Consider the following 70,739-nt stretch of genomic DNA (forward strand, 5'->3'; position numbering starts at 1 on the left):
TTTAAATGCTGCGCCAAAAGGAGTGTAGTGGGAAATGCAACTTTTTTTATCAAAAGTTTTTCTATTTACTTTTTGAATCCATCACGTTCTTTCCATAGTTGTTCGATCTAAGTACAATGGGAGTAAGTTAGACATTGTTTCGAACATGTTGACTAGCATGTTGGCTAGCATGGTCGACATCTTTTCATTCCCCCATGTCGTCCCAGAGTTTTATTTGGAAAAATTTCAAACGGACGGCGCTCTTTTTCCTCCTTGGCCTTAAATGGAGCATTACCCATTGTGAATGGAAAACAACCAGAAGCCATATAACCTCTTATGAAAAACATGGTGTCCTAGCTATACTTGAGAAAGCTAGGCACCGGGATTTGAACAACGATAGGGCATTTACGCATACAGCATTGGATGTATTCGAAATAAAATTTGGAAACAGAGTACTATCCTCTATATGTAAGCGAACACGACGATATAACAAGGTTTCCACATGGAAGCACCAATGATTGGTAATTTTTATCAATCGAATCGTTAAACGCGTCATGAAACAGCGTGTGGGCAGGTCTTCACACCAGAGAAGCAAGCCACAACACCCTACAGCTGCAAAAAATGCCAAAAATTAAGTCACCTTGAATGCTTCTGCACTGACAGACGGAAATGCCCAAACTGTGGCTCCACCCACAAAGAAATGACCAATTGCACAGAATCCCCCTACTGCGCCAACTCCTAGGTGACCACCCAGCCAGCTCCTTATCATGCCTCCCTCCATCCAATGAAAAATTATGAACCAGAAAAACGATACGAGCATACCCATCAGGATACCAAAGGCCGAACTTACAGATATGTCGCAAAAACAAACTATGGGGACCCCCACCACGACCCATGATCCTGGGAAGCAAAATAGACGCAATGCAGACGGAGATGAGAATGATCCGAGAAGAAATAGGGCTAATGAAGAGTCTAGAAGAGAAGGTAAAGGATCTAAAAACAACACTCAGAATGATAGAAGGAACACTGAGCGTCCTGGAACGTGGCCAAAAAACAACATACAGAAAAATGGATAAACATGTACAACTAATGACGAAAAACCTCCCGAGTACAGAAGAGGGCGGAATGAACACACATGAACCAGACCCCAACGCCTTAACCAGATAAAACAACCTTCAGACTAAAACCAGCAAAATCGATGATTCGCCAGGAAGACAAGAACCAGCGCGGCAAAGTACGGCCCGTATTCCAGAATCCAATTGATCACCCTAACCCAGTATAATGCTAAGCAAAGCAAACCTCATTTCGTTTAAGGCCTACCGCCACTAAAAAAAAACCGTTATCGTATTACTGTCAGAAACCTATAGGAATAAATCATTCTCTGTTAAATTAAAACAATACAATACCATATCCAAAAACCGAGAAAGTAGTCCAGGAGGAGTGGTAGTCATCCTCATACACAAGAGTCTTCAGTTCATCCCACTAGTTTTACCAGCCCTAAAAACAATGGAACCAGTAGCAGTTACAATAGCGCTATAAATTTATAAAAAATGTGAATTAATTGACTTAATATCGGTGTATGCCCCCAACGGCAATTGCAGCCTTGAAGAGCTCCGACAACTCGCACAGTGACCAAACAGCATCATTCTTGGGGCGACATCAACGCACATCACAGAAGCTGGGAAACGAATTTCCAACGAGCGAACCAAAGCGGAAGACCGCTTGCCAACCTAATAGAAGGGTACGACAACATTATGTTCACCACACCACTCTACCTGGGTACTAGACAAAACGCCATCAACCTCAAGTTATCAACAATAAACCTCACCATTATGTTACCCTATTTAGGATAAACAACAACCACGAGAGGCCCCTAAATCGGCAGCAACCACCTCCCAATAAACCTCACCATCAACATAAAAATTTCCCTACCCGTGAACAAAAAAAAAAAAAAACTAGAACTTCAGCGAGGCCAGCTGGATTACCTGGAACGCAACATTCAACTAGAAAATCAACAACGGCGATTTCTACGAAACTAAAAACCCGAAAGCAGCATTCCAGACCATCCAGGACGTCTTAAAAAACCAACGAACAATGCTCCATCACACTCAACAAGCCAACAAGGAAGATAAGCCGGGAGTCCCTGCAAATCTGGTTGAACACCGACTGCAAAAAAGTCGTAGCAGAAGCCAGAAAGGTAAGAAACGACTGCGACCCGAAAAAGTGGAGGAATCCTCTGCGACTCTAACCGCAAAGCCTGGAGAGAAAAAAAACCCGTAAAGAACAGAATTATTCTGAAAGCAAAGCAGCAAGAACTTCAACAGCACATCAACGAACTCAACCTCTACAGCTCATCTACTAAAACATGGGCCTTTGCCAAAGCAAGAAACCATGGACAAACGGAGCCCAACCACCGGACCTCAACTCCTCACCAATTAATAATCCCTGTACCAACTAGCTATCCAAGCAACCAGAAGAAAAAGCAGAAATCTTCGCTACCCACTACGACCACCAACAAACAGAACACCCTACAGAGAAGACTACGAAGAAGCCATCAGTTCAAAATTAGATCCGAAGAACACTGCTGCCTCAACTCAAAAATAAAAACTAAGGAACTAGAATTCGGTATTAGCAATCTCAAAAGCCAGGCAATGGGACGCGACCTCGTTCACAACAACATGCTAAGAACCCTGAACGATCAAACCACATCCTTCACCTGTTCAACACTCTACTAGAATCGTCATACGTACCAGACAGCTGGAAGATAGCCGTCATCATACCAATCCACAAGCAAGACAAACAAGCGAACGATCCAGACTCGTATCGATACATTTCTATGGCATCGTGCTTAATCAAAGTGATGGAAAAAATAATTAACAGAAGATTAACCTGGAAATTTGAAAAGAAAGGACTAGACCTCTAGAACCATTCCGGATTCAGGAAAGGAAGGGACACGACGGACGACGTCATAGCCCTCGAACACCTTGTAAGAGAAGGCTTCAACAAAATTCAGCCACAGAAAACCTATGCAGTCTTCCTAGACGTTCCAAAGGTCTTCGACACCACCTGGATACAAGGGATACTATACAAGCTAAGCAAAAAAGGAATCACAGGAAAAACGGTAGGTTGGCTCAACAATCTACTAAGAAATAGAACTTACTGCGTAAGGGTAGGCAGCCACTTCTCATAAGAACGACCACTTAAAGTAGGAGTCCCACAAGGATCACCCCTCAGCCCGTTCCTGTTCTCGGTGATGGTAAACGACTTCCCAATCCTCGGCAATCCAGGACAGACGTTGCTGTTTTCAGACGATGTAGAATTCCACGTACATGCAGAAGATGGAAGAGACACAGAGACAAAGCTCACCCTCTACCTAAACAGAATCAGCAAATGGAGCAAAAAATGGATAATTAAATTCTCAGCAGCAAAGTCAGCACTAATAAACTTTACCAGACAGAAAAGAAAACAAGTGGCACCACTCCTGTTCCTGTTCGGGACTAAAATCCCTAAAGCCAAAGAGGGAAAGCACCTGGGCGTCCAATTCGACAGCGGTCTACAATAGAACAAACAAACAGAAGTCACTATAAGCAAAACAATCAAGCTCAGAAACTTATTCAAGATACTCACCAAAACAAAGCACGGCCCGAAAGTAGACTCCCTCTGCGTCATATACAAGGCACTTCTACGAGCAGAATGGAGTATTGGATCATGTCCTATGGATGTTCGAGCAAAAACCGACAAAAAAATTATAAACAATCCAAAACTGCATATTTCGAGTATATTAAAAGCCCCATCAACAACACCAATAGAAGAACCCCAATGTGAACTAGGTCTCACCTCAATCGAGAATGGAAGAATATGGCTCTCAGGAAGATTCATAATTAGAATCGACAAGCAGACGCAGCATCCACTGAACCCAAATTGCTACAACATGAGGAGATCGCCGAAACTATGGAAATAACAGAAAGTCCAATCACTGAAAACCGCAATCGACCAAACAAGAATTGCAGACATCGACCTCTTCAACAACCTACCAGACTACAGGAGCCAATGCCAAGAGCCACCGCCATGGAGAGAATCAAACATCAACATCGGCCGGCTACCAATCTCGAAAAAACACGCAATGCTTAACCAGTCAGCAGCCATGTCATTATTCTACGAGATCACCCACCGCCTTCCAGAAACAGCAATCAACATACAGACGGATCGCTAAATCCATCAACAAAAACGACAACCTGTGCGGTCGTCATTCCCAGCTTCTCTATCGAAGAAGCGTACAAACTCGAAGAAAACTCCTCAATCTTCACAGCCAAGGCCACAGCATTCTCAAAGCCATGGAATTAATCCTACAACACAACAACCCAATCAGTGAAATAATTATCTTTACTGACTCGAAATCAAACATCCAGGCTCTTAACTCACCGCAGGAAAAGAAAAGCAGCAAATTTTCAACTCGATCATGCAGGCAGCTGAAGGGCTAAAAAGCACAGGCACCAAAGCAACAGTATACTGGATACCCAGCCACGTCGGGATCGACGGCAACGAAAAGGCAGATATACTGGCAGCTTCACAAAGCTCAAGCAACGAGCCCATCAACAGGATATACAACAAATTATCAGTGAACGAGCAATGTGCCCAGCTCAAGATACACCTCCAAACCAAATTCCTAAAAACAATAAACCCGATCTAAAACTAAGAAACAAAATTGTTCTGCTAAAATAGCATAACCACAAGTCAAGAGAACTAACCAGGATCCTCTTCAGGCTACGGACTGGCCACAACAGACTACATGACCAACAGGCAAGATTAAATCCCAACATCGACCCAATATGCAAGGACTGCAACGAAGGAGAAGAAGAAACAACAGAGCATGCCCTGCTCAGATGCACCACCACGAAACCTAAGAGAGAAGAAATTAGACGTTACTTCCAAAAGCATAAAATAGAAAATGAATTACCCAACTTACTATATCAATCCATCCTACACAAACAACACCAATCATGAGATCACCAAGTTGCAAATCAAATACCTAGAAAAACAGAATAACAAACAGAATATAAAATCGAAAAATCTAAGGTACAACATCCCACTCACCAACGAAAACAAAGCCAGAACTCCCACACCAATAGAAGACAAAATCCAGCAGACCGCCATCCCCAACAAACAATAAAGTAAAAAAAAATAAATAAATAAATAAAACCACACCAAAAGTCACAGCCAAACACCAAACCAAAACCAAACGCCACAAAATCCAATCCACAGCAGAAATGGCGACCGACGCTACCGGAGCCACATAAGACAAGCGGAAAAGAAGATTAGGGATAATAAGCACGCAAAAGCTGGAGACACCCCTGCCCCTCCAGTACCCTCATTGAAAAAAAATTTAACCCATTCAACATAATTTCCAGCTTGTTGATTTTAATGCTTTCGCCTAACCTGGTCGCACGTTGAAAGGGGTTAAGAGTCTCCTAGTCTATGGATAACTAAAGCATACTACATTATTTCACTTGTATCGTTTGCACATAAGTACTTTTCATCTCCTGGAGGTTCCACCTTCTTAAAGAAATGCTTTCTATTTATAGCCTTTACATTTCATGTGTGTATGTTAAAAAAAATTATCTCCATATAAGTAAACAGAGAACAGCAGCGCGGCAAATTTGACGGAAAAACAAACAAAAATATTTCTATTTGTATTTAAGATGATATATACTAAAAGGAATTATCGTCTGCTAATATATCTGGACCGTGCTCCCACTATTTTGTATATTTAAATTTTTCTGGTTTGTGTTCCTAAAAAGCCTCTGTTTTATCTCATTCATTAGTATATCTAGACTCAGTGGAACACCCAAATTATACTAAGTATCGCCAGTTTTCAATTTTTATCAATTCCTTCATCCGTCTTTCATATATTCCACTACCCACATCCCTTGATCTGTAAGTGGCCCAGTATTTCTCTCGTACTATGCCAAATTAGACACATGTCAGTTTCAGAATTTTTCTTTTCTCCCAAACACTAAACATTTGGGTTATTATTTTTGCCCTGTACACTGGAATATTTTGAACAGACGCATTAACCGTGTTACCTGTAATTTGCGGGATACTATTTTCAGATTTTTTAAACCAGGGAGTGTGTGGTATAGATTCCACCCCGTCCGGTCTGGTTGTAAGCCCAACTGTAAAAAAGGCTTAGTCCCTTACTTTTATATAGAACTGATGATCATAGATTCCGCTAAACTCCTTCTTTCCTCAGTTAGCAAATTACTCGATGCTGTTCTCGTGTCGTGGGCTTCGAGAAAGTGTAAACTTAGAAACCAATTTTATTGGGAGAGACCTTGGACGACGAGAGATCTTGGTTCTGGCTCTGAGGAGGGTCCGATAAATTCGGTTTATTTTTTCTAAAAAAGATACGATTTTCATTCTTATAGCGTACGTAAACATATTTTGGTTTTTCCCCTGTTTCGATAGACAGAAAGTGTCAAAGAAAATCGTCATACCGTGTTTTCGCCACTAGAGATTTTTTTTTGCTCTTTTGAAGTCTGTTTTTCTCTTGGTTTATTGGTCAAGGCAATGGAGAAGTCTGACGGTTATGTTTTATGTGCCCTTAACGGCACTCCGGGCAGCCCTCGTAAATTTTTGTTCAGTTTTGTAAATGCGACAAGAATTTGATTATTCAATAAGGCCCACCACTGTTTTTCTGCAATTTGGCAAACTTGGCAGCAGCTAAGGCCAAACGAGTAGCTTCACTCCAGAGTCGCAAAGATCTCCCCATCACTCAAAAACGGAAAAAAGATGAACAATCCCCAATCGAAGTGATCCTATTGTAAAAAAGAAAGTACTGTAGTGTAAAGAAGAACAACTCCATCTCGTCTCATTGTTGTCAGAGACAAAAATGGACCTGACCTCAATCAATGCTTTAAAAAAGGATGAACTCATTTCCCGTTTTTGCATGGCCATTTCTCTACTTGAAAGCCAACTCAATAATGTGTCATCCCTAGAGTTAAAAGTCGACAATTTGAGTGAGTCCTTGGAAGAGCAAGATAATCGGGATGAACGTCTTGAAAGTGGCGCCATAAGGGTGAAATTTTTCTTTGAGGATACAGTCTTTAACATGCAAAGACTCATGGCTTCTCCTTGCTCTAATCCATCAGTACCTTCTTGTGCATCGACTGTCCGAGGTAAGATCTCTAGCTCCGTCCACCACTCTCTTTACACCAATTCTTCGTCTCGTTGCCGTAAACGCTGTATTGGGAAGCGCCTTCGTGAATATGACAGCAAGGTGGTCCGCTGAGCTTACGAAGGTAACGTAAATTTTCTTTTCTTCGGCTGCACGGCAAACAAAGTGGTACCTCATTGCGATTTGCTTTGTTTTAGGGTGGAATTCTGGGTTGTGGACTAATTAAACGGCACCTTGGTTGTCGCAAAATATTTGGACTTGCTGCTTATTTTCTTCGGTGGAGTCCTGAAGTATGCACCTTTGGCCATTCCGCCGTTTTGGCTGCCTAACAGGCCGCAACATATTCGGCTTCAGTGGTTGATAGGGCGACGCACGTCTGCTTTTTGCTGGACCAGGTGATAGGCTCGCCTCGAAAGAAGAATATGTTGCCGGACGTTGAGCTCCTGTCATCGATGTCTCCGGTGAAGTCGGCGTCGGAGAATCTGGTCATTCATTGAGTTCAGTTTTTTTCCAGTTAAGTGTTTGAGTTTAAATCCCTTGAGTTTTTCGCCCGGCCAAATGCCGAAACTTATTGTTCCGTTCAGGTAGGTCAATATTTTTGGAACGGTCTCCCAGTGCATCGTATTTGGATCATGGCAGTGTTTTGCGACTTGGTCCACTGCATATGAGAAATTGGGTCGGGTGCGGAATGCCAGGTAGAGAAGAGCGCCTACAGCTTCACGATTGGGAAAAGGATGTTCTTTCGACTCTCCCTCGCTCTTCGAGAAAAAATAAATAAATTAAATAAATTAAATTGAATTCAAAATAAAATGGGCTAATAGTAAAGTTAGCCGGATGAATCATCAAAACTGTCAGACGAGATCCAGGATTATATTTGGAAATCATGAAATCAAGAAGGGCTGATGGGACATGGGGGTTAGGCGAATTGTTGGCTGATAAAGTGAATTATGTATAATAATTGCATCGGCATGTGACAAAACATGTCACGCATAAAAACTTGCCAGCTGAGATTGGGGAAAGCTCATAGCTCCACCGGTATGCAAGTGGAAAATATGCGTTTGTCCGGCATTAAAAACAGTCAATCCGGGGAGCTGTTAGGTTCATTTGGCATTTGCAACAAATGGTCAGTGCTGAATTCGTCAGTGATACGGCAAAGTACGGAGAGGGTTGGGAGTATGAATACATTTCCACCTTCTGAAAGTGGTAAGTAGATTTTTTAATTTTTTAATATTCCTATTGTAAACTATTCCTTAATTTTTGGTTAAAGACCCACCCTTCAGTCGTGTTGGATCTAGTACAGCTGCTACCCTAAATGTGCCCAATGTTCTTACACCTGGCGTAAGAATTGTTTGTTTTTTGTATATTTGTCTAACTTAATAATTGTTAACTTATACATTGCAGATGACAAGATCCCGCTCATTCATTTCCATGATCCCGAACAGGGTGATCCCGACGGGGCTGTCTGATCAGGTATGCTTTTTATCCCTGCGTATGAATCCACAAGCTTGATTGTCATTTTCCATTTTCCTTCTAGGTGCACAGTCAATGCAATAAAAAGCTCGCAGACCTGGAAAAGAAGCTTCGAGAAGAAACATCGAGGCAAAAAAAATTCGTATTGTCACCCCCTAATTCTTTCCCTTAAAAATGATTTGAAATTCCACCGTGATTCAATCGACTCCACCCCTCGAGGCGAGATAGAGTTGACTTTGCCGATTTCGGTTCAGACAGCTACAACCTCCATCAAACATAATGGTGTTATATCAGATGACGGAACTATGGTTCTGGTTGCCCACTTAATGGCATATCAGAACTCATACACAGTCAAACAAAAATGTACAACAGTTGAATTTAAGAACAGTTAGTTTTTTTTGTTTGTATTTTTTTGTTTCGTTTCTTTGACTGGGGCTTTTGGGGTGTATTACACACTTTTTTTTCATTTCTTTTATTGCCATTAATTAATTTACTTTTCATCAAAATGTGGTTTTTACAGCAGCTCCCAGAGTTGAAAGATTATTATAAGATGATGAATTCCATACAAAAATATCTGAGGAAGTTTCTCCATATATGCCGTACTTAATTTTCAATTATATCCATTTTTAATTCCATATTTCACAGGGTCTTCAGTTTGACATCCATGAACTCGTTGTATCTCGAGGGGGAAACATACTTCTGCACTCCGCACCAATGAAAAATGGCAGAGGATGGGGGAGCGAGTTCGTGAGTTGGAGGAAGAAGTTCGTCTTTAGCGGATTAAAAATGAAGATATCTTTAAAGGAAAATCATTTTGTATGAATTTCAAGGAAAGACATGTAACACGGAAAAAATGCATTTCAATCTATCACAAAGAAAACCTCAAAGTGGTATTCCGTGCCCTGTCTACATGAGCCATCACTTCCCACGAACTCTTCTACTTCGATTTCTGGTAAAAGTTAAAATGATATGATGTAATTTTTATTTGAAGCGTAACATGGAAAAACAAAAAAAAAGAAAATAATTCGGACTCACATGCTGCACAAACGAAAACTCTAGTTACGTTAGGGTTTTCCTCGCTTTTCTTCTCCAACATTGCACACGTGTTCTGGACAATGTCGCAAATACACGCCGATCTGACCAGACTGATGACGTTGAGTGATTGGCGATTATGCAGACGTCGTCGTCGTCGTTTTCTAGGCGGTTTCCGTCCTAGCCGTCACCCCAACGACCGAAAAGAAACCAGAATCCAACAGTATATCAAATCGCAGATGGCGTTGTTCGCATTCATTGGGAATTTTCGTCGACGGCCAATTCAAACGGCATCTTTGAGGACGTGTTCTACGTGAACTGTTTTCCGGTCGATATTGAAAATGCCACCACACTCTTTTTTCCGGCGTTCAAACCCTGATCTCCACTTTCACAACTATTTCCGTTTGACGTGCTCTGCCTCGTCGGTTGGTGCGGGACGAGCCGTTCCCAATGTCATACCGCGCACCGTCTCACTGGAGATGGGAGGCCAACAGCTGCTCGACATACGCTCCATGGTCACCGGACAAGTTGGGGGTTTGTCGCCTGCCCTTCAAGGACTTTTGTAGGTAATTTGTAGTAAGCAGAATACAAAACATGCAATGCTATTTTTTATTTATGATCTACGAATGAAATAAAGCAGGCACATAAGCTGAAAGATTGCTCAGCTATAATTTTTTCTTGTCGACAAAAAATAAAATGTTATTTTACTATACGAGGCAAAGGATTTTCACAAAAAATTAATGAGAAAACAATAATCCTTCATGGCGATTACAATTTCACCAGTTATCCCTATATATTACTTTGAATGTTTCTATTTTCCCCCTATTATTCCTTCAGATATTGATTTTAGTGCAAATATTTTAAGTTTTAAATATTTGTGAAGTTTCATAAGCAGTAGTAACACATGCGTATGAGTAGACCCGAAAGGTAAATATATAAAGAGTACATAAGATATTTTTGACATCTTTTCCTCTGAAGTTATTTCTGATTATCTTATTTAATAAAAAGCAAATAAGTTAAACGGATCTTGTTCCCGTCGCTATTTGAGTTCTCTTACTTTCGTCAACAAGAAATGAAAAGAAAACGGCACTACTAAATCTCAAAGGAGGGAAAAAGCGACGTTGCCAAGTTAAAACAATGCCCAAAACGAATTGGGCTTCTAGCAATTTCACAAAATCGTCAGTAAGTCTATTCCGATTTTTGTTTACTTGCCACCGTTGCAATATGCAAAATATTTCAAATTAATTGTTTCTTTATTACCTTCAATAGCATTTGCTTACATTATGTAAACAAATGTAAATTACATCACGCTGAGCAGAGGTGCGTTAAATTATGAAACCTTATTTGCCAAAAGTCACTTGACTCAGCTTATTGACCAATGAAAAATTCTTTTGAATACGCCAGAATGAACTTACTATTTTTGGAATAAGTAGATAAATCGAAATGACTTATTTAAACAATTCGCAACGTGTTCTCCTTTGTCTTGTTTTCGTTGGTTGGAGGGATATCGTCTTTGTTCTAGTAGGAGATATTTACTCGTCCTCCAAAAGAAAAAGAAGGATAAATCTGAACAACCCACGGGATGGGAAAGAAGGGGGAATGGTAAAAAAAATTATCTCAAATAATTAATTAATTATTTAAAAAGGATCTCCAAAATTTATTTATCTCCTTTCCTGAATACTTTTAATATAATAACCGTTTATCACTGGGGAAGTTGTGGGACTTAATTATTAGGACGATTTAAAAGATATTGCAAAACAAAACAAAATCATCATCATCGTGAATTATCGCTGATGATTTCAATGAAATTTTAAAATATATAATTAAGGCCCAATAAAGTGAGCCTGACGCGGACCTGGATGACTTGGCCTAAACGTCGCTCATCCTCTCCTTCAAACATTTAGACCAAAATCCTCGTGACGGATTGAATCCTATAATTGATTTCATTTACATTTTCTATGGTCAAACTCTAATCTTAATCATGTAGTATAAAGCATTGTTTGCCCATCTTTCTGACGGAAACATCTCTAGATTAATGAAAAACTGAGAAACTTTACCATCGGTCTCGTTGGAACAGAACTTTTAAAGAACATCAATCGTTTGAATTATCTAAGTACATCATTTGCGGCATTTTAAGTGAAGTTAAAAACTTAAGCAGTTCTAGCAGAGTATAATAATTTGTGTCCAAAAAACTGCTGTCACAAGTCTAGTCTAGTCAAAAGTTTTATTCAGTAATTTGTTTTTCTTTATCAATTGTCTCTTGTATTACTTCTTGCTTTATCAGCATCTTTCACATGTCCTAATCGACATTCTATTTTTTAAAATACTTGGGCCATTATAATCCTTAAACCTGAAATTAGGGTTCCCACGCGACCAAAATCGATTGAAAAATGGACCAATCAATTGGATAATTTTATAAAAAAATCCTAATTGATTCCCAATCGGCTAAAATATTTTACCATAGATTATAATAATTTGATTAATTTTTGTTAACAATTATAATCGATTTAAATCGATTTAAAGAAATTAAAAAAAAAGTGTTAAAATTCGATTATAATCGATCACAATCGATTAAAATCGACTTAAATCGATAAAATCGTGATAAAAAAAATGAATTTATTTCTTATAACAATTGATCTAGGATTAGCTATTTTTCATATATTTTGAATCTTTTTTTTCAAAACTTCATGAAAGCTGCCAATATAGACAACTTCTATCTTATCCCGGGAAAAATTATGGAAAACGATGTCAATGAAATTTTAAATGACGCTGAGGCTACTACTGAGACTAATATCTTAAAAATAGTGAAAAACATAACAATCTACTTTATTCAATTTTACACGATATGTCCCGTTTTTGTGTAGCTTCGTAACCTGATAAATTTCATTCGAGGCTCAGGGTAACGTCGCGAGTTTTTCTAAAACATGTTTGGCGATTTAAATGTTCCCCACTCGGAGCTTATTATTGATGTCGTTACTCGCTGGAATTCGTCGTTTGGAATTAAAGAAAGCAAATGAATTGCAAATGAAAAAGGTCAGAATCAGTTCAAAGAGTTACAGTTAGTCAGTTGAATAATTAATCTATTTATGCAGAAAACATCCAACAGGACTGTCAAAATCTTAAATCTGTCAGAATTTGAATGGGAATTCCTGGTGGAAATAAATGAACTATTAAATGTATCTAAATAATAGTTTAGAACTTATTTTATTGAACAGGATTTCAAAATGGCCAGGAGACGACAATTGCACAGTCCGTTTTATTCGCTCATTCAACGCCTAAATGGCTATTTAGATATAAAAAATCTAGATAAAATCCCATATTTCAACGAATTGGAAAAACATGGAAAATCCATTGTCACTAAAAAGATGGCATGGTTAGAAAAAAAAGGTTTTTAAAGAATTTTTACCTTTCGACCTTTCGCCATTCATTCACTCGCCACAAGTATAAGATACATGACATATATAAAATATGTATTGTATACGTAAAATTTATTTATTTATAGTGTTCGACCCGCGTTGTAAGCTCCAATACTTCAAACAAGCTGAGTGCCTGTCAGTCATGTTGACAAATTAAACGTAAAGCCACCACAGCCAGAATCCTCTTTAGTTGTTGATATGCTTTGGTCCGTTTTCTCATCAGCATCACAGTCAGCCAACGTAAATGAAATTTTTTACATAGACGAATTTCAATTATTATTAGAAAAACCATTGGTTCTCAAAAGCAATCTAAATTTCTCCCTTCCAGAACGGTGGAAGGAGAAAGAAGAAAAATCCCCATGTTTGTCGGACATGGCAAATGATATTATCGCTTTCCCTGCAACATTGGTTGACATTGGTTCACAGTAGAGCGACCATTTTCTGGAATGGTTGACGTTGTAACACCTGTTCAAGTCTCATTACATGCCAAGAAAATTCAAATGTTGCGTGAGGTGGAAGAATATTTTTAATTGGCGGGGGGGGGGGATTGCAGGAACTCATTTTGAATCAATGATTTGAAAATTCAAAGAAATAAATTCAAAATCCATTTCATACAGTACCTACCAGAAGTTTGGAAACGCGCGAGAGGAGCGGAGAGAAGCTTATGTAAAAAACCGATTTTCGCCGCGTTCCCAAAAAATCGGGTTTTTTACGGAGGGTGTTTAAATTTTTTTTTGGAGTAGCCATAATAGTTGGCTACTTCTTGAATTTTTTTCAGATTTTTATATCTAAGAAGAGGGCAGCTTAGCTGTCAGCGCAAGTCACGCGCTGCCCTGACTCCGTTCCCGTTTCAACGGCAATGCCGTAAAAAAAAGAGGAACAGCCATCACAGGGCCGTCCATCGGGTGGAGTACTAGGGAAAAAATTTTCACCACTCTTATAAAGAGTGTCGGACAGTACAAGTCACGCGCTGCCCCGACTCTGCTCCCGTTTCAAACGCAATGCCTTTCAAGTCCATTTACTTTAAACTTGAAACTTGATCGAGATCGTGAAACAAAATTATCCACAGTATTTACTTGAGGAAGCGGTCTTTGGTGATTTTCGCGATTGCTTCAGGTGATCAGGGAAACCACAAAGAGTGATTGAACACAAGTTTCCAGTACCCAACAATGCTAAAAATGTCGTGTTGACATGTTTATAACTATTAGCCAGAAACAAACATTACCAATTCAACATCATTTATTCTCACATTTGGTTTTCTTTTTGCTTTTATACCTCATTAAAAAAATTTTGCTCGGTAAACACTTCGAATAGTCCAAGGATTCTGCATAAGTCATGTTAGCCTTGAAAGAACGTTTGAAAGTTGGATTTTAAACCGAACAGTTTACGAACAAAAACAAGTGATGCTTCACCATGTCAATGTCAACTTGCAAGCAGTTCTTGTTCTCCCTCTTTTTTTTCTTATTCTGCTTTTGAAATGTTTCAGAATTCGTGATTTTACCATTTTGGTCACATAAGTCACATGACGGCCGCCTTGGGTTGTTGCAAACTTATTGACAAAGGAGACTTGCTTAAAACCTGTGTGTATAGCAACTACCACTATCTCCCAGCTATCACTGACTGACTCAAACACACATTTTAGCTGGCCACCATTGATGTCTTCTGAACCCTAAATTGAAGAAAAAAAATAGTTTATTTCGTTTTATAATAGATTAGATGGAAAATGAATCAAAACTACCCTCAGACAGACTTTGAAAGTATTGATGGGCACAAGATTTCAATTTAGGTAAACGTTCACCCCACGAGTAGTGGCAGGAAGATAAAATGCACGGCGGTTTAAACGAGCTACAATGTCACTATCCAATTAATTGTTGACATGTTCATAACTATTAGCCAGAAACAAACATTACAAAAACAACATAATCTATACTCACATTTTAATTTCTTCATTCTAAACTAAAGCTCAGCCTTAAATGAAAGGTGTAAAAAACTTTGATTGCACAAATTGCAAAGGCAGATAATTGGTCTTAGCTTTTTTTGTGTTAGTTGTTCGGTGTCACTTTCATCACCTCGGATTCCCCTCTGAAATTGAAAATATTAAGGACAAAGAAACTTTTTAGCCAATTGTTTATTTAATTTATCGTTATTTTATCCCTTCTTCCTTTTAACTTACGTTGGACTCCTTTTATCTTCTACCGTTCCGACATATTTTTGAAATCAGTTGGTAACAACTTTTCGCACTATATGAGGCCCTGTTCAGTAGATTCAAAATTGATTATAAGTGAGATAAGCATAAGCTGGATAACACACGAATTTTAGCTATGTGAACAAACCTAAGCGTCCAGACACTCAGGGAATAAGCGATTACCTTCACCCAGGGAGGAATTCTGATACGGTTGTTGGAATCTTTCCCAGACGGACAATCAGTAAACCACAAGGGTCTTCCAGCACAACGTGCGAAACATGGTCGGGATGTTGTATAGCATAATCCTAGGCGATAAAACCTTACAAACTATACAGTGAAATACAATTAATACAGTACTATTTGATTGAATTACTGCATCAATATTGATTTATACCTATGACCAAGCAGAACAAATTTTTACAATCCTACTTGCTCTCTCCACTCTTCAATGATGGATTTTACAACTGTTTTCAGTGTTTCATTTCCTGTACTGTTTTCAGTTTTTTCGTCGGCGCGGGTGCTAAAATTAATTTATTTTTTATTTTTTTTTACATAACGGATTTTTTTAAGTTACACACAAGATATCCTAAGCGTCCCCCGCAAAATAAAAAAAATGTAAAATGAAACAGCCTAGGGTAACACCTATAGTTAATCTTGCATAAAAACCATGTTCGAATGAATTTCTTGATAACCAATCGATACTTCAAGAAAACTATGGACGCTCTTCAATGACATCAAACGACATCATCCGATTGCCCTTTTCTCTACAAATTCCGTATTTGATACACTGCTGATTCGGCAGAACAATTACCTATGAAATTAAAAAAAATTAGAATTAAAAGAAAAAATACAATTTTAATTTACACATACCGTACTGCATTTCAAACAACACAAATGAGAACAAGGCAATCGTTTGCTTCGTTAAGAGTCACCGTCAAATGGTAATTAACACACAGGACACAAAGTTGTCAAAAATGATTTTATTTCTTTTCTTTCAATTCTTTCTTCCCACGCTGTATTTCTCCCTTTCTGCTGACTCAGACCTTTTTTTACATCTTCATTTCTTTCTCACCTACAACTACCACATTTCATCACCATGATGTCTTTTTTTGCTCACCCTTTTTCTCCAACTTCATTGTCTCAATTTCACCTTCACTCATTTTACCAATACAAAATCTTCCAATTTCTATAGCCAAATCAAGCTCTTCCAACCTTCCCAAGTTCGATTTTCCAGAATTTGACAGCAGTGTTCTTCATTATTGGCGTGCCTTTTGGGACGAAATTGAATTTGAGGTTCTCAAAACGCTACCTTTACTGGAGCCACGGAATTCAACTTCCTTCACTCTCGACAGAAGGGCGCACCCAAAGCAGCCCTGTCAGGCCTCACTCTAAAACAACGAAAGATTGATTCGGTCAAAATAAGAGGATCAGAGCTACCCACACGCGAGAGATTTAAAACATGGTGAAGCTTTAACTGTTTGTGCAAGTTTACACATCTTTGCTGACCAATTGGAATCGCACATCAGAGGCTTAGATTCTCTTGGCAAAACGGCTGACTCATTTGGTTATATTCTCGTTTGTATTCTCTTTAATAAGTTCTTGTCTGAACTACGTCGCAACTTGGCTCGACCACATGGGATACAGAATGGACTCTAGAGGATTTGAACGTGGTGATAAAATGAGAACTCGAAATTTTGTACTACATTCCATTCGTACAGCATTCCAACCAGAATTCAACATGTTTTAAAAAGAACAGTATGCTTTTCGCGGAGCGTCTCGATCTACAAAGAAGAATCAACGCTATGCCTACTGCCTAGATGAATACACTTAAACTTGTATCGGGAAAGCAACAAAGCTCTGCTTAAACTGCTTATACGGGCCACACATTAATTTTAAAGAATGTTCTTTCAAGATTCGTTAATACTGCTATAAGGCTCATCACTCCAGTTTGCACCCAGACAACTCAGAGGAAGTCTACGAGAACCCAACCGTGCCCTCCATGTCCGTTTCTATGTCTCCATCCACAACCTTGGTGGCCGCTATTCACCATTCGAATTCGTTCGGATCGTTTTCACAGCCGTGCATCTTTCTTATACCAAGTCCAAGACGAGAAACGTTTAAATTTGTATCGATCCGCCTGAATATTCTTTCTCGGTTGGTGATGACGAGGCCTGCTGGCAGCCTCTCATAACTTAATCAAGTATACGTCGTTAACTAGGCTATTTAGAAAAGGAGAGAGACCGGTAAAATTAAAAATGGAACTTCCACCAACTCGACGGGGTGTAATCTAATAAAAAAACAACAACTCTATACTCTTTCGCTATATACCCGCGCCGCCTACGCACTCACGCAAAGAGCTTCCAGCCATTTTCTCTCTCTCTCGTCGATGATGACGTACTGAACATCTCTAAAGCGCTTTCATAGGGGGAAAACTTTTGGAGATTATATAGAGCAAACAAAACAGGCTAGAGAGAGAGAGAGAGAGAGGCCAGACCACAACGTTTGTTTACAAATTGATATGACAAATATCGTTGCCGAATAAGTTTCATTTTGGCTAGCTCCACATTTCTTTTCTTTCTTTTGTGCGTGTTGACTTGACATCATTATTCCTTTTTCTTTTTCTGTTTGGGATCTCTTCGTATCCGGTTCGTTTTTTTCCATCGGGAATTTACTTCATCCGGATCGTCTTGATTTAGCAATGCCCTCCGGTTCTGTAGATCTACAAGCTTGGATGTACTGTGCGTATAGAGTAACTTGCATGTTTTGTTTTTTTATCGTCTAAAAGGGGTTGAGAGGAGATAAAAAGACGTAGCCTGTATTTATATTTCACGTTTTGTATAATACGTTTCTCTCTCTTGGATTGTTCCACCGCTTGAAAACAACAGTTTACGTCTCATTTTTTTTATTTTCTGGGAAATAACAAGGTATAAGATATGAAGGAAGGTACAAAATATAAGAAGATGGAAGGAGAAAATATACATGCAAGGAGATGGGGGAACGGGCGCATTTTTCTATCTCTCTCTTTCCCCCCAAGTTATAATAACATATCCCCGCCTTCTTATTTTTCTTCTTCCCATTTTCTATTCTTTCTCCCATACATAAATTGGTACTCTACGCTTATACATTTAGACTTGCCTTGAATATTTCACCGAGAAACGGACACTGGAGTCTGGGCAATCTCATTGCTGGGTTGTAGAGTATGTATATATACACACACTTGGCTAAAGTCTGTTTTCCTATACTATTTCTACCCTTTATCTGGACGTGTATACCTCTCTGTGTTTTGATGCCAGTTGCTGCGCAGGTTGTACTGCATCACACATTCAGATGTAACCGACAACAATAAAACCATCTCCCACTGCTTGCCTACATTGCAACAACAGAAAATGGTCTGCACCTCTTCCAGCAAATGAAATGGAAACACGATATCAGATAGGGCAGCCCATAAAAAGATGTCCAGTGGAGTGGAATAAGAATGTTTTTCATCAAGCGGCCGAAACTCTCTCATTTTCGTGAGTTGCGCGTCTATCCTTTTGTTTGCCGCTGGGCTCTACGTGATATAGTCTAAATAAATGATTCATTCGCAAGCGCATCATCTATTTGCGTAAGAACGTTTTGACGAGGTACGACTGCAACTTATAAGCGTTACGAAATGACACTTCGTTTTCATTACATTTCATGCCTTGTTAATCCTTTCAAGTTCCAAACACGAAAAATATTTCAAAAAGATAAACTTCGTCGGATAGACTGTTCCATGTCGCCCCCGATTAAGATGTTTGGCCAGATTTTCAAGTTATTAGGAATCTTTATGTATATTTTATTAATGAGCATAATTAATTAGTTTACGGTGCGTGATTGAGTTGTCCAACGTTTGAAACTTGAACTAAATTATAAGAATCTAACGAATAGACGTTTTGATAGGATGCAATAGTAGGTTCTAATCCCGCCAAGTTTATTGTTAGCCAGAATGCTGACTTTAATTCATGTTATCAGAGCAGAAGCATCAACAAGTTAAAGAACTATTTTTGGTTTCCTAGTATCTTCGCTTGCTGGCTCAGCTGACTGTGCTGACTCCGGACAATCACGCTCTGATATCTGACTCTAAATAATTAAGATCAATAGCCTGCTTATATTCATGTCGTTCAAATGATGGATATGGTATTATTGTGAAATAGTTTTCATGTATAGTATGTTGAGTAAGTGCAAATAACACCATTTATTCAACACATATCACTCCATGGAAGATGCTAATTAAGACTCATTAATTGAAATTTTCATGCGTGAATTGCAAACGGGAAACAATTTGAAATTATGTGACTCCCGACCTCTTTCGTAGTTCTACCATTTGCATCCCAAATTTTCAGCGCAGACCAGTGCCAACGCTGCTTGTAACACAACCACACGTGGGGCAATTGTAATACCGATTAAAATTGCTTTCATGCTGACAGAAATTTTGTATTCCTTGCAACCTTTGTTGTTTTTCGAGAAAAAATATTTCACAATAGATCCACGCGTCGCTTCATAAAAATTTCAAAGTGTGAGTTGAACAGCCATCAGTCTTGGGTTTTAAGGTGCATCATAATGTTCGCTAATTATTAATTGTGGCCGTAATTAATGTACATGTGTAGGCCGCACACTGAACAACCATAGTTTAATGAGTCTTGATAATAAATACAGTATTTTTCTATTGGTTAAAATAAGGAGGTAACAGTACATGAAACATTGTCACCAATTTTATCTTTAATATAGTCTTGTAGTGAGAGTCCACAACAAATCCACAACAAACTAAATATAAGGCGAATTGGGTAGTTAATTTTCACGTTGAGCCGACTCTGACTGTCTTCTGATTGAAATAAAAATAATTCAGTGTATAATGGGAGTTGCAGGAACTCTTGAGGTAGTGATAATGCAGGTTTTCAACCCGTGTTGATGCCATACAATTACGGCTGTTGTAATAAAAAATTTATTCACTTGGACATTGGGATAATATGGATATCGTTCATTTTCAACAATCACAAAATTGCAACAGTAGCGTCAGCCACAGCGAGAATTCACCTGCGCGCTTGAGAGACCGTGCCCTCCATGTCCGTTTCTATGTCTCCATCCACAACCTTGGTGGCCGCTATTCACCATTCGAATTCGTTCGGATCGTTTTCACAGCCGTGCATCTTTCTCAAAACAGCGGTTTTTGAGGCACACTTCAAGGGCTTTAATAAGAACGTGCTTACATACTCATAGATGAGGGATCGCAAGCTATCTTTATTACATTACGCCTGGCTAAATTATTGCGCCTAAAGCAATTTTGGGGCGAAAATATCATGTCTTCTAGTTTCTCCATGAATCCAATATATTTTTCTAGGCGGCATGACACAGGACTTGTGAAATTTTTCTATAACACAACCTATATTTGCACAAACAACTTTGTCTTCCTTGTCTTTTAACACATTTTGGCAACATGGCAAGTAATTTGAATGACTAGTTGTTAAGTATCCTGGTGTATTACTTGGTTCACTCTGCATAAGCTGTTCACTCAGCCTCGACTCGACACACACTGACCCTGAAGCCCTTACATCCCAACCTGGGCGGGCTCTAGCGGTCATCATACAAGACATGTATCAAGATCTAACACTAGTTACTGCACACTCTAGTACCTCTGATTCGCCAGCACAGCATTAACTTTATATATCACAATCTCCAAAGACATAACAGAGCATCAGCTCTGGTATGTAATATCACTCTAATCACACTAATCACTCTTTACGAAATACTCGGAAATCAACTGTGATAACGTAACTTTGAACATGTACGAATTGATTTTTGACTTGATTTCACAACAAACTTCCTTGTCAACAGAAACATATACTTCAGCAATAGCAAATTCAATTAAAACAATAAGTACGCCAAATAAAGAACCAGTCACGATCATCTGCTGTTGAATTTGATAGTAATAAAGATGTTTTTTTTTACAAAAAAGCATCACCTTCTCGGTTGAATGATAAGAAGAAATCACTTTCGAGATTCTATAACTTCACTTAATTTATTACTGTCACGGTATTTCCACGCGCAATTTACCTAAAAAAATCAGTTCCGTGACATTTGCAATGAAAAAGTCCATCATGGGAAGCTCCTATTCCTAAATATTATGGTGATATAATCAAGCTACACTTCGTAATTGGAAATAAATCATGTAATTTTTCTTTTTTCATTTTCGCTTAACCTTTTCTGGTACACTTTGATTCATTTTGGATGCCATACCTAACACAGTTCATTTAAATCATTATTTAAAAATGTAGAGAACATGTGTTTAACAATAAACATACCGTGTTGCTTCTGTAGAAAACGTACTTCCAGCAGGGTACCTTTTCAATAGCGACATAGAAGGATTTTTTGTGTAAGTGTGAAAAATTTGATATGATTGTGAGGCAGTATACATAAGCTAGAACGGTAACGGTTCCAAATTTGTGACTTAAACTGATTTATTGCTGCTTTTGCAACTGCTTCTGATTGTGCTTTGGTGATTATGAAAAAAAAATTATTTTTGTAGTTGAGCACATTCCAATAGTATGTCTTCAAATGGTTTGCCTAAAATTTTTCAATATGATTTTACTCATTTTATTAACCAATTCTGCAATTAAATTCATTTGTATTTCTTTGATTTTTTTAAGATTAATGGAGCCATCAAAAGAGGGAAACAGACTAGAAGAAAACTGCCACCTTCTTTTTTATGGAAATACTGTTAACTGTGAAACTTTGCTGTATCGGGGGGTGAACGACTTTTATCAAGGAAGTTTTAATAAGAGAACTGATAAAACCGAAGAAGTCGCAGTTAGAAGAATTAAAATAAGAGACTGCAATTAAAACTGCATAAGAATGGTTTCCCAACCAGGAATCTCTGAATTCGTTAACGTTCTCGAGATTTAGGGTAACGCAGAAGTTCCTGTAAACTATGCTAGGTTAGTGATTATTTATTACTCTATCAATAAATTTTAATGAAAAATAATTGTTTTCCTCTGAGATATTTAGCCTTTTAACTATTTGATGCCACTTTAGACTAATTCTGTAATGGAAAGTAAACCGGGCTGATGTTATTCGATACCCAAGTTCTGTTTCAAATTTCAAATGGGATTAATTATCTTCATACTAGAAAGATTGCTCATTAACATTTGAATCCTTCTTCAATTCTTATTTCTCCGTCCCTGCCAATTCGAATTAACATTTCAGAGTCTAGATTGCTAAGTAAAGTTGTTTATTTGAAGCCAAGCCCTCGCGTGAATCAGGAGGTATAGAAATAATTGCCCCGAGTCATCATCCAACATGCTGTATGCTTCTCGGATCTTGGTTTACATCTACCGATGAATACGGAAACGAAATAATTACACCAAAGCCAACGACTCATGGTGACGAATTTTCAACTGGATTTATTCTCTTTTATTTTTTGAAAATAGGATTACATCCATTAGGGTCTCAAGATAAAAACTCCATCATAACCAACATCAAGGAAACGGATCCAGTGAACTTAAAAGGTACACCTCATAGTTTGGCTGAGCCCAATTCATTTTCTCAGTTAAGAATAATTTTTTCGTTCATTTAAAACTAGACGAATCCCATTTCGCATTTCTAACAATTAAGTATTTATTAGGAAAACCACCACAAGACGGGACTCAATTTTTACAAAATACCCGCTCTTGTTTTTCAAAACGTTCTCCTGTGTAAGTTAATTGGAATGATGTTTTAACATTTATCTTGGACATCGCTATCTCTATAAATAAGAAACGTAAGGTAGGCTTTAATTATAGCCTATATAATTATAACTTAAGTCTTTGTAAATTCTTCTTCATTTTTTCTAGTTATGATAACTACAAAAGTTCTTGGCAATGGAAGTTTCAGAAACGTGTTTCCTGGAGTTGACGAAGGAATAAAAGTTGCTGTCAAGAAAATTGAGGTTTCTTCTATAAATTCTGACAATCTAAGAAGAGAATGCGAACACTTACAGTTTAACCAAGAAAATGTAGTAAAGCGACAACACAAGTAGAGGATGACGATGGCTAGGATGACGATGGCAGCAATATAAGGTAATATTCATGAGTTCTTAAATTATTCCAACAAAATCAATTATAAGTTTGGTTTACATTTTAGATACTTGGTTCTAGAACTAAAAACCGGCACTCTAGAAGGTTTCTGCTGTGTAAAAAAAAATACCTCGAACCTATGCTGTCCACTACCTTGGTACTCTTACAAATTGCGAATGGGTTGCAATATATATTCACACCAAGAAATTGGTGTATCAAGATGTCAAGCCTGAAAACGTTCTTACATCCATGTCGAAGCCCGTTCAAATGAAGTTGTCTGATTTTTATTAGCTAAAAAACAAGGGCAGTGGCCTAGAGTGGCACGGAATCTCCAATCTAATCAAACTTAACGCCATTCGATAGAGATTTTAAGATTTAATTTCGTTAAGCCGATTCGAATGGTATATGGGAAAGTTTGTGCAAATGAACGCATCTCTGAGTAAATCGTCTTTAAAGTTTTTGGTTTACCGGGCAGCCGTAGCCAAAGAATCAAGTGAAAAGTCGCAAAAATTAGAATAAAGTAATTTTAAAATTTCCCGTGGATCTATTCAGAGTGACCATTTTGATGCAGGATGGATGTTTTTTTTTACTTTATAACACGTGGACTACATCCATTTGGACGTCTTTTTGAAGTTCAAAAGAACGTTATGGAAAAAAATCATGTGGAGCTCAACAGTTTCATAAAAGGTAGTGAGATTCTTTCATTTATTTTTTAAAATATAATTGCTACTTAACTAGAATTTAATTCAAGTAACAGAATAAAAAGGAAATGAACAACTGGATTTTTATTTTGTGATCTAATTGGGAAAATGTTGAAAAAAAGAAGAAAAGAGAGGAATTTCTTTGCCAGAGGTAGAGTTGACTAAAGTCGCTAAAGTATCTGACTATCTACGACATTGAAGTTCAAAGAACGTTATGGAAAAAAATCATGTGGAGCTCAACAGTTTCATAAAAGGTAGTGAGATTCTTTCATTTATTTTTTAAAATATAATTGCTACTTAACTACAATTGAATTCAAGTAACAGAATAAAAAGGAAATGAACAACTGGATTTTTATTTTGTGATCTAATTGGGAAAATGTTGAAAAAAAAGAAGAAAAGAGAGGAATTTCTTTGCCAGAGGTAGAGTTGACTAAAGTATCAGACTATCTACGACATTGAATTGAATCTGTCATAAAAATTTATCTTGAAAAAATAATCTTGCAAGCCGAGGCGATGAGAACAATTTATTTTAACCATTTTTATCAATATAGTAAAAAAAATCTATTTTAAAGTTAAAGTTTCCTCTATTTTTTGATATGATAGGATACACCTTGGGTTAAAAGGAACTACCGCTTTAATATCCAGCAATCCATCTAGTTATTCGTGTTAGTTAAATTTCTTCCTCGTTACCTACCGTTTCCGAATGTTGCTTTCATGTCTCATCTGGAATCAACTTCAAAATTGTTGTGAAGTGAAGATGCTGGGAATTGAAAAAGTCCATAATATCTTTTAGGCTAAAAGATATTATGGACTAAAAGTTTTAGCATAGTTTTTTTATTCTCACACATTTTTTTTAGAAACACAGAACAGTATTTCTAGTAAACACTAATTATTTTAAACTCAAAGTTCATGATCACGTGATTTTGTGATTTGCGGACGTTACAGAATAGCTCTCCCTTATTTGTAGTGCTGCCACCACGCGTAGCCTGTGTGAAGTACTGTTTTTCTCCGAAAAAGGGGTTCATTACTAAATTACTTAAAAACTGTACTGACTGAAGTAGATATTCATTCTTTTTGAAAAAATTTACGTTCTTTAACCGAATGGAATTTTCATTTATACATTCGACATTTTTTCAGTATTTAAAAAGAACTCGCAAGTGAGAAGTCGATGGAACTTTTCGTCTGCTGCAGAAGAGCCTACTTGGCCTCGATAAACGTTCAATACATGTTGAACATGGCATCGTCAGCCTCGGGGCATAAGCACCATCCCCTATTCGCTAAGAAACATAACGTGAAAAACCTCTTTCTCTATGAATTGTCATCTGCATCGCCATCTTAATTTTGCAGTCAGCTGTACTTTGTGTATAGTATTCGTTTAGTAAAAATAAATAAAATAGTTTACAACTTAAATGTTCAGTAGTCACCCAAAATATGCTACACTTGGCCGTTTTTCGGCATTTTTTAGTTTTTACATGGCCTCTTATGGCCTTACGCCCCCCCCCCCCTTTTTTTAACTTTACTGCTCAGCAGTAATAGTTATCATAATTTTTTTTCATCAGCGTACTCATTAATGAGTTTGCTATCGAACCATGTATGGCGCATCTGTGTGCGTTTTATAGGGGAGAGTGGGGCGATTTGGCGTTCAGGTCGGTTGGCTCAATTGATTTCTGAATAAGTTAGAATTGCAATAAAATATTGGAAAAATTAGGAGATGTAGATGTTAGTAATGCGCATCTCAAGACCAAATTTCATGGTATTACGACGAACGATTTAGGAATGAAAAATAAAATAAATTTTTCTTCTTAAAATTGAGTCGTCCTACCTTGACTTTCGAATCAATTATCAGCTGTCCCTGATTATTATTTTTTTAATCGTAAAATACCTAACATAGATATTATTTGATCAGTTGAAAAAATACCAGTGAAAGGGTGAATTATTCTCTTTTTTAAGACTTGATGGAACTTAATGCATTAATGCATTAAAAAATTAGAGCTAAAAGAAAATAAAGGTGAGCCAGTCGCCCCACTCTCCCCTACCCTGAACGGTATAAGTGCGTTCGGGCGAAGACAATTTCCCCCTTTTTCCCGTTTTGCGCCGCCATTTTCTTTATAAATGTACCACCCTAAGAACGTCCCCCCTCCCCTCGTGCAGAACTTTTAAACAAAAAGTCGCACGTACTTCCAGTTTTTTTTTCGTGACAAGAATAAGCTCAACTTTATTCTTATTCAATCAAATTATTTTTTACCCTACATTTACTCCCAGAATTTCCCAGGTATAAAACGTTCAAGCTATAATAGCGTACAAAGATCTATTGATCGACCAATGTGTATCCAATGCAAATCCGTTGCTGGTGATAAAGAAAGCGGCACTGAGGATACGCGTAGATCACTTTCTCTATTAAACCGTATATTACGACAAGTTAGTGTAGTGTTGATAAACTGAAATTCCTTCGAAATTCTTAACTTACTTGAATTTACCTGTGAAGATTAAAAATAACTATAAGATAAAAATTGTAAAGTGATTTTAATCAACAAAAAATAGATGGAAGCCACTAAGCCAGAGAACGTTTCCCTTTACCTCAGTTAACCAAATTATAAATTTTCCATTAGATTTTTGTTGTTGTTGCCGATAATGTTGTATAGCCAATTGGCTGATGACCTTTGGCAATGAAATGCTTCTCTCTTTGCTTTACCTATCAGTTCGTAAAGAACAAGACAACCATCGTCTTTTAATGCTGTTCCCAAAATATGGAAATTAAATATAACGAATTTATGTTACGTCGTTTCAAAAAAGGAACTTTTACTTTCAATGTTGAGCTCAACTGGATTATTCTTTAAGATGTTCTGGGAAGGAAATTTGCCAAACGGATGTGAACCGCCAGTCAGGAAGTAAAAAGAGACACACCCCACCGAAAATGTGTCACTATGGTTCGTTCCATGCAAAAGCTCCTGGGATAAATCACCGCTCTTCGTTCGACTAAAAATATTCACATTCTCTAATATTTCAGGTGCCATCCATTTTAAAACTATCTTTCTTCTTAAACTGTAGAAATAACCCTTCGTAACTTCAAACTCAAAAAGGGATAATTTCATCGTAACGGGCTTTGAAAGGGATATAAGAACGCTGTCAGGACGTATATTTTGATTAGTCAAATGCTGAAAATGAATGTATTGCAATCCATTGGCAATTTGAAAGAGCACCAGGGGATTGGACGTCATAGGTCCGTTGTATTTATTTATACAATAACCAAGAAGTGTTCCATCACACAATTCTACAGCAAAGTATCTTAAATAACAATTTAAAAACTTGTTTTAAAACTGTTGTAAAAAAAACTTTCTGGAGCTTATAAATCCAACCTGAAATTGCCCCCTTTTTGATCATCGACGTGCAAGTTTGAATACATATACGTGGTTCAACTAGAAGAATTTTTGTAATTCGCTTTTTTGTTCTTTTATGTCCAAATTCATTGTATCGACCATAATTGTTTGACAGCAACTGGTTTTCAAACCATAAATTCTAAAAATACTGTTACAGAACTACCTCGGCCAAGTACCTTACTTTCAATCTTTACTGCATAAATTAAAATAAATTGTGTTAGATGAAAGAACATTTTGCCTTTTGTTTTATAGAAACCAAACCAAAATAAATTTTATTTTATCAATTTTGTTTGACTTTCGCGAAAGAAAATTTTGAAATTCGACGGCGGCAAAATGTAAAAGTTGAGTCCCTTCACTTGATGGTTTCTCTATTAAATTCTTGATCAATCGAAATGCGAAATGAGATTCTTCTAATTCTAGAACTTTCAACATTATTTCAAACTGAAATATGGTCGTATAACCTATACATTTATACAAATACCTTGCAAATTCAATGGATCCAATTTTTAATGTTTGTTAAGATAGAATTTGTATCTCGAAATCCAAATGGATGCAATCCTATTTTCAAAAAAATAAAAGAAAATGCATCCGGCCGCAAATACGTCACCATAAGTTGTTGGGTTTAGTGTAATTATTTCGTTTCCGTCTTCATCTGAAGAGTTTAACCAAGATTCGGGAAGCATCCACCATGTTCGATTACTCTTGACAAACATTTCTAAATCTTGTGATCCAGTCGCGTGTTTTGCTTCGAAATGGATGATTTTGCTTAGCAACCCAACTTGCGATATTTTCATTCGCATCGGCGTGGATTGATCAACAAGAATTGAAGCCGGATTCAATTGTCCATGAGCAAGTTTTCTAGCGTGTAGAAAATTAATTCCGTTTACAATTTGAAACAGAACTTAGGCGTCGGATAACATCAGCCCAGTGTACTGTCCATTACAGAATTGTTTCAATGTGGCATCAAACAATTCAATAGCAAAATATCTAAGCGAAACACAATAGTTTTTTATTTCCGAAATAAAAAAAGTAACAAATAATCACAGACCTAAGACAATTTTCTGGATTTTCTTCATAACCAAAAATCTTCTTGATATTATTTAAATTAAGAAATTATTGTGTGGTGTGTCACCCAATATGCCCCCACCTGTGATGTTATTGGCAGCTGTGCCAATCACTTTTTTCCAAGTGAACCACCTTCTCAATCAAATCACACCTCAGTGTCAAATTTTGTTTCTGATGCGATTCTGAGTCAGTCCAACAGAGCTCCTCCTCCAGTTACGTCATGGGAGGTTACGGCAGCGATTTACTCTTTGAACCCTAAGGCCGCATCCAGCCATGACGGTCTGTCCATGGCGATTGTTAAAGAATGTTACCCAGTAATCAAGATGCACCTATTATTTCTGCTTAACGCCTGTTTCAACCTCCAGTATTTTCCCTACAGCTGGAAAACATCCAAGATTGTTATCATTGGAAAGCCCAATAAGACTCATTACGGGAGCCTCAACAGCTTTCGTCCAATCAATCTTGTCAACAACCTGGCCAAAATTCTAGAGAGAGTCATTCTGTCACGACTTAAGTGGCACTCCAGTCAACTCATGTGGATCAGTGCGAATCAGCATGGTTTTTTGCCATGAAAATCAACTGAGTCCGCTGGCCATGCTCTTACATCTTTTATTGAAAAAACGCGTGAGGCTAAACAAGTCACAGCAGTCACCTTCCTCGACATAAAGAGCCTATTTGATGCGGCGTTGCATCCCGCCACTCTTTCTTCCCTGATCAAAAAGCTGTTCTTTGTATCTTGTCCGTCTTGAATTTTGTTTTCTGTCAAGTCGAACCGCTATATTGTCGCATAATGGCTCCACGAAGGCCCACACTGTCAACCTTGGATTCCCCCAAGGCGGAGTCCTTTCCCCATTTCTCTGGGTTATCCTCATCGATGATGTCCTCAGATTTTCGTTTCCGTTCTTTCACCTAAGGTCTGGCTATGCTTGATCATCACCTCCTCTCACAAGGTTCCCGATGTAGCGACGCACAACCTTAAACTAATGTGCAAATCTGTTTCTTTGTGGTGCTCTCAGTCAAAGATGAACCTCAATGCTCTCCAAACTGTCCTAATGCTTTTCCATCACCAATTCCCAAATGCTTCCCACCTCAGCATCTCTGTCAACGATGTATTGATTTTACCATCAACTGAAACAGTCTTCCTAGGCTCAAACTCTCACTCTTGACTCACTGCTCAAATAACTTCCGCACTTCTACGCCAAAGCTGTGGCCACCAGAAAAGCGTTTTTTGCTATGCTAAATTGCCTGCACGCCTCTTGGGGCCTGGACAGAAAACGCATTCAATTTCTCTATCTCACTGTCATTGAACCTATCCTGCTCTATGGCTGCTCTCTTTGAGCCCCACTTCTCAACTCAAAGGCAGGGATTTAAAAAGCCAGATCCTGAAAGTGTGCTTTTCTTACAACCGCAATTGGTGCTTTTAAAACAGTGTCGACCGAAGCCTTTCTTCTCTTAAATGCAGCGATTCCTATTGAATTAAGGGGGCCTAAAATCACCGCGACACGTCTCCGTACTTGCTCAAACGAATTTTCGCCCGCCTCACTCAAATGGCTTGCAAAATTCTTTCCTTGCATTGGCACCCAGATCAAAGTTTATCCCACTAGCCATTTCACGGCGTCTGCGTGCCCGCCTTGGGTTACTTGGCTAGTTTCATCGGCCAATGCATTTGCTCCCTCCCTTCTAATGCTCATACTTTGCGTCTACTCTTCGGACTTAGTCGGATCGCTAACACTTTCAACTTCTGCATTCTTATTATTATCGACCACTAAGGTATTAAGGCGATTTAGAGCGGGACTCTTGAGTCGTCCGTTGGTGAGACAACTGCAACTCAAGTTTGTGCCAAGACTGCGCTGCTTATCGCATGCTCGACTGGTCATGGCTACTCAAGCGTCGAGCTTTTCTCGCCATCTACCAACATTTTCTTCTTCATGTCAAATCTGTCCAAAATGTCTTCCTTTCACCGTCTGAATCGCGAGACTTTCTTACAATTAGCCGATAAAGCTACACTCTTTACTTGTCTTCCTTCCGCAAACAAACCCTGGTTTGGCCTGGCTAATGCAGCTGCGAAACTTGGAGGCCCATGTTGCTCTTCCTTAGTGCTTCTGCGACCGTCGAAAGAGGCCGTGAAGCTGTAAATCCGTCTGTCTGTCTCTTCCATTTGGGACCGAGAGTGGACCAGAAGCTCGCCGGCGCCAACACCAGGGTTTTCTTTCACCATTTTAAGTCGGCAGCGGCTATCCTCAACTAACACCTTTCCAAACAAGTTGTCCAAATTCTTTCTGGGCATTCTTTTCTCAACTCCCATCAACATCACTTTAGTTTGTAGGACTCTCCTGCCTGTGGGTGTGGTTCTCCCCTCGAATCTATAGATCATTTTTTATTTGGCTGCCCTCGTTTCTCACTTCCCCGCTCTCTTTTCCGCACTGCCTGCAGTAGCTGCAATATTAGTTGGCCACCAACTCTTTCATCGATCCCGGCTGATCGCGATGTATGGGAAGCCATGTGCCTCTTTATCCATCAAACTAAACGTCTCCGCTGGGGCTTCTCTTGAGTTGCCCCGCGTACTCCACTACTCTGATCCTCTCTCCTCTTGTTTCATATAGGCCTGTTTTTATATTATTCGCTGGTTGTGACCCTCGTGTGGCATTCTGGGCCCCAAGACCTTCTTAGGCGACCCCAGAACGCAGCGAGCAACTCTCAACAAAGCTTGGTGGCATATTTCTCTGCTCCCGCTCACCCGTGATCGGCAGGGTGTGAGAAACTGTATCTCCAAAAATCTAATTTTTATTTCCGATCTCCCCTCCTTAGCTAGTCAAAGTTTACCCACTGCAACTGCGCCCTCTGTCTCTGCGATGGTGCTAGGCTGTAATGGGGGCCGTCGGCTGACGGCCTTGGAGGTTCAACCATGCCGAGTAGACTTAAAAAATCAGTGCCATTCGGAGCTCGCAGAGGTGCCGCCCGCCCAGTGTGGGGTTAATAGGCCCAGTTTCCCCTTCTCATGTACATTTTATTCCGTGTATCTTTTGTTCCAGAGCTGATGCTCTGTGCCTACGATGTATTTTAACTCTGTCCTCCGTATAAATGTCAATACATTCGGGCAGTACTCTGTCAAGAGTTGCGCCCAGTTTATTAAAAATATATATATCCGTCGCCAGATTGGGGTTTTAGCATCTAATGTTGCAACTTGTTCGTTCCTGCATAGATAAAGAAGACTGGTTTTGCATGTGCTATCCTTTTTTTCCCTATCCCTACTGACCCCGAGTTTCTGTTTTGCTTGTCCTGCCTTTAGCAGATAAACTGCTGTACTGCACCGTGGCTACCAAGGGTGTTGCAGACGAAGATTGTTTTCCTTCTGTCTTGGTAAAATTCTTTGCTGGCGTTTAATAGTTTTAGGTAATTTTGCCTTAAAAATTTTTATTAAGAAGTCATATTGTATTTCATTTTGACGTTTCCCAATTGCAAAAGCAGGGAATTCAATTGAATCATTGCAATTGAATAGAAGTAAGCAGAGTGTAGAGAAGAAAACGTACACTAGAGGGTAGGACAAGCAAGGCAGAATCGGGAAAATCGGAGAAAGGGTAGTAGTCATTTTAGCCTTTTCACCCAAAACAAATTGTTAAAAGCGATTTTTTTAATGAGCTTTATTTATATTAATGTTCTTTTACTCTGTGTAAAACCCGTCCAAGAAAAAATAAAGGGATCATATAAAATAATGTGTTTAAATATTATTTTTTCGCTAAATGGTGTCTTTTTATTATAAAAATTTATTTAAAAAATACAGGGTTAAAGAGAATTGCAATATTAACTTAAGTTCCAATTTTTGTTTATTTACAATGTTATTTAATATTTTTAAAAAATTAAAATCTATTGAAAAATCGGTGAGCTGTCGAAAAAATCTTTGCGCGTTTTAACATGGCGCTTATGGGGAAACGAAAAGTTTTTAAATCTCTCCCATTTGTAACCTAATCTACCTAAAAATACGATCTTAGTCTCATTAAATTCGATGTTTCTTCTACTTTAAGTTGATATTTAAGGCGGGACCGATTTTTCTGTAAGTTATTCATGTTTTTATAGACCCCCCAAGGCCCCAATCGTCAATTTCAGTTTTAGTAATCAACACACCCGCTGGGGGGCTATGTCGAACAAAAGTTGCAGCGGTTATGACAAGAAGCCCCCCAGCTTGGAGTGCAGCCCCTTCTAGCGGGTAGCGGCTGTGCTCATCACCACCAAACCCTGTGTTACTCACTAATGCAAAACACTTGGGAAAATATGCAAAATTAGGGCCTAGAATATCGGTTATAACTCCTAAACGAATGTTCCCTTTGGAAAAATACGAATGACTGTGATAGAATGATTATTTAGCTATCGAATGAACCCAAGGGAGGATTTTAATATGCTAAGATGTCATGAAAATACTGTTTAAAAAAAAACATTTTTCCCATAAGCGGCTGTGTTAAAAACGGAAACACTTTTTCGCGCGGTAAAAAAATGGGTTTTACGTTGGATTTTTTTTTTGCACACTAAATTTATACCATTTAATATTTTTTTAAATCTTTTATTTCAACCAGAAAGTATATTTACACGGATAAAAAAATTTAAAATCACGATTTAAAAACATGTTGTACACGATATTTTTCACAATTATTTTAAACATGAGTACATTGTTATGATAAAAACAGTGCTCACGAAGAAAAATACTACTAATAATTTGTTTGGGGTTAACTCCCTTTTTGGGCACAATTTGACTAGGGTACTAATGCCCATGGTTCCTGCAGAGCTATAGAATACTATTAATAGTATATTATAATATATAGAATATTATAATAGTATTCTATAGCTCTGGCATAGACAAAGACCACTGGTTTATGCTCTTCATAAGAAAATTAACATGGCCAACTGTCGCCAACATTCTTGCTACCCTCCCTCCTATTTCTCCAATCTTGGACTACTTGTCCTGCCCTCTAGTGTACGTTTTCATCTCTACACTCTGCTTACTTCTATTCAATTGCAATGATTCAATTGATTTCTCTGCTTTTGTAATTAGCAAATGTCAAAATTAAATACAATTTGACTTCTTAATAAAAATTGTTAAGGCAAAATTACCTAAAACTATTAAACGCCAGCAAAGAATTTTAGCAAGACAGAAGGAAAACAATCTTCGTCTGCAAAACCCTTCGTAGCCTCGGTGCAGTACAGTACTTTGTCCGCTAGAGGCACTACAAGCACTCGGGGTCAGTAGGGATAGGGCTAAAAGGATAGCACATGCGAAACCAGTCTTCTTTATCTATGCTCTGGCTCTGGTTCCTGTTAAAAAATTGTCCAAAAATAAAATTTCTTTAAATCGGCTTTCGTCAAATTTGGCGCCGTTGTAAAGGATAAAACTGACATTTTGAAAGACAAGACAATTAAACAACTAATTAGAGGTTTAGAGCGTAGGGCTATTAAATACTAGCATACTTTTACTTTCATGCATTACTGCAATTTGTGCTTCATACAATCATATGCTACAAGACGAAAAAATAACACAATTAATTTGCAATCACTAGGTATGAATAGTTGTGATTGAATATAGTATTTTCATGAAAAGTCTTTGTTAGATGGATGCTGTAACATTTGTGCAAGGGATTTGCAAGACCATGTGCCCAGCAGATGAATACGAAATGTATTTAGTAGTCAAGTTAATCCACATTTGAAGATTTTTCTAATGTAAGTTATTGCTTCGTGTTTTTAGAAGAAAGGAACACAACTTGGTCCGTCCCTTTGAAACATCTTTCCTGTCTGCTGTCAAGTGCTACAGTAGGTCTGCTGCTGGTCAGTCATTTGCCAGAAACAGAAATATAAGAGATCTCTCCACACTAGACAACACAGTCCAATACCTCTTCCAACAGTAGGAATCAAATAACTGGTTATAGCCGATGTTGCTAACAATAACCCATTGATTTATTATAGGATTCTTGATAAAAGAAAAACACACTTACCACTGTTGTATGATTTTGTATTTGATCGCCTTAGAGCTGTTCGCCAAGACCTGGTTGTTCAGGGGTATTTGGAAGGATATAGTGGATCAAAAACAGTGGTTGTTGTAAAAATTCTTGAGTATTGTGTCAGGTTTTATGTCTACTTTCAATTCAGGTACCTGCTTGACAAGTGTCCTTAATTTTTTTTTTTATTAACTCGTAATGAAATTTTTCTGTAGGTTGTCTCATCTTCCTCCATCTGCATTTAGCAGTCATATTAATCAAAATCATATTGATGAGTGCTTAAGTCAATTACTTCATCTCTACTCTGAAATTGAAGTGAAGAATTCTGAGTTGCTTCATCAAACAAATTATATTGAAATCGAAGCCCTTCATTTGCTGTTATCGAAAGGCTCAAATGGTCTTCACCGTGCAATTCAACTACCCTACAGGACGAAAACGCACACCATAGTTAAAAAATCTATTGAAATCAGCATCTCTCTCTGGCTTGGAAATTTTGTCAGAGCAAATCGAATCGCACAAGGTTTACCGTTGAGCCTTTTATTGGCTTACCGTGCAAACTTTGCATTTCTTCGATCGAGAGTTTTAGAAGTTTACGAACGCGGCCATCGGTCACCACAAGGATCCAAGTTTCCTCTTGATAAACTGTCACGTTATTTATTGTTTGATACTACACAGGAAACCGCCGATTATTGCGCTGAGCATGGTCTTTTGCTGGATGAAACGGGTTCTTTCGTAATCTTCAAAACCGGGACCACATTAAAATCAAGCGCATCTTCTCAGTCAAACAACGTTTGCGACAGAGCAATTGAAGAACAATTGAAAAATGTCCGAATTAGCAACTTGCTATATGGACAGAGCATTTGAATTGGCCAGAGAAGCTTTATCAGTCGGAGAAGTTCCCATTGGTTGTGTTTTGCATCTTGAAGGTGAGTTCTTGGTCTTGTGACGTTTTACTAGGTTTACTAGCTATGATGTTTTACTGAAGTCTTTTTTTTTTTTTTTTTTTTTTTTTTGTGTTTATGATCAGGTTATGGTATAATCGGTGAAGGAAGAAATCGTGTGAACGAGACGAAAAATGCTACGAGACATGCTGAATTAGAAGCAATCGATAGTGCTTTATTGTGGATAGAAAAGAATACTAGTGAAAGTTACTCTCAAGTGTTTGGAAAAACAGAAGTTTGGGTGAACGTGGAACCTTGTATTCAGTGTGCTGGAGCTTTACAAATATTAGGCTTCGCCCGTGTGTATTATGGTTGCTCTAACGAACGGTTCGGCGGATGCGGTTCAGTACTCGACGTCTGCGAAAAGGACAAACGCTTTCAACGTCTTCAAATACAGGGTGGAATACGTGCGAATGAAGCTATTGAGTTGCTAAAGGATTTTTATCGCTGTGAAAATCCAAATGCGCCCAATCCTAAGTCGAAAGAAGGGAGAAAATAATGAAATTGTTTCTTGTCACTGTGTATCCATATATTTCTAATTCTAAGTAAAATAAAAGTTTTGGTTACAAATCTTTCTTTTCCATTTCTTTGCGTTTTATTATTTTCCGCTTATGTCCTAGAGGAAATTGGCACTGTCGCCCTTATGTGAATATGGGACATGGGATCGTCTGCATTCCTAGTCAAGACAACAGAGTGTAGTCTATTTTCACCATGCTGAGAAGAGTAGTTTTACAAACATTTCGCCAAGGTTCACTAATCTTTTATTTGATTTAATTTCATAAATTAAATAATGAAGAAAATTTTTTATGTAGGATTAGCTCAATCTTTCTTCAAAAGAAATGCGGCTTCTTTAAGCGAAAGTGCTGTAACTCAGCACCCTATTGAGACGTCAGAAGAAGCCGGCGCAAAATCGGGATCTAAACAAAAGAACGGAGATGAATCTGGAAATACTGTGGTTGTCGCACCACCAGAATTTAGATTCATGTATCCTGAATTTCTCCCTGATCCAACTATGGAACGTAGAAATAAATTAAAAGAGAAACTTGAAAGAATGGACATGCTGCAAAGAAGATCAATTATAGAAATTCCAGAATTCTACACTGGTATGTTAACTACTTCATTTTTTTTTCCGGAAATAGTATTGACATCTCACTTATGCCATATTCTTCTAGGATCCATTATGGCTGTTACAGTGGCTGATTCAAATTCTCCCAATAAATTTGCATGCTTCGTAGGCATTTGCATTCAGAGAGGAGGCAGTGGGCTACAAGCATGGTTCATTCTTCGTAATGTTGTTGACAGACAAGGCGTGGAAATTCTGTATGAAATGTACTGCCCTCTCATACAGAAGATTGAAGTGCTTAGGTTAGAAAGGCGTTTGGATGAATCATTGCTCTACCTGAGGGATGCATTACCAGAGTATAGTACTTTCCCATTTGAAATGGAAGCAGAGAGACGATTAAATAACTCTGTTGTACCTATTAATCCTATCAAAGTAATCAAGTTGTTGATTGTAAATCAGGATGTATCACTAATGTTTTTTGTTTGTTTTTTTACAAGGTAAAATTACGACCACGTCCTTGGCTGGAACGTTGGGAACGTCAGAACCTGCAAGGAGTAGAAGACCTTAATCTTCCGCAACGTTACTATGACAGAGCTAAAGAAGTTGCGAAACCATGGGAAAAATACGATCTCATGTTACAGTACAGGTAAATTTCAACTTTTTCTATTTGCGGTTATGTGGATTATTTTCAAATGAACATGTATTAGGAAAACTATCCCGGCCGAGGAGCAAGAGAAGATATATGCAGAAGTGCATTCTCAACTTCAACAACAGGACTTAAAACGAAAAATAAAAAGACGTCGAGGCCCAAGTAGTGAACAATAGTGTGTTTGATGTAGTAATAATACAATTTTTCAATGGACAAATTCATCTACAGCAACTTTCATAAAATTTATTTATATATATTTTTTTAAATATTTAATCAACAAATAGAAATATTTGTAATTAGTAAAATCTCTTAAATTATTATTAATCCGCTGAAATAGCAATCTAATAAATTCCTGGACCCCTATGTAATCAGTAGTTTAAAATGAATTTCAATTCTTTTGAAATATCCCTTACAAATAACCATTTACTCAAAATTTCATCATTTCCTTTAATTGACCAATGCTACTTGGAACATTTGGAAACTGCTTGAAATTTCATCAGATAAAATTCATACTACTTGAAACTTATACACTAATCAAATTCAGAACACATTATACATCGGTTTAGATCCGTTTATTGAACTCATCTGTAAATAGAATAAGTGAATTTCATTAATTTAAATTTTGGCTTGTGAATGACTCGTATTTTATACGAGTTGGACGGGATGCCAACCCCAACCAAACCAGGCTTTCGGGTAACATTCCCACCTGCTGTAACTTAAAATTCAGCAGATGACATGACCTTCTACCTGGGGACTTACCATCATTATGACAAGCAGGCGCGGATCTACTCTTCTGGGACTTCCAGCTCTCCGTTGGCGACAGCATCGGTAACATCACGAGGAGTTCGGCCATCGATCGTGCAACCCACAGACTAGAAGATATGGGCCTTAAGTTTCAGAAAAATGATAAAACAGAATAATTTTAAATTACCATGCAGGTTCCCAAAATTTCCTTAACAGTTCCGATGAGGTATCTGGATTGAGACCTGGTCCTCATGATTCGAGCAATTGCAATGACCTCATCAAAAGTAATGTTGCCGTTGTGCTTGACTAAACAAAAAAATAATTAACCACTGCAAAGAGTCAAATTTTGAAGTGCTATTACTGTTCTTTTGCTTCTTGCGATCACGAGGGGGCTCCTTGAGTGCCTTGATGACTAAGGAAGAAGCTGATGGAACAACTGAAACAGCAGCTTGACGATTCTGGATTGTCAGCTGGACAGTAATCTTCAAACCTTTCCAGTCCTGGGTTCCCTTGGCAATATCTTCACCAACCTTCTTGGGAGACTGTAGACAGAAAGCATAGGCAAGTCAGTACAAACATCGAATTTGAACGAATATTCCAACTCACCAAACCCAATGGACCAATCTTGGGGGCCAAAGATGAAGTGGCACCAATTTCACCACCAACAGCACGAAGGTAGACTTTAAAAAAAAACAAAGTGTAAAATATTATCAACGTGTGGTGAGAAGCTTGAAAAGTGACGGGCAGACGGTTCCATTTAGCAACATACAACACTAAAATTTAACTTGAAATTTGGCAAAACTTACTGATTTTCACTTCTGAGGGATCGAATTTAGGAGGCATGTTGTTCGATGGATATTAGGTCCGACGAAATAAATGGATGCAACAAAACCTCGACAGTCGTATGGCGACTTGATATCGGAGTGAATGGGAAAGAGGCCGGCCTCAGCTGAATTGAAGTAAGCTGTTGCCAACTCGTTTTAAACACGAAACAAGCCTTAAACACTTCAGTCGCTACTCGCTGTAGAGTTGCTAGTCCCTAAATACTTCAATCGCGATATGTATATCAGTGTATCGAATATGATTTCACGAATTATTTGTGGATAATTGCATATTAACAGAGTAGTAAATTTAATATTATTAATTATTTTCATAGTCCTATTTTAAGATATTTAGTTTAATCAATCATATATTTAGATGCGATGCGGCTGTGTGACGCAGGCTACTACAAATATTTCGCGACATGACGTCATGTTGAAATGAATCCCTAGTTGCCTAGATTTCTTTTGCAAAAGTGGCGTGAAATTAATATTCTACTTTTATTCATTCTACTGATCTGTTTGTTGCGGGTTTAAAAAGTTTTATGGCTATAAAGCGGCGAACAACAACCTTTCTCGCCGTACGGCAAGAGATTGACAGACGTTTCCATAAATAACAAACATAGCAACGATTAAAAGAGAAAAGCTGCATTCCGCATTTCTCTCCGTTAACGATTTCGCGATTGCTTCGGTGCAAAACATTTAAGTCGAAATTTCTGACTATGAAAAGAATTCAACAACGTAAAGGTTAAGAGCGTGAAAGATTGATGATAGTTGAAGGCAAGCGATGTCGTAACCAGCTGTCTGACACGAACGCGAATTTTCATCTCCCGAGACGAGATACCAGAATGAACTTGACCTCGACTCTCCTGTAAGGCTATGCCGGTGGACATAATTCTCCAGCGCTAGCAATAAAGTGAATGAACGTAGTTCAGCAATTTAGTCAAATTGTCATTCATGCTGAATAATAACGAAAGATAAACTCCTGCGTCTGGAGTATACCGCCTTGTATAGTCTACGGCGTCTTGCTAAATAATGATCGCGTTAAGAAAACCATGTAGGGATGCCGCTTGTTCTAGCGTCCAAAAAGTCGTGAGTCTCATCGTGGATATTGTGTTCACAAAGAAATGAGAGAGATGGAAGACAGATTGTGTAACTGTAAGGTAGACATACATCTCAGACTCTAGGATATACGTTGCAAAGCTATTCTTCGTGGAGGAAACGATGGGGCAATGACCGGCCACATTGGGTGACCTTGGCCAGGTTAAAAAGTAAATTACATGCAGTCTGTTGGGAGTGGGATGTTGGAAGAACGCTATGGCCAAATAAGAGTATCGGCCCATCGTCAAAATGTTTCTCTTTTCCGGGTCAGGTAATGAATTGTTTTTTCTTTTCTTCTTTTTATGTTGCCCATCCGCCTCCTTTCGCCTTCCAACAACCAGGCGATGGTCATCTTTTTTCTCCTTCTTCATCAAATTGACTTTTCTTATATCTTTTTTCTTTTTTTAAATAAATAGTTTTGGGCAGCGCCCAAGCTTAAGACGTCAAGCGGAGATGAACGACCTTTTCTACGTGTGGTTATCTTTTTTTGGTAAAAAAAAACAAACTTTCTCCCTCCTTATCTGTTATTCGCTTTTCTTGATGTAGCGGTTGGATTTTTTTCATTTTTTTTTACCTGTCGTTGGGTGCGAAAGATGCATCAGACAAAAACAGCTGCGCACGAATTTCTGTTTCAAGCTCATCAATGACGCAAGCGGACAAATAACAGGAAATGACACGTTACTCGCCCCAAACAATTCAGAATGACCAACATAGTATATATCGCTAAATCGACAAAAAACGAACAAAATAATAGCCAAGCTGTTTCCAATAGCGGCCGAAATATGCTCCTAAATAAACCGCATTCGCTTGGGTCTATTGAAAAAAAAAGAAAAAAAAAGAAAAAGAACTGGAACGGTGACACTGTTTCGCGTTCCAACTATATGTACTCGCCTCAGTTTCTAGTTCAAGAAAAATGTGTGTAAACGGTCTCAAACTTTTTATTTTTCTACTATATACCTCTCCGGAAACGGAAGACTGATACTACTCGATAAAGTATTAAGTGCTTGGTTTTTTTTTTCTATTCTCTCCTTTTTTTACATGTGGCTGATCACGTGAAAACTTGGTATGGTACACCGTACTAGGGGCCATTCAACTCTGTATAATAATTGCCGAGGTACTCTAATTTTCCGAAAGAAAGAGATCATAGTATATTTCCGCGACACGGAATATAACAAAAGGTGAGTGACACATTGAGCAACGTAGAGGTAGAAAAACCCATCTTCATTCTCTCTTTAGTTTTCTTTCTTCTTTATTGCAAGTGATGATCGTGACCGTTGATGACTGGTACATCGGTCACCTGTTGAAGACATTCTTTAGTTTCTATTCTTCACGACTTCAGAAAAAAAAAAGTAATTTTTATATTTTACAGGTCTATAAATCATCTCTTCCTCTCTTTGTGTGTGTTGAAATCCCGTACGTTCGCTGGCTAGTAATGAGCCGTGGCAAAGTTGTTTTTTTTTTCTTCTTTTATCAAAATATTTTTCCTTTTTTTTTTCTTTCGGTCGCGAAGCCGTTGGCAGGACACACGCTGATTGGCCCACACGTATGCACGCGGGAGCCCTTAAATAGCAGAGAACCGTGAGCATATGCGGCCTTGTCAGGCAAGTCTTCTCCAAGTGTGCGGATCGCAGTCACGGAACTACTCTCAGAAATTGACTTGAAAATTCAGAATTTAAGATGAAGTTACTCGTTGTGTTGGGCCTTATTGTGGCCATCGCTTCAGCCACTCCCATCGATCAAGACGACAAAGTTGAGGTATAATGTTGACTTTGTTTGAATTATGTTTCGTATTTGAGCTTTTATTTGATTCGTGTCGTCATTTTTTTTCCACTGTTCGTTTTTACAAATTTCCTGTTTGGTTGTTGTGGTGACTCATTCAGGAATTGACTGTGGTGTCAATGCCCGATAAAGGTGAGCCAGCAGTGGAAGAACGCCAAGTAATCTCCAATCTTGCTAATCTGGTCGGATCTGCCAACGTCGCCGATTTGACGGCCATCATTCAGCAGCTCGTCAGAGAAGAGCTCAAGAACATTTTGGCCAATTTGCAAAATGCCCAGAATTTAACGACCACCACTCTCAGCGGTTTGATCAACGCCGACGAGTCCAACTCCGAGAAGCTCCTGCAGGTGGTTGTCAAACAAGAAGTCGACAAGCAAGCCGAGGCCAAGCCGGTGTACTTTTTGCCTCGTCGCCCGGGTTACTTCCCACCTCAGCACCCGATGTACTACGGACCGCAACAGGCCGTTCCTTATTACAACGAAGAACCTTACTTCTATCGCGGTGGCCCGCAGTGGCGTCGCATCAACCCAACCGACGAGACTCTCAGCGATATGGACGCCCTCGCCGAATTAGAGTTGCTGCTCAATGAGAAAGGAGAAATGTCCAGTGAGGCTCGTGGTCTCATGTCCAGTCTCTCGTCCACCACCAATTCGGCCAAGGCTAGTTTCAAATCGTTCGTCAACAACCTGTCGTCGGCATTGCCGTCGTTTTCTATCGTCAGGAAAACTTACTTGGTGCCCGGCTTAGCGATCAACGGCTAAATTCGACACGTTTATTGAAGAGCGCAAGCTTTTCCAGTACATTTACCGACGTTTTTCCCCAGCTCAGTATTTATATTTGGTTAATTGACAGGATTATCCCCTCATTGTTCTGTTTTACTTTTTTTATTATTACGATTTAACATGCTATTCGAACCTCAAAATACAAATTGTTGCACAAATACCAATTTTTATGTATTGGAAAAATTGCTGATTGACGTTCAACTTTTCTTTCGAAATATTTTTGACTATCTCTGAAAGCCGACGCCTGATGGGATAATTTTAATGGTTTTAAGTCTTATTATTTCACTCCTGGTTCAAGAACCTTCTTTCAAAAGCCCTTTACACGTAGACTGATCTTTAAATAAAGATAAGAATATATTCTAGACCTGGAATCAACCTTTCTAGAAAACTTTCTAGAAAATGATGCTAACCAACATGCAAGCTAACATGTTGTGTAGTCTGGCGATCACAGGGAATTTTACAGGGTGACCACCGACCAGATCTCTTAAATAAGAAGAGGGGTTCATCTTCTGTAGTCGCCTTCCTTTAGATGAATTTGAGCTTTAGACTCGAACTCCAGCACACCAGGAACTCTCTTCTGAGCCCAAAGATTGGCTAAAATTTTGTTATTGACATCAATAACGCCATAAAAGGACTGGTTCGCACAGGTAAAATTTAAATCAAATTATAATTGAACGTGAAATCTTGAAAAAAAAATTTCACAAATGCTTTTATGTTACACAGATTAAACAGAATGATAAGAGGATTTATTTTCGTCTGTCTTTTTATGGCGGCATGGGCTCATCCGATGCTTGAAGGCACACTAGATGATTCGTCATCCGAAGTTTCGCTTGAATCGGACGAAGTAAGGTTCTAGTTGCTTCGTTTTTTTTTTTTCATTTTTAATTCCACATTTTGATGTTGATTTTCTAGTCGGCAGAAAGCACTGAAGCGACCATCGTTCCATCCGGAAGCCCGTCAAATTTGACAGCCGAGATGCAGCAACTTATGCAACTTGAAATTTTTAACAAAACGAAAAACAACGAAACGGGATCTTTAACAACTCATAAAGTCGGCAGTTCATCCATAGCCCAGCAACTTCAGCCGGTCGCCATCCGCCCTTTCTTTTACCCGACAGCGTTCTCACCTTATTTCTTCCGAGCTGGTCCATACCAAACAGGCTATTATCGCCCTTATCTGATGCCCGTTTTGAATCCGTTTTATCCAACAAATCCAGCTACCGTTCAGGATGAAGAAATTTTGACGGCCAGACAGCCTTTTCCCGTTGACGACGAACTGAGTGAAGAGGATGCACTCAAAGAACTTGAAGCCATTAAAAAAGAGATGGCCGAAGATGCTGCCGCTAAACGTCACCAAGATAGGCTGCTGCTCCCCAGCATTTCGGTCAATCCAGACCATTCATCTGTAACTGTTTCGTTAAAGAGCTTCGCTTCACTTTTACGATCTTTAAACTCACGCGTGACCGTTACTTTGGCTACTAGAACGATTCTTGTACCCAATGTTTCGATTATTAACAACTGATTAAACTGTTTCGTATTTACTTGATGTGAAATTTTAAATTGATTATAGGATATATGGCACTCTTTCTCTTCTACAATAAAAAAGTGTTGCTAAATCGGACAGTTTTTCATTGTTGCATTTTTTTAGGTTATTTGGTTCCATTTCCACAATGAATAAAAAATATTTTTCCCTCTTTCAAATTTGTTTGTTTCCTTTGAATTGGATAGCATTGCTGAAATGCTCCAAAAAACACTGTAAGTTTTAATCACATAAAAAAAATGATAATTCAGCAGTATATAAGACAGTTTTACATAACTGTATAACATTATACGTTCTAGTGTTGGGTTGAACCTTCTTATAGTGAGAATCTTTACTTTTAAAATTATAAATGAAAATTTTAAGAATAATGATCACAATTTTATTCTTTTGCTGCTGGTGCGGTATATCCTAGAGTGTTTCCCCTTATCAAATCTGAAACGACCGGCATATTCAGTGTTACGAAAGGTTATTGACACCCAGTGTAGGGCGAAAAAGAGAAAACGGCGAGGGAGAGCTGACGGTGAAGGTCAACTTTACCTGGAATTCTTTGGCTGTTATTTAAAAAAAAACCTATTGCGTGTGCCGATCTCTCATAACCTACTTTAAGGTTATTGAAGTTCAAGTTAAGAAAGTAGGGGGGTGCAAAGAGGAGAATACAAGAGAGGGGGGACGCTAACTTTTCGGATAAATAGGAGGTGCGCATTTTCTAGTTGCAGCACTGAACTTTCGTCCGCCATTCAGTCCGCAACAGGATCACAGCAAGTAACCAAACGGTAACATTTTCATGGTTCATAATTTTATATGATTTCCACATTTCCTTAATATTTAAAAAAATATCATTCATAGAAGCCGAATCCCTTCTCTTGACGTGCAATAAATAACCTTATCACGATGAAGAATGCTTGCATGATCATATTCGCTGGATTGGTGGTGCTGGGTTCAGCGGAAGAGCCTTTAGACAGCAGCGAAACTTTTACCCAAGTCTATCCATTCGCCGAGCGTGCATTCTTTTATTATCCTACTGGAGCTGGAAACTTGTTCAATCGAGCGGGTAATCCGGCTCCATCAGTCGATTTTGACGACAACCCTTTTGATGCCGCCGCAGCAACCTCCTCGCAAGATATTCCCGCTGCTTATTTCGTACCGACATCCGACCTGTTGTCCATGCCCTACCCATCTAGAAGCGACCAAGAAGCGGACGAGAAAGCGGCAATGAAGCATCTGGAAATGCTGAAGGAATTGCATGACAAATTGGAGAGCAGTGAACAGAAATTTTTGAAGCCCAGTCTCTCGTTTGGTGGCAACGGAGTTACCCTCCCAATGAATGCGTTCGTGGCTATGTTGCAGAAGCTTTCGAAGACGGTCACCAAAACGGTCATTACGACTCAATTTACAACTGTATTTATGAATGTTAGCAACAGCGTTTCTGAAACGACTGATTCGGCCATTGTCGTCAGCAATACAGATACTAAGGCCACTACAACCACCACCAGCCCGGCGACTACCATCGCAGAAACAACTACTCCAACCATCTCGTCGGCATCTTCTTCTGTTCTCGAAACAACTCCCGTGATCGAATCAACACCCGTGATCGAACCAACTTCCATGGTGGAAACAACAACTTCCGCTATCGAAACAACAGCTTCCGTTATCGAAACATCAACTACTACTATCCCTGTGTCGGTCACAACTAGCACTCCTTTGGTGATTGTTACGACAATCACTACGACAATTCTCTAAATTTGTTACTGCGATAATTTCTTTCTCTGACAGATTCCTATTTCAGGTAGACTCTTCAATCGTACAATATATCTTTTGCTCAAAAATAAATGCCATGCCATAATCAATCCGAATAAATAATTAAAATCAATACAATCAATATTAACGCGAATGGATGTTTCTTTTTTAAGACATATTGGTCACATTTTTGGTTTTAAGGCAAATGGTCGCTCATGTTGCGATTGCTCCCCAGAAAGATAACCTACAACGGCAGCAGGAGATAGCTGTCGTTTTTTAAACTGTTTTGAACAAATTTTCAATTCTTTAAAAGCATAAAACTTTAAAAGGCATTGATTATGATGGGGATGACAACCGCTTATGAAATCATCGATGAACGGAAATAAATGATATTGTGTTTGAATACCTATGTGATGAAGGGAAAGTTAGTTGATTACGCCATGTTCTACTGTAGCTTTTTCGACCTTGAGATATGGCTAATTGACCATTGATGGAGTTCTTTTACAAGTCACGTACCGTAATCAGTTTATTAATTCACGCATTATGTGCATTATATGCATCGACGTGTTGACATCTAGAGTTAGAATATTCCTGCCTCACCTGGAACAGAGAGTGCGCTTAGTGTCGATGAGGTATACACATAATTTCTTACCATAATAAAGTTTGACTTAAGATATCATCCAAGCATTTTTTTCCTTCGCAATTTTTTTCTTGATTCGATTGCCCCTTCCTTGCCTTTTATATATGCCGCGATTTCCGGCGATTTCTCTTTTCTCTTGTTTTTGGAGGTGGAAAAATTTTGCCTTTGTTCTAGTAGGCGATAACTACCCTATTTACGAAAGTAAAACAAATAAGAAATCGCAACAACACCGCAGGATGGGATAGAAGAGTGAGTGGGGCTTATTAATCATTTTTAATAATTATTTCTAAGTTTCCACAGGAACTCTATAATAATTTCCAATAATTTCCCAACGTTATTTTGTTGACACAATGAACGGGTTAGTAAACGAGATAATGGTCACCCTTTATATACTTGACCGCCTTGGTAGTCAGAAAGGCAAATCTGAAAAAAGGTGAGTCCAAAAAGGCAATTGCCTTTTTGGTCAGGCCAGTTGCCTTTATGGCAGTTGCCTTTCTCTTTTTTGGGCTCTGAAAAGAACCGAGTGGGCCGAGATCCGAGTGGGCCGAGATCCAAGTGGGCCGAGATCCAGGTGGGCCGAGATTCAGCAGACATCCGTCTCGTGGCAGCTCTCAGTGAAGAATGGTACCTCCTGGCCTACCAGAGGGCGCTTATAAAGGTCCGGACGGCTTAGGCTCCATCCCAACATGGTCTCCACGTACGTACGGGCATGTCCGTACCAAAAACCGTCGCATTTCTAGCCTTCTCATTGGCTCACAGGCCTCAGAGGGACCAGCCCTTTTTTGTTTTGTTTTCTTTCTCGGTTTTTAATGGCCGCCTGCTTTCATGAAAAATGGATGGAAACGTCAGTTTTTAAAAAAGGGGCTTACTGCTCGCGAGTTAAAAAGAAATGCACACAGAAGAGAAATAACTAAAATAAGAAAGGAAGATCGGCAGTGGCCTAGAGTGGCACGGAATCTCCAATCTAATCAAACTTAACGCCATTCGATAGAGCTCGTTAAGCCGATTCGAATGGTATATGGGAAAGTTTGTGCAAATGAACGCATCCCTGAGTAAATCGACTTTAAAGTTTTTGGTTTACCGGGCTTCCGTAGCGTCCTTGGCCGCCCCTTTGCGCACCCCTGAGCCCACCCCTCGTCCCTTGAGGGATCACCCCTATTTTATTTCGCCGTACCTGAGTGCCTTTTTTTCGAAAAATTTTTGCCAGCCACCGGACTGCCTTATATATTTAGATAGATCTCCTTAAGAACTATCAAATTTCGTGATGTTTTACGCATTTTTAGATGTATTATAGCTTCAAATAAATCATTTACAAAAATAGACAGTTCCGTACAAGGGAGTAAATTACTGTCATAAAACAAAACACATCTCTTTCGGCTGACAACTAGTATATATCGCTTACGACTGTAGGTACCATATGCGAAAATGAATTTTCAATCCATTCGCCCGGATAAGTCTTGTCTCCTAAAATACCAACACCTTCACCAGCGCGAGAATTTAAATTACTATAAACCGAAGTCTTTAAACTTCGCAGTGAATAATCATCAGCAATAATGATATTTAGTGTATTGTGCACCTCATGAATATTTGTATTTTACAAATTATCCAAATATATAGAAATAACAAAAAAATGACTTCTCAAGTAATTTATTGGGTTTACAATGACAACATACAAAATCGTCCTCATCTTCTGATGAACTCATAATTCAAGTTGTTGCAATGATGATCCAGACAAAGCTTGAAGATACATCTGTCTATCCTCTTGCAATTTGATTCGCATGTCGTACAACGATTTCATAAATTGCGTCATTTCCTTTTCCGACTGCACTATTTCCTCCTGGGACCGCTGCAATAGCTTCCATGTGTCAACAATATTGAATTTCTCCATGAAACTAACTTGAAATTGAAAATAAAATTGATGAAGTCAAAATAAATGCCCGAATGTCAGGATTTGTGTTTGTTATACTTTCTGGCTTATTCCAAGGGAAGATTCCTACTAACACGTCAGCATGGGTGAGAGTTAATGCAGAGCGGTTGTTAATAAAGCCAAGTAGTTGAGAGCCTTTGGATTCCCTGGCATTAAATTGGATTGGACATGTTCGTGAATAGTTGCATCAACTTTGGCGTGACATTCCAGGCATGAGAATACAGATGACTTGCATTCAAAACGCCCTTCTGAAGTGACGACGATAACTACACGAGAACGAGATCCTGATTCAATTTGTACAGCAGGTGAACCACACAAAGTACATTGATGGGGTTTGAAACAGGGGACTAAAACATCTGAAACAAAATAATAAATAATAATTTAAAAGCAATAAGATAAGAAAATACTGTTGTACCTTTCTCTACGAGTTTCCCAGTGGAATCCACAAATTCCATCGTTTTCAAGGAGTACCAACTATCGCTGGAAACTAACCATCGATTATGAAATGGTTGCTGGGCATGAAAGGAAAAATCACAGTCTCCACAATAATGTTTTTTGCATGTCAAACACCTGGTAGCTCTCTCTCCAGAAAGTGACTGCGAGCAGTTATCACACTGAATTACCAATGGATAAGCCTGCTTTGAAAGGAAACTGTTGTAAACAGATTCTCGGACTCCCTCCCACAAAGAATCCATGTTTTCCATTCTTTCTGCAGAAGAAGCACCCTTTGCGTTTTCATTTTCTGGGTAGCAGCTTGAAGGAATATCATTAAAAATAGTTGCTACATCAACAATCATTTTCAACAATTGTTCACCACCTGTGCACAAGAAAGAAAACAAATTTAAAAAGAATACGAGGGATAACAAATAAGATCACTTAAAACTCACTTTGTGCAAGCTTTTCTTGACGGGAAACATCAAACCTATCATCAAGTTGGGTAATATCACTTTCCAATGCAGTTGAGAACACATTTGCAGAAGGAGAACTCACACTATTATCAGGATTATCCATGTGAGGTGTCTTTGTAGCTAATTATTAAGCTGTTTTATTCCTTTTTGTAGATTCACTATTTTCTGGTGAACGCAAAGCACCCAAACAACGAGGTCTTGACGAGGGTTCACCTTGGGCTTTAGCTTTAGCTTGATCTTCCTTTCTTATTTTAGTTATTTCTCTTCTGTGTGCATTTCTTTTTAACTCGCGAGCAGTAAGCCCCTTTTTTAAAAACTGACGTTTCCATCCATTTTTCATGAAAGCAGGCGGCCATTAACAACCGAGAAAGAAAACAAAACAAAAAAACAATTGCCGACTGCAATGCGATGCTGGCTGCTGAGGGACTGTCCATCTGAGATCTGAGGCCTGTGAGCCAATGAGAAGGCTAGAAATGCGACGGTTTTTGGTACGGACATGCCCGTACGTACGTGGAGAGTACGGCTATCTTTAGGCTCCGCCTAATTGTGGGCCGAGATTGGGGTGAACCCGAATCTCGGCCCACCTGACTGAATCTCGCCCACCCCAATCTCGGCCCACAATTAGGCGGAGCCTAAAGATAGCCGTGCAGATGGCGTTGTAGTTATCTCGGCCCACCACTGGGTGGAGCCTAAGGCCCTCTGGTAGGCCAAGAGGTACCATTCTTCACTGAGAGCTGCCACGAGACGGATGTCTGCTGAATCTCAGCCCACTTAGAGCTGGCGATTTATATCAAATATCGTTTTTCGATATATCATTAAAAAAATCGGTGTTTTCTGATTCATCGATATTTTCGATATGCAACATTGCCATGATACAAAAAATGCTAATTAAAAATACATGCAGGTAATAGGTATGTAGCCTTGTAGGAATTGTATTTTCGTCAAATTTGGCTAAGGAATGAAAAACAAACTGTGTCAGGTGACAAAAATATAAAATGGCAGAAATATTTCCTCAACATTGAAATGGAACGGAAACGAAAAGAAATCAAAACTTAAACATTTTTGTTAAAAAAAATCAGCATATCAACATTTGAGGGCTTTAAACCGTTCCTTTGTTTAGAAATAAGAAGTCCAGCCTTCGAAAATATCTGCTCCGAAGGCACAGAGGTAGCTGGTATACAAAATATCTTTTTTACAACATAGACTATAGGGGTATCATCACTCCGTCCGTCACAAACACATTTCCTCACTTTTTGAAAGTGATTCCAAACAGGACTGCCTCTCATTTCTTGGCACACAGTTTTTCTAAAACACCTAACAATAAAACTATTGATTGCATGTACGAAACAGAACTTAAAAAATTTCATTTTTTACTTACTGAAATCTGCAATTCCTGAACACTGCAACTGAAAACCACATACTGATAAAAGTCATTTTTAGTATTACTACATCGACTCCAATTGTTAAATTTTCCATTCCCATCAATTGACAGATGAAAGAAACAAAGACATATAATATATAAGGCTAAGAAAGTTCGGCGGCAAAGCACACGTTGCCATTTTGATTAAATACGATATTAACAAATATCACAAAATATCGATATTCGATATCTTCCGATGTTAGGCCAGATATATCGCCGAGTCAGATCTATCGATATTTCGCATGAATAATCGCCAGCTCTAGGCCCACTCGGTTCTTTTCAGAGCCAACCAAAAAGGCAACTGGCTTTACCAAAAAGGCAATTGCCTTTTTGGACTTGCCTTCCGGAAGAGTTGCCTTTCCGTCTATAATCCCATGAACATATTCCCTTTGATCTTAACTATAAATTTCATTTGTTACAAATGTTGTTTTCGATTTTCAACTATCGCTCATTTGAAAAATTAACAAATTTCAGTGCTTGGTTCGCCATTTTTTCTTCCGTAGCTCGTTCCCCCTTCAGCGGCTCAGCCTTGAACGCATCTCCCCCCCCCCCCTCTACCGATGCGAATGCCCCCAGTACTCGCAGGTAAAGTAGGAAATGAAACAATGCATGAAATACTGTATTTCTTTTGCATTTAAATTCTATTTTTTATGTTAAATATTCCCCTGATCACGACCCCAATTTATAACTGTGGTCAAATTGGTTGGCCATCGATTGGCGGCGACCAATGGGGTTGGGCTGGCTTTTCCCGATTTATTTTACCTTTCCTCCTTAAAAAATTTTGATTCCAACCCATCCCCGAAAAACGCGTTGTTTAACCATTCCATTTAACGCAACGCATACCACAACTGAAAAATTCTCCTCGGGAAGGTTCTCTCGGGCGTTCGAAAACTTTTGGTAGCTACTGTATGTCTGAACACGTTTTTTCTAACTCCTTGTCAAAATTCGGATTTTGTAAAAAAAATGTGAAAAAACTCGCATTTTTTACAGAATATACTATCAATGTTGCTTTGAAAATATAATAAAGAGGAGAAAACAAAATGAGTTTGCTGATTTGAACCTAGGTACGACATCTCGAATGGGTCCCCGACGATATTCTAACTTAGCTATTACTTGTTTACCAATTTAAAAAACTTGCTTACAAAACATTTTCAAGGACTCGACGCTAACCTCGGACATTTTCATGGTAGGCGATTAGGTTTGAGGGTAGACTAGAGTCTGTGGACGGTTAGCGTTGGTTGGCCACTAGGGTGGGTACTTTTTGAATTGAAAGCCGTCATGGCCGTCAATTTAAGAAATTATGCATTGATTTATTAATAGAAAACGCTGAATAATGGCTTCAGCTGATCGTTCACATTATTTGTATTATTTTTAGAAATTTTTAAGAGCTACAAGCTTGCGGTTCACGTTTTGTTTTATTTTTTATTTGAAAATTCAAGACAAGAAAAAACTCGTTTGGTATTGTTATAGTTCTGTGCTCTGGGAAGAAAGAAACGTAGAGAAGACGAAGGCGATTCGGAGAGAAGACAAAAGCGATTCTGAAGAACTGGACGGGAGGTGGATGACGGGCGTAGGTGAAGGAGAGAAAGGGAGGAGAAAAGAAAGGCATTCGGGTTAGAGGCGAAGAGAGAGACGGACGGTCTTGCTCAGAATAAAGAAGTGTTAATTATTGATCTAATTGATTGTCTTGCGGATCGAGATTCTTGCTTGATAACTGTGTTTAATCGGCTGTAAGCGAGTTTCTCACCTTTAATACAGGCGGAATTTCAAAGGTATGTGTGTGCGTGTGTCTATTTATTTAATGACGATTAGGTGAGATATGGAAGGCAAATGTGGATCGTAACATATGGTGTCAAAAGTGGGATTCAGGCCTTAAAATGGTTGGTGATCTCGACTGCCTGAGTAACCCGGGGTGGGAATTGAATGTGAAGCTTATGAGACGTGGGACGTTGTGAGAAATTTATGTGATGATGTGATGAGCTACGTGATGAGTTGATAATTATGTGATGAGTTATGTGATGATTTTATGACTTATTTGATGAATTGGTGACTTATATGTGATGGATATGTTATGTGATGCTAATTTAAAAAAAAGGAAAGAAGAGTGAGAAAGCATGTTTAGAAGAATTGTTGGGATGTAACTGGGGCGTGACTCGCTCTGTGAAGTCTAGAAAGCCCGAGAACAGTGTGTGAATCGGTAAATTTTCCTTCCTCTCGTTCAAAGGTTTCATTCAAGTAAGATGGCGGAACAAGAGGAGCGTCGGCATTAGATAGACATTGAGGAGAAGGAACGTCTACTCCAGGAAGAAGGAGAGAATCCTCCTCAAGAGGAGCATCCGGAAGGAGGATCACCGGGTCCGGCCCATCCACCACGGTAACCGAATGTTGAAGCAAACCTGCCTGACACGAACGTGATTGCACCGAACTTCATGTTGCTCCTCACGAACTTATTAGCAGGCCAGCAAGAACAAAGATGGATCAGCGACAACTACAAGTGTTGCAAGCAGAATCGCTAGCAACGGCCTTGAATAATTTGGTGCAACGAGAAGCGATGCCGGAAATTCCGCCTTCACCGCAGATGACGGATAAGAAATAGACAATTCGCCATGCCGTGAATGCCGAAGCCCTGGCAGGAGGGTGGAATGACAAACTTAAGTTAAACATGGCAAAAGCTGCGATGAGAGGAGCGGCAACACGATGGAGGCCGAATGGAAATGTAGAGAACGAATGGGGAGCCTGGTCACAAGCCATTGCAGAGGCCTTCCGGAAGCAGTTCACCCTAGAAGAATGGTTTCAGCTGGTAAAAGCGAGACAGCAGGGACTAGGAGAATCAGCCGCCCGATATGCGTCGGAAAAATCGAAATTACTCCGGTTCTACCCGGAGCCTTTTGTGGAACAAAAATTTGTCACATACCTTATTCAAGGGATGAGACACCGACAATGCAGTACGGGATTGCTTCAAAATCCACACTGACGATTCAAGAATTTTTTGCTATAGCGAACTGGAGAAAAATGCGTCCTTTGCACCACCTTTGGCCCCGCATCACCAAGAAACGATTCGTTTCTTGACTGTGCAATTGGAGAAGCAAGCTGTAGAATTGAAAGAATTGAAAGAACATCGGAGGCAGAATCGAAGAAACCGTCCCGCGCCGAATCCGCGCCAGCGTGATCGCCAAGTTGAAGGAAACCAGCCACTTCCAAAGTGTTTCCGCTGCGGGCAAGAAGGGCATATGGTGAGAAATCGCCCTTATCCAGGTCGATGTAGTCAGTGCCGATCTTCAGAGCATGAACGGCCGGATTGTCGAAATGATAAACGGGCCTGTTTTCCGTGTGGATCGCTTGAGCATCTTGTCAATAGATTTCCAAGCATGAAAACAGCATCAGGATCCGCCACTAGATTGCCGTATAAAAAGGAGAACCGGACGACACCAGCGTCGGTGAACGAGAAAGCTGGGCCGAGGGGGACGGTTCGTCAATAATTTCATGCTTTTCAGACCCCCACTTCCGGTTACGATCGCCGGAGGTTGAAATCAGAGTATCAGAATTTGGCGGAACGGTAAAGGCGATCGTGGACACGGGAGCAACAGTAAGTGCTGTGAAGAGATCGGGTGTCCGTGACATGAATTTAGAAAAATCTGCGATTGAGCAAGTCAAACTTGTGGATGTAGCTACGGTCCGCCCGTTGGGGGAAAGTAAAGTGTTGGTCGAATGGGGCGGAGAGAAGAAAAATATTACGTTCTTAGTGTTGGAGGAGATGCCTTACTCGATGATTTTGGGTACAGACTGGATTCGTACAGCAGCACTTTTTTAGTATAGAAAATAGGAGTTGGAGGGTAGCGGACGTGTTTGTCAAAAATACAAGTACTTAGATTTTATATTATACGTTAGCTACTTACATTTCAGAAATCGCTATAATTTCTAAGCAAAGGGATGCATGCTTGAAAATGTTTCAAGTTGGAAAATGTGTGATATAAGTGTAAATTATAATTTATGATTTATAACGATTTATAAGTAGTTTGCAAATACTAATGTATAAACTTTTAATTATTAAATAGATTTAAAATGATTATACCACTGCAGCATAGTTTAGAGAGAAAACTGAACATGTCAACATGTCTCTGCCGGTTACCGACGGGATTGCCTTGCTAATAACTAAAATCTATGACCCAAGTAAGCCTATTCACTCCCAAAATGTCTGGCTTTACCCGAAAATTTCGGGGTTATTTTCCCCAAATATTTTCAGTTAAATTTGAAAAAAAATGAGATTTTTTAAGTAAAACCCCGAAATTGGAAAAAAGGGTCGCAATTTCGTACATTCACCTATTTTTGGTGGTTGAAAACCCCCCAAAAGTGGTACCCTTTTTAACAGCGAGACGTCGTCATTTATAACAACAACGAAAAGATTCGGGCGACCAAACGAAGCAGTGATGAACTCGAAAGATTTCTGGACAATCACCCTCCTTGTGAACCTGATGAAGAAGCGGCAGTTGCCTAGAGTGGCACGGAATATCCAATATAATCAATATAAACTCAAAGTCATTCGATAGAGCTCGTTGAGCCGATTCGAATGGTATAAGAGAATATTTGTGCAAATGAACGCATCCCTGAGTAAATCGACTTTAAAGTTTTTGGTTTACCGGGCTTCCGTAGCCGCCCCTGAGCCCACCACTGAGCCCACCCCTGAGCCCACCCTTAGTCCCTTGAGGGATCACCCCCTTTTTTTCGCCGTATCTGAGACCTTATTTTGCTTAAAAGTTTTGCCCGATTCGATTAGATTGGAGATTCCGTGCTACTCTAGGCCACTGCCGAAGAAGCCCTTAGCATCAAACAAGCAACCGTCAATCCATCTTATTACGTCGTTTTGTGCCGATGACTCGCGCATCGCTATCGAGCGGATCAAAAAAAAATTGTGATCGCCTAGTTCATCGTAAATATTGTGAAAATACAAAAAGAAGTTGGGTGATCCCCAACTGCATAGTATCAGGAAAAGAGGGGGAATGTACGGAGCCAGTTATGAATCCCGGCTTAAAACCCGTGCGGTTCTACCCGAAGGAAGAGCCACGTCTATACCGTTATCCGAGGCGGTTGTCTTCGGCTGTACCCCTGGGTGAGGAAGACACCGGTGAACCCAATAGCTTATATTAGTCGACGACTGACCGACGCAGAGAAAAATTATCATTCAAATGAGCTGGAATGCTTAACGTTGGTATGGGCGTTGAAGAAACTTTGTCACTACTTATTTGGTCGACGGTTTCAAGTTAAGACGGACAACAATGTGGTAAAGTTGCTGTGCAGTAAAAAAGAGCTAAAAGGAAAGTTTGCGCGTTGGATAATGGAACTGCAGGATTTCGATTTTCAAATCCACCATCTAAAGGGGACGGAGAACATCGTCGCAGACACTCTCTCTCGCTATCCCGTAGAGTGCGGAGGTTGTACTGAGATCAACGTTTGTGTGCTTAAACCGACCGGGTACTAGACGGAAGAGTTGGTCATATGGCAACAGGGAGACGACTCGGTTAAGGCGCCAGCGCTTCGCCTCCACTAATGAAGGATGGGACACTGAAGGAGCGCGAAGATGGAATATTCCGCTTGGCGGAAGGGGTTCTCTACAGGATAAATACAATGGGAAAAGATGGAAAGAATTTGTTAGTTGCCCCGTCCGTCCCAAGAAGAGACATCGTTAAAAATTGCCACGACGCGCCCACTGGCGGACATTTTGGTATCGAGAAGACCTGGGCAAAACTGAATGAACGATATTAGTGGCCGAAGGTGAAAACGAGTGTGGTAACCTATGTGTCTTCCTTTGCATTTTGTCAATTGCACAAGTGTCCACGAAACCGGTTGGAGGGAGAACTGCTCCCAATTGAGCCGCCAAAAGAGTGTTTGAGCGTATATGGAATCGATCATATTGGCTCCCGAAAGAAAACGTTGAGGGGGAGTAATATGTCTTAGTGGCCATTGATTTGCTAAGCAAATGGGTGATCGTGGCCCCAGTCTCAAGCGTTGCAACAATTCCTATAGTGCCGTTTCTGCAAGGCGGAATCATTGCTCACCACGGAGTTCCCAGACGGTTTATTTTGGACTGGGGAACGGCCTTTAAGTCGATCGAGTTGGGGAGAGCTCTCAATAAATGGGCACAGTTTTGCTTCACCCGCGTACCCAAAATCAAACGGGCAAGTTGAGCGAACCAACGCGACGATCGTCATGGCCATGAAGGCATTTCTCGACAAGGATCAATAAACTGGGATGAATTACTACCTGAAGCAGCAGTAGCTTTGAATACGGCCAAACAGTCTAGTACTGGTCTGACCCCGTTCGAGATTCTCTATGGATGGAAAGCGGAACTTCCCCATGAACGCCTCTTTCCATGGCCAGAAGAAAAGGAGAATCTAATACCGCCTTCGTGAAAAGACTCGACGATCTTAGACTAACTGTTCAAAAAAGACTGAAAGAACGACAATAGGAACACAAACGAAAGGTAGACAAGAAACGAAAAAGGGCCAGACGATATGAGCCCGGTGAACTCTTCCTGGTGGCACGTGATGTCCATAAAAAGGAAAGAGCGAAAAAGTTTCTTCCTCTTTACATAGGTAAGCCCTATTAAATTTTCAACCAGATCCCTCCAGTAACCTATCTCATCGAGGATGTACCTGCCTGCAGGAAAAAGAAGACCTGGAGACGCTTTCCGGCCCATTTCAGCCAGCTGAAACCCTTTCCAGTCCCGCGTTACGACGAGTGGGATGCCGGACCTCAACGAACAAAAACTAGAGACCCACCTTCGCCGCCAAGAAAACGGACGACAAGTGGACGTCAAGTAAAGCTACCGGGCGTCTACGATGACTTCGAGCTAGATTCTTCCCCGTGGAGCGGGAAAAAGGCGGATTTTCGTCCCGAAAATCACGGCCAGAAAAGGCCAAGTGTTATAGTTCTGTGAAGAAAGAACCATAGAGAAGACGAAGGCGATTCTGAAGAACTGGACGACAGGTGGATCACGGGCTGGCGTAGTTGAAGGAGAGAAAGGGAGGAGAAAAGAAAGGCATTTGGGTGAGAGACGAAGAGAGAGACGGACAGTCTTGCTCAGAATAAAGAGTGTTAATTATTTATTTAATTGATTGTCTTGCGGATCAAGATTCTTGCTCGAGAACTGTGCTTAATCAGCTGCAAGCGAGTTGCTCACCTTGAATATAGGAGGAATTTCAAAGGTATATGTGTGCGTGTGTCTATTTATTTAATGGCGATTGGGTGAGTTATGGAAGGCTAATGTGGATCGTAACAGTATAACCGCTTAGTACCACTTGATATTGTGTTATTGTTTTCTTTTTCAATTTTGTCCATTTTTGAATTAAAAAAAAACCTTCTTTGCTATATTCCATAGTGAATTCAATGAAAAATGAACAGGAATTGTACCACACATCAGTCGACGAGAGTAAGTAATTATCTACAAGTGGTTGGGTGTGGAAGTACTACGTACTTTTACCAACAATTATTTTAAAATTTCTTTTCAGTTGGATCCAATCACTAAGAGTCCATCGAACAACAGGAACGACTCATCATACTTCGAGTAAACAATTCTTTTTAAAAGGCTTGCTTTTAATTCGTTTGTAACTGGTTACTCTTTTTAGGCTAGCCATCCCAGATCCCAACCTGGTCCTTTCAAGAGTTGTGTTACAAATGGCAGTGCACGTGTATTTGCTAATCCACAGGAAAGAGGAAGGTGGCTTCGAAGAAAAAACAAAAGAATTGTTTCCATTGAGAAGCAACTACAGATTGTTGAAGGGAATGGCGTCCAGTCATTCTTGGCTATTTTATCTGAAAACAATGATGACGGCAGAAAGACGTTCTATAATTTTGGTTCAAGCCGCCATGGTCTTTGACTCACCCAAAGGAATAGCATTTGTCAAAAAATGGCATGAAGTTATCAACTTGTACCAAACTATGTATGGTTTAATTATGTTTTATATTTCGGTGTTATACATTTAAATTCTTGTCTATAGAAGAACGTCGAGCTGCCTATCAAAATATTAAGGAAGGGTCATCTTTGGGGGAACAAGGTCGTGGATCGTACTCGTAATTCCAATTTGTGTTTTTTTTTCAAATTCTTGTGAATTAAAAATTTTTCTTTTTTAGCTGAAGATGAGAATGAATCTGAAAGCATGGAAAATGAAGATGGCCGAGTCGGAGAAGATCCCGTTCCCCCGATCACCGTTCCCCCGATAATTGCTTCTACGCCGTACATTTCACCTGAAAGCCAGCCTTTATTTGAAGAAAATGCTGTGACTATCCCAACTACAACTACTCCCGCATCAATTGTTGTTGCTGCTACACAATCGAATTCAACTACACTCCCTAATATGACATCACGTGTAGGTGAGTGCTTTAGACATAAAGCTGAAATGTCGAAGAAATGAAATTAAATTATTCTTCCATTCGGAATGTTTATGCTTATAATACATTGTTATTTAACTTTAAACTATGAATCAGGATGACAGCAGAGAAGCTGAGTCTTTAGTCGAAGAAGCTGCCGAATTTAATAATCCTCCTAAACCTCCTATCACTCACATGCCAACGATTACATCCTCATGTATCATTTCTTTTTCATCACTAATACCTTCTACGTCATCGTCATCCCGTAAAGGGGTAGTTTCTCGTCGTGGAAATGCAGTCCCGAGCGGCGGAATCGGAGTTAAACATGGTAGACTATTTATCATTACGCAAGTTGGTGAGTGTGGAGGAAAATATTATTATACCAATCCGATTAGTGGCGATGTAAGTATTTCATTTGTTGCTCAATCCGAGGGATTGTTGACTCCTTGATTTCAAGAGTGCATGAAAAGTGCGAATGCCTTTCCCTGTCACTTTTTTGTGAATTTTTGATCCAATGTAGTCTTCGATGTACGATTTGAGTCAACAACCCCTCTTCTTTCAAATAGAAAACAATAATACAAACTTTCTGATGAGCTTCGGCCATATCCAAGTCCCTACCTCTCAGCAGCTGTTAAGAATATTCGCAAACTGCAAAGGAATTAAGTTCCGATTGCTTGGCAAGAAAATGGCCCTTAAATATTAAATATTTTCAGTTGCCAGTTGTAATTTACTATAATAATGTTCCCTTTCAATATTTTTTTTTTTTTTTTAATTTCATTATTGTTTCAGAAAGAAATCGATGATTTCAATAATGTTAAAAATATTCTTAACCTAGTCTGAATCCAAGATGCAATACAAACTCAACAAGTCACAAATTTTTAAAATTAAATACCTTTAGTCTGAATAATTTTATAATTATCACATTAAAATCGTTTAAGAAGAAAATCACGAATGAATAATTTAGTTCTGTATTTAACCATACATTGATGTAAGAAAGTTTTCTCTCTTAGAAACGATTTATTACAAACAGCATGTGCGTATTTCTGTAGTTGGTTGGATCAATTAGCCGTCTTGTTAGAAAACGTCATAACAGTAAACCATCGTTTAAGGTTTCAGGCTTAATTAATGCAAAATCTATTCTGTTCCCATCCCATTTCAAGATGCGAGTGGATTTCTGACAGTGTGGGTTTGGTCGTAATAGACGTAAAGTTTTCTTGATGGATCAGCGGGATGTGTAACGCGGAAATCTTTTTCGTACATTGGTTTTATAAGGATTTTAAATAGTCTCACGTTTACTTTGGCGTTGTCGCCAACTATCTGATGAACTAGAAATGAAATTTTTCTTTTCCTTTTTTTAATGACGTAAATGGTTAGGAAATACAGCCGCCTCCCGGTTAATTTTTCTACACGCCAACTACCAACTAGCGCTGAATACTTTAAGGTGAGACCCATAACAACAAAATTGAATTAAACTGTTGGCTAGAACTATTGGTCCACTAGCCTTTACACGTTGTTCGTCTGGCGCAAAAACTGTGTGTTGTAAAATTTGGCCACCGTCCACATCTTGCCCTTCACCAACTGTTTCCTGTGCATTCATCATCCAATAATGGTTCCTCTCAGTCATCTTCAATTATTTCATTCAATTCCCTTTGATCCATTGTAACCGCGCCGAAGTTTACCTCCCTTTTACGATTTGCCAGAGTGTATCCACAGCAACAATGATTTGAACGTCATCTCATCAATTTCAACACTGACTCTGCGTTCTTGATGTTGTTTTAAAAAATCTACTAACATCATTAAATGAGCTAAGTTAACGTTAGTATTATCAACATCTCCCTTCGTTGTTCCTTTGTAGGTAATTATCGTACTATAACTGGGAACCGTAAGCAAAAGCGTGTTTTCTGATGAATCAATAAAGTGTAGGACTAGGGAGACCGAAACCATGTGGAACACCAGGCCACTTTGGACAATGCGAGTAAAAGTAGTCTTATTATTTTTTTGAAAATCGGAATTTTGAATTATAACTGAAGAAGAATAATGCTTCCTTCAAAATCATACTCAAAGTTCTGATTTTTTAATATAATTAGACTAGTTTAAATCGCATTGTCCATCCTTTTCAAGTCCATTGACAATATCTGAATTTTTAAGGAGGCTTGCTGAAGTTTAACATCTGAAATGAAAAACAATAATTAGAGTGCTGAATTTAAATGATAAATATCGCAATTAACTGACAAAATAGTAAAGAAGCTTTTGCATTGCGTTCCGATTGTTTGTCGGTCTCTTCCTCGAAGACACCTACTAAATCCTGAACAGAATCCTTCATCGTCACGTTTAAATAGATTAATAGCTGGTATTATTCCAACCAAATTTCATATTTTTTAGACTACTTATGTAAGTTGACAACTTCACGGCAAAGGTTTTTAACCCACCTTCGGTTGTTTGTCAATGGATTGGATGATCACTTGTTTATTTTTTATTTGATGGGATTCCTGGAATGTGTACTATTTGCAGTGGCAGTGCGTTCATCAGTTTCCGTGATGAAGTTTTTTAAATTTGAACTGCTGTTATTGAATGAGTATTGGGTAGAAAAAGCTGAGTTATTGTGAAAATCCATGTAATGGACCACGGAAACATTTGTCTTTTCATCATCCGGCACAAATAACACATTAGTCGTGAACATCAATAACTTAATAGCAGTAATATGAGTCACCAATTGTGAAGACGTGAAACAACATACTAAAGACTGTTGTCATTAAGTGGCTTTTCGTTTTGCAGCAATTGAACTACCACTTTGATGGTGTCCACCCGTTTCGGCACTTTTTTCGGAACTTTTGATTTTGGCGTTTTTGGCACCCATATAAAACGCTTGGTCCCCCCTTGTATTTAAAATCTCCTCGTTCATTAAAAAATCTTTCCGTTTCGGCACTAATATTCTCCGTTTCGGCACAAATTGTGTTTTTTACGGCACCAACTTTGTCCGTTTCGGCACAAAAATCTAAGCCAGGAATTCATCGTTCAGTTTTCCTCCTCCTTTATATTTAAAATTTTAGTTTCAAATATGTAGTATAATTTAAAGTTTAATTGACTCTGCTGACATAAGATTCCAAATCTAAAATGAAATAATCTCAAATAGCGGCTTTTCACTTTGTGGTTTCGCGTGTCAATTGTTTCGATGTCCGCCATTTTTGCTGGTTGTTTATGTCATGTTTTGCGTATTCTGTACTGGCTAAAAGTTATTTTTCCCAATAAAAAGTGTATTTTGTGAATCAACGTGTTATTTTTTTATATTTTTTTGCATCAGTTAATTGCTACGTATCTGGGTTAGTATCTGTAGCAATTTGTGTTTTCAGACCATATTTCTTGTATTTTTTAACATTTTTTGTTTAGGGCTGTCTTTGGTAACACAATTTTTGAAAAACAAAATTACCGAGTGATTATGTGATCAAGATTCTTCTTGATGTACCTAGTGATGGTGAATTATAGAATTATTTGTATTTTTCTTTATGTTTCGACATTCAAAATTTCAAAAACTGATGAAATTTACCTCCTTACAAAGAAAACGAAGTATCAGTGTAATGTATCAGAAGGCGAAAAGAAAGTTGACCCATGCCTACTTTAAATCGTATGATGGCGCAAGCCAAGAAACAGTCAAAAATATAAAAAAGGGGAAAGCGGCATAATGATGCAGCTCTTATAGATTTTTCGATCAACATATGGTGGCCGCCAAACATATGAAGTTTTTCACGAAAACATGCCTGGTACACTTCCTTCTCCTTCAACCGTTCGAGACAGACTTACAAAATACAACAATGCTTGTATGCCAGGTATTGTTTTGACAGTCCTTCTATTGATTAAAAATAAATAATTAATTACATAACACTTCTGTTTTTCAGTTACCAAAAATCTGTTCTGGAGACTATTCAAATCTGAACTGGAGATATAAACATAAAACAATAACTATCCAATGTTCATTTCAATTTCAGAGGATGCCATTATTGAAAAAAGGGAGTTCAATCTGAGATGTGATTGTATCCTCGGTGGTAGCCTTCCACTAGGAGATAATAGTTTAACTGATTGCAAATATGGTGGTTCCGTTCATTAGTCAAATAATTAGTTCAGTACTTCAAGCTCCTAAAAGGCAGCCAAACTTATGATCGTCAAAATGCCCCGAACCATGGCCGATTCGTCTCCTGCTATTCGAATCGGATCTTTCGCAAATGACAACAAAAGGACATCACTAGATGTAAAAAATAGTCATGCTTAAGTAAATAGATCCAATGGTGACAGCAGAGAAATGAAGTTCATGCTCGAGCACACGGGCTTGGAAGGGAAATTTCTAGCTTCCCGAAAAACTAAGAAGCATATATATTTTTTAAGATTTTGTCCGGGGCTGTCGTTTAACATCCGGACTTGTGACTTTGCCTTAACAGATGTTACCCATAGTCCAACAAAACTTCGAACAAAGTTTCTGAATCCAGACTTGATTGCTCTTGGCAACTATGTTGCTACCTCAAACGACCTCCACTGCCTAATGGACAAGAAGTCCAGAGAAAAGCTATTTATTCAAAAAGGTAGGTTTTATTTCGTTCCATCAATGTTTAATTGTCTCAATATAGTGCATTTTAATTTTTATTCTTTTATTGGTGGTCGATCTATCTTTAGTGGACAAGATGAATTTCTACGCAGCTGGGCGAATTTCTAATCCCATAGTTCATGAAATATTGGCCAAACTTTGGAAGGTAAACTATAGCCGACAATAGACAATTTTTTATTACTAGTTAAACAGTATTTAATAATCAAAGTATTAAAAAATAGGGGATGCTGCTGGCACATCGTGTTATCTTGAGATGGTGTACAGTATCCTAAACAGAAACTAGGAAAGCGATTTTTCTATCGAAAACCACCTAGTGGCTGGTCAGAAAAATCCTAGTCTTTGTTTTTTGAAAAGGGCAATTTTTTCGATTTCCAAAGATGTTGTTTTGGTATCATTTTTGTTTTCTGTTGACACCATTTTTGGATCTTAAATGGATACGCATATATTTTAGATGTTTTTTATGTTTTTTTGATTCATGAGATAATTGGGATTGAAATTCGTGAAATATCACGAAAACCCAAAGTCTCCCATTCCATCCACATCGTGTAAGGCCCTCTCCAGATTACGATCCGAAAACTACTTTAAAGGGGGTATTTCGGACGCCTTGACTTGGAAATCGCCTTTTAAATGTAATGCTTTGTTTATAGAAATACTGTTCAAACAGTATGTCGTCGATGGTTGTGGTCGGACTAGGGGAAGTCATCTAGACACAAGTGTTATAGCTTTTCTGTAGTGACAGAAATTGACAGAAAGGTAGTAGAGAGAAGAACACGTGTATGGGTAGAAAAAACAACACCACCGAGGAAGAACCGTTGTGTGAATTTTGATAAAAATTTTTTGCAAGGCATTGAATATTAGGTAAATTATTATTTTTTTCTGTGTTTGATAAAAACCACACTGATTACATTCATTAGGAAATCCTTGTTACTTTCGTGAAAAGACCAATCTTGTTTGGTCCCAAAATTTTTTTATAGAATAAGAATACGTGACTCAATGTGCTAGATTTGGTTATTTCCCTTTAATAAACCTGTTAAACAGAGTCACATATTCTATTTTTTCACGAATCTCTTTTTTTTTAAAATTTATTATTCTCATTATACTTGTCCATGCTTTTCCAATATCGTAGATTATTGCATGGTGACACAATTTTGAGCTTACTCGTACTTTCTCATTATTACTATTAGTATAGACGGGTTATACATGTTAAATTAATAAAATCCAGCCATCATATGTTAGTCTTCATATTCCGACACCCAGTATATATTATTGAATTGATTGTTTATACAAAATTTTAATTGAAACAGAAAAAAATTTGAACCTTAAGAACAGTGGAATTTGAGAAAGATGTTGATGAAAATAAATGAAGGGAACTTGGCTAAAAATGAGCTCCTTCGTCTGTCAGAGATGCTTGTTAAAATTGAATTTTTTTGACAAAAGTAATTAATTCTATTGTAAAAGCAATTTTAGGACTGATTATAATAAAGACTCATAAAGAGCGTCGAGGATATCATTTTGAAACAGGTCTCGCTGAAGTTATCTCGATAATCCCTGAACTTACTGCTATGGTCCAGGGTAACTCAGAAACAGCACGTGATTACCTTTATCACCTCAAAAACCAAAAATCTTGAACGCCTAGACACCACAATAACATTGTTTTATTAGTGATTGGGTTTAAAGATTTGTCCGAACAACTGTTAGTCGGTCAGAACCAAAATTTAGCTCGACGGTCCACAAAGGGTGCACAAAAACGCTTTTAAAGTTTTGGATTTTACGTGGCTGAGAAGAATTAAGGGGCAGACTGAGCACACCAAATAGAGTGGAGTCAGTGAAGTGTCGGGTTTCTGAAAATTTCAAACTGACCCCACATTTAAACAGCCCTGGCGTTTTGGAAAAGTCAAGATGAATTGAAAAACTCAAACTTGTTCAGTGTAAATCCCCATATATTATCCATATATTATATATAATGTCCATTTGTTATGGTAGCAATGATCATTTTCATGATCAGCAAATATTTTATTGTAACTGCAAGCGATTATTCTGTTGATTTCATTTCTTTGATGGTTACTATCTGCTACTTCCCCTGTAGGATCTTAATTTGCTTCGTCAGTAGACAATTTTACACTTTCTTTGGAATTAATTTCTTTTTTAATTCAAATAAGAGCAGCCATGAAAGGTCGACGTAACGTTTTGAGATGATTTTTTGTTGTCATGTTTTGGTTTTGAGATATCTACATTCATAAACATTGTCAGAATCCAATCAGTGTGACCCTGTTGTCCTACAGATGCAGGATTACCTTAGCAGATAAAATATGTACTTGAAGGATTAGCATAGCGACTAAAATAACATTTTTCCTTGAACGAAATGAATGGTTACTTTTGGATTGGGTATACCACGAGTCACGTGCGTTGCCGTGCTCCACGAATGGCACCCTAGTGGTGTTGTACCAAAGCGCAACAGCCGCTTAGGTCCTAACCGTACTCACCCAATAAAGCAGTGAAAAAATTCGATACACCAAAAATAGACCGATTCCAACCGCAACTTACCAAGTGTTTTGAATCTTATATACCCCACAATCACTTACTTTCTTAACTTGTATTCATTCACGACCACCAGATGTCGTTATTTATTTTAATATATTGTGGTGTGAGGCGGAGGCAGGGAGCCCACAAAGAAAAGCGAGGTCTCCCTCTTCTTTTCGATACGACGAGCTTAGAGGGCTGTTAAGAGAATAATCTGGTCTTGATAATCTGGTTATTCCTTGTGATATTTATGAGTGGAAATAAATATTGTTTGAACTTTCCTTTATTTTTTTTTACAGTTTTTGAATTATTCTTTTATATCTCCGAGAGGAGATGTGGTGACAAGAAGAGTAATAAAGAACCAGAAAAAGGTTCAGGGGGGCTTATAGTTTTAATTTTCCATCCCCCCAAAGAGATGTTAACCTAGAGGACCTAATGGTAGGCTGATGACCTAGTTTGAAATCAAAAACAAATGTTTGGCTTCAGGCATATTTATTAAGGAATAACAAAATATGAAAATGATCGGCACTAAGTCTGCTTCTTTGATCCCTAATAAAATCGCCATCTGCAGATAAAGCATTTACGATGGGACGGAAGTGGCGGGAAGACAAAAAAGTTGACAACATCAATAAAGAGTCGGATATTACAGGAAATTTTACTGAAAGCCAATAATTGAACGAATCTTTTGACAATGGAAGGTGGCTTTTCAGGTAATCCCAGATTTTTACAGCAAAACAAGTGGTCGTGTCTGAAGCCTCTCCAGTTCGTTCGGCATTTACTTCCTCGATCATGGTGGTGTCGTGAAAAGATTTACAAGACTTTTGAATCGTTGTAAGTGAGGAAGCTCCAAAATTCCTGTTGGATGCGGACCGCAAGTTGATTGCTCGCCTCAACCCTACTTTTAACCTTCATCTCGGCCACCTCCCCTCTGTAAATTGATCCCATTTTTCTTGATCCTTTATGACATTTTTTAATTACAAGTAAATCTCCCGGGAAAATCTGTATAACCTTGGATCCAGAAAAGTAGAAACAAGTGGGCTCTTTTTCATGATAACATGAAATCGATCCGTAATATTTCTTAAAAGGTCAAATTTCATTTCGAAAATTGTCAAAATGGGCAATTAGCCTCGATATTCTCTATCGCTTCTAAACCATGTTGAATTATTTGGATCGATGAGAAGACCTTTGAAATGGATGAATAATATTTTGGACTGAGATCTGTGGTAACTTCATCAAATGGTTTTAATATTTCGGCTACTCCCGTCAAGATACTCTACTTGCTGGTGATATATAAAAGGTCGGTTCTTTCTATAGCTTTTAGTGCATCATTCACAACGTCTTTTAAAGTAAAAAGCCTTTGGGTGACCTAGAATGTTGAGTTCCATCGAATATAGACGTCTTGTGTCAGCTTACATTTCCCCCCAGTACATAGGATATTGAGTTTTGACGGTAGCGTGGTTACTTTTATGAAAGTAAGTCACGAGAACATGGCCAAATCTTTGGAAATCTTCAATTTATTTTGGAGGATTGATTCTTTTACCGCTTGGCTTAGTGCATGAGCGAAAAATGGAATATGCATCCAATTATTTAAACTCATAGCCTAAAAAAATCCGAAAAAATTGCAAATATGGGAACGTTATAAATAAATATTTATAAATTACAATTTTTATATTTATCGTATTATCGATAACTACTTTCTCGCAGTTCTTAGTAGCTGAGCGGAAAATGTTAGTGCGGTTTGGCTTTCCACTACCAGGATTGTGTTGAGCTCACGGGAAATAACTTTTTGTTTCTTCGATGGTTGTTAAGAGGTAGCTTTGATAATCTGGTTACGCGATATATGTTATTGAAAAAATAAATTGTTTGAACTGGACTTTTCTTATCATTTATATTTTATTTGGCTCAAATGAAATTTTTGTGGTCTCATCCACAACACAAGAGAAATGAAAAAAAAACAACAATTTAGAAACATTCCGTTTCTTCACGATCATAGATTTATTAACTGATTTCGAAAATAAAAAGTCAAATCAAATGTGATGAAGAGCAATATTTTTCACATTAATAATCTTAAAGGCTTGCAGGGTTAAAAGGCTATGATCTTGTGAAAGAAACTTTTTCCAAAAAAACAGTCGACGGAAAAAATGACATTTGAGAAAGCCAAAACATGTAATGACTCTCGTTTAAATAAAGAAGGTTGAATCAATGGAAATTTTTCCTTTACTAGTCTTAATATTAGACGAGCAAAATTTGTCAAATGTTTTAGAGCTCTCTCTTGTTAGCTTGCGTAAAAACTGTTGAAATCATTGCAGTGATCTTTTAATATTGACGAAGAACCTGAAGCATCGTGAATGTTTTTGATTAAAGGTTGCCAGTTTGGCTTTCAGTTCTTACCAAAGTGAATATCGTCTTATCGTGTCTCGTTTCTCGTGTGCCGGGATTTCAAAAGTACGAAAAAAAAGTTCAAGTTGAGCATGGTTTCTAGTGTGACAAGGCTCCGTGAACATGGCTCTTTTACAAATTGTGGCAAGTGGTGCGTTCGGAGTTCATTAATTTTATCGTGAAAGACCTCGGTGTTTCTCTTTCTCAGTACGGTCAATTTTCGTATAAAGGTGTCAAGTACGAGAACGCTCTTCCCCTCTACGCCACCATCATATCTGATCCGATGTTTTCCGCGGACTTGATGATTGAATACCAAAGGAAAAACGCTTGGAATTTTGAATTTTTTTTCGGCAATACGGAAAATTCCTCACGAAACGAAAAAAAAGAACTGGAACTAATTAGTAATTGTTCAAGCGAGCGAAACGAGTGATGAACAATTGAGATTTTTTCGAAGAGGTGAAGACAATAACTGCTTTGTTGACCTTGTATATTCAGCTGTTTCTAGGCAAACAAAAAATAAAAGGATGGGGAGCAGCCACTTAGTGTGAACGCCCCTTTACACATTCAGATCTGTTTTAGCTAAATGGGTATTATCAGCCCTAAAAAGACAAAGAAAATAGAAATCAGGACCTTCGATTTAATAATAATTGAAATTGGGAAATTTTTTAAGGGGGGCGGTGAAAGACAAAGAGTGATCGTATGCAGGGTGTCGCGCGACGATAAAAAAATTGCCTGCGGTTTTGTATTGAAATAACAAGGATTTATACAAACATATTTTATTAAAATAATTGGATTTCTACACTGATTACACAATACGGCATCTAGATTGTGCCCTTTAAAATGGCTTTGTTCTTTTTTTGGGTAAGAATACACACCCGGGTTAACCATCTGGCCTTTTCTTATCTAAAAAATTAAACATCTAAATTAATTAATTCACAAGTCTGAAAATGCAAAAATAATACCGTCATCGTAATTCTTCTTCTGATGACGGCGATTCAAAGTAGCTTGAATGAGAAACTCTTCATTTGTCCGTTTGCCTACTATTTCCATCGCCTCGCGTACAGACTTCAGAATAGCATCTACATATTGGCGACAGCAAGTTAAATATTCCTCTAGAACTAAACGAAAAATGTTCATGAAGACAAGAAGCTTAATTCGTTTATCTACGGACACAAATTAGAAACCCTTATATCTTTAAGGGCTTTGATAGCTTTATTTGCATCAAAAGGCTCCATGAAAGGATACAGATAAGATAGATACAATAGATAAGATAGATACAATATAAGAATTATTATTTTATTTGAAGTTGACGGAAGGTATAGCTTAGGAAGCTTACTGTACCTCTCATTTTCGTCAATCTGGTGGGAAAGTTGAAAGACCGAAAGGAAGAGAAGAAGAGAATGGAAAAGCGCAAAATAAATCCAAAGAGGAGGAAAGGAGTGCTTCTTAGTATACCTCCCGTCAACCTAAAATAAAACCATATAGAGCAGTTTGCCTGCTAAAGAAACTTGCAGGCATGACTGTATACAGCAGTAATTTTCAAAAAGTTCATCTTGTTGACATGGCCAATTCTTTGGATTTAAAAACTAATGGCTTTGATGCTATTTTAAGAAATATCACGGGCGATATTAAAATTCACGAATCCAACAGTATTGCTGTAGAAATTAAAGACAATGGGCACATGCAAATGCAAAAAAAGTCGTATTGCAATCCGTAGATCCCAGATATAGTAGCGCCAAAAATCATACTTCCCTTGACAACAACAGTCGACATTTGCAAACATATTGACCGATATGGCGTAATTTTTTCCATGGGAAACATCGTATTTATTAGCAAAGAAAATTTGAAGTTTTAATTCCGTGAAATAAAATGTATCGTCTGTGAAAATTAAAGTTACAGTCTGTTGGTACGAAAATTACAAACAGTGGGTTTCATATCATGTTAACATACCAATTGTTGCTACATCCATTTGCCTTGATTTTACAGAAATTTTTGATTATTACCCATTGGATCTTCATAACAGAATTTCTAACAGAAATGCTTTCGTGATGTTAAAATACCATGTAATATCTAACCCGCCATTAAACAAAATTGTTACGTAGTTAAATTTTCATACCGCACAGTAATTTGACCATACTCCAAAAATGTTTTTTTATTAGCAAAAAAAAACTTTTTTTTTTAATTCTTTTGTCTTCACAAAAAATATTTTTTTATGAGGAAGAGTAATCTTTTCTTTGCGTAATCCGAAGGGAATAGATTCAGGGTGCACAACTAATCTTTATTTTTCATAGTTGGGCTTGCGTGAGGCGATTAGAGTGTGACTGCTGTTATGTTCAACTGTTATTTGAGTTGCAATGAGACAAGTAGCGCCATAAGAATGCACAC

The 70,739-nt window shown here is 38.6% G+C and overlaps 7 protein-coding genes and 1 long non-coding RNA gene across 9 annotated transcripts; 5 read left to right on the plus strand and 3 right to left on the minus strand.

Moving 5' to 3' along the window:
- Nucleotides 1–33,782: 33,782 nt before the first annotated feature.
- Nucleotides 33,783–35,958, plus strand: LOC124327834 (tRNA-specific adenosine deaminase 2-like). 2 transcript variants are annotated; one of them, XM_046786849.1, is made up of 5 exons: nt 33,783–34,130; nt 34,200–34,355; nt 34,418–34,600; nt 34,665–35,375; nt 35,477–35,958. In XM_046786849.1, the coding sequence occupies exons 4-5, from the start codon at nt 35,273–35,275 to the stop codon at nt 35,887–35,889; spliced, it is 516 nt and encodes a 171-aa protein (XP_046642805.1). In that variant the 5' UTR covers nt 33,783–34,130; nt 34,200–34,355; nt 34,418–34,600; nt 34,665–35,272; the 3' UTR covers nt 35,890–35,958. The 2 variants fall into 2 exon arrangements, with proteins under 2 accessions (XP_046642805.1, XP_046642806.1); XM_046786850.1 differs by having other exon boundaries at nt 33,783–34,014.
- Nucleotides 35,959–36,016: 58 nt separating this feature from the next.
- On the plus strand, nt 36,017–37,315 carry LOC124327832 (39S ribosomal protein L19, mitochondrial-like). The gene is made up of 5 exons (XM_046786848.1): nt 36,017–36,138; nt 36,203–36,493; nt 36,563–36,885; nt 36,951–37,099; nt 37,161–37,315. Exons 1-5 carry the CDS (start codon nt 36,102–36,104, stop codon nt 37,276–37,278), a joined length of 918 nt encoding a protein of 305 aa, XP_046642804.1. The 5' UTR covers nt 36,017–36,101; the 3' UTR covers nt 37,279–37,315.
- A 344-nt stretch (nt 37,316–37,659) lies between these two features.
- On the minus strand, nt 37,660–38,812 carry LOC124327835 (60S ribosomal protein L12-like). The gene is made up of 6 exons (XM_046786851.1): nt 38,653–38,812; nt 38,453–38,526; nt 38,208–38,388; nt 38,034–38,152; nt 37,862–37,974; nt 37,660–37,687 (listed from the first exon to the last, which is right to left on the minus strand). The coding sequence occupies exons 1-5, from the start codon at nt 38,687–38,689 to the stop codon at nt 37,888–37,890; spliced, it is 498 nt and encodes a 165-aa protein (XP_046642807.1). The 5' UTR covers nt 38,690–38,812; the 3' UTR covers nt 37,660–37,687; nt 37,862–37,887.
- Nucleotides 38,813–41,345: 2,533 nt separating this feature from the next.
- LOC124325956 lies at nt 41,346–42,486 on the plus strand. The gene is made up of 2 exons (XM_046784536.1): nt 41,346–41,520; nt 41,646–42,486. Exons 1-2 carry the CDS (start codon nt 41,443–41,445, stop codon nt 42,303–42,305), a joined length of 738 nt encoding a protein of 245 aa, XP_046640492.1. The 5' UTR covers nt 41,346–41,442; the 3' UTR covers nt 42,306–42,486.
- Nucleotides 42,487–42,947: 461 nt separating this feature from the next.
- LOC124327879 lies at nt 42,948–44,018 on the plus strand. The gene is made up of 3 exons (XM_046786906.1): nt 42,948–42,973; nt 43,124–43,170; nt 43,239–44,018. Exon 3 carries the CDS (start codon nt 43,302–43,304, stop codon nt 43,845–43,847), a length of 546 nt encoding a protein of 181 aa, XP_046642862.1. The 5' UTR covers nt 42,948–42,973; nt 43,124–43,170; nt 43,239–43,301; the 3' UTR covers nt 43,848–44,018.
- Nucleotides 44,019–44,543: 525 nt separating this feature from the next.
- LOC124327827 (integumentary mucin C.1-like) lies at nt 44,544–45,712 on the plus strand. The gene is made up of 2 exons (XM_046786843.1): nt 44,544–44,638; nt 44,712–45,712. Exon 2 carries the CDS (start codon nt 44,757–44,759, stop codon nt 45,603–45,605), a length of 849 nt encoding a protein of 282 aa, XP_046642799.1. The 5' UTR covers nt 44,544–44,638; nt 44,712–44,756; the 3' UTR covers nt 45,606–45,712.
- A 2,173-nt stretch (nt 45,713–47,885) lies between these two features.
- On the minus strand, nt 47,886–49,398 carry LOC124326891. The gene is made up of 4 exons (XM_046785609.1): nt 49,057–49,398; nt 48,585–48,986; nt 48,209–48,525; nt 47,886–48,138 (listed from the first exon to the last, which is right to left on the minus strand). Exons 1-3 carry the CDS (start codon nt 49,178–49,180, stop codon nt 48,263–48,265), a joined length of 789 nt encoding a protein of 262 aa, XP_046641565.1. The 5' UTR covers nt 49,181–49,398; the 3' UTR covers nt 47,886–48,138; nt 48,209–48,262.
- Nucleotides 49,399–49,982: 584 nt separating this feature from the next.
- On the minus strand, nt 49,983–50,622 carry LOC124325964. Its single transcript, XR_006915470.1, has 2 exons — nt 50,456–50,622; nt 49,983–50,391 (listed from the first exon to the last, which is right to left on the minus strand). It is a non-coding gene; the product is annotated as an uncharacterized LOC124325964 (long non-coding RNA).
- Between the last annotated feature and the right edge of the window lie 20,117 nt (nt 50,623–70,739).

This window comes from Daphnia pulicaria, chromosome 2, assembly GCF_021234035.1.
Source record: "Daphnia pulicaria isolate SC F1-1A chromosome 2, SC_F0-13Bv2, whole genome shotgun sequence".
Classification (NCBI taxonomy): Eukaryota; Metazoa; Arthropoda; class Branchiopoda; order Diplostraca; family Daphniidae; genus Daphnia; species Daphnia pulicaria.

Bases quoted from the DNA above. Each gene is read 5' to 3' on its own strand.
- LOC124326891 (XM_046785609.1), bottom strand. From the start codon at position 49,180: ATGGATAATCCTGATAATAGTGTGAGTTCTCCTTCTGCAAATGTGTTC. The intron at 48,987-49,056 runs GTGAGTTTTAAG...TCTTGTGCACAG, and splicing joins TCAAGAAAAGCTTGCACAAA to GTGGTGAACAATTGTTGAAA. The intron at 48,526-48,584 runs GTACAACAGTAT...ATTTTGTTTCAG, and splicing joins TGGGAAACTCGTAGAGAAAG to ATGTTTTAGTCCCCTGTTTC.
- LOC124327834 (XM_046786849.1), top strand. From the start codon at position 35,273: ATGTCCGAATTAGCAACTTGCTATATGGACAGAGCATTTGAATTGGCC. The intron at 35,376-35,476 runs GTGAGTTCTTGG...GTTTATGATCAG, and splicing joins TTGTGTTTTGCATCTTGAAG to GTTATGGTATAATCGGTGAA.
- LOC124327879 (XM_046786906.1), top strand. From the start codon at position 43,302: ATGCAGCAACTTATGCAACTTGAAATTTTTAACAAAACGAAAAACAAC.
- LOC124325956 (XM_046784536.1), top strand. From the start codon at position 41,443: ATGAAGTTACTCGTTGTGTTGGGCCTTATTGTGGCCATCGCTTCAGCC. The intron at 41,521-41,645 runs GTATAATGTTGA...TGACTCATTCAG, and splicing joins ATCAAGACGACAAAGTTGAG to GAATTGACTGTGGTGTCAAT.
- LOC124327832 (XM_046786848.1), top strand. From the start codon at position 36,102: ATGCTGAGAAGAGTAGTTTTACAAACATTTCGCCAAG. The intron at 36,494-36,562 runs GTATGTTAACTA...ATATTCTTCTAG, and splicing joins AATTCCAGAATTCTACACTG to GATCCATTATGGCTGTTACA. The intron at 36,886-36,950 runs GTAATCAAGTTG...TTTTTTTACAAG, and splicing joins TACCTATTAATCCTATCAAA to GTAAAATTACGACCACGTCC.
- LOC124327835 (XM_046786851.1), bottom strand. From the start codon at position 38,689: ATGCCTCCTAAATTCGATCCCTCAGAAGTGAAAATCA. The intron at 38,527-38,652 runs GTAAGTTTTGCC...TTTTTTTTAAAG, and splicing joins TCCCTCAGAAGTGAAAATCA to TCTACCTTCGTGCTGTTGGT. The intron at 38,153-38,207 runs GTAATAGCACTT...TTTTTTGTTTAG, and splicing joins TCGCAAGAAGCAAAAGAACA to TCAAGCACAACGGCAACATT.
- LOC124327827 (XM_046786843.1), top strand. From the start codon at position 44,757: ATGAAGAATGCTTGCATGATCATATTCGCTGGATTGGTGGTGCTGGGT.